This window comes from Leuciscus leuciscus (assembly GCF_965113295.1).
Source record: "Leuciscus leuciscus genome assembly, chromosome: 15".
NCBI classification, from domain to species: domain Eukaryota; kingdom Metazoa; phylum Chordata; class Actinopteri; order Cypriniformes; family Leuciscidae; genus Leuciscus; species Leuciscus leuciscus.
Window position 1 is genome coordinate 21998063 of NC_138739.1, and position 72089 is coordinate 22070151.

Sequence of the window (72089 nt, forward strand, 5' to 3'; positions counted from 1 at the left end):
GAAGGGGGTGGAGATAGAGAGAGAGAGAGAGAGAGAGAGAGAGAGAGAGAGAGAGAGAGAGAGAGAGAGAGAGAGAGAGAGAGAGAGAGAGAGAGAGCGTCTCGTTTTTACAATGTTGGATTATTTCTACTTGTAAACGGTTTTAATTTTTCTATGGTGACATTTTTTATTGTTAAAGAAATGGAGCATGTGAAGTACATCTGAGAATGAAAATGATTCTGTTGAAGTGGAGTAGATGATCATCGAAATGGGCCATGTGGACATTATATATCAAAGAGCATTTGGAAAATGATTCATAAAGCAACTTTTTTCTGTCTGGGTTTATTGATCCTGATTGGTATGTGTTAAATTTATTTTTATGAAATATGACTTTTCATATTGTAGGCTATTTTGTACCTTAAGTGCTGTGTTTGTTTGACTTGTTAATATGGTTTTAGATGATCATCCTTACTTACATCCTATTTGATCTGAAACAGGTTACTGCTTTACTAATATTTTCTGTTTGTGTTCCATTCTGATGAAGTGAAGTCAGTGTCAGTGATGGAGGGAGATTTTGTCACTCTAAACTCTGATGTTACTGAAATACAGAGAGATGATCTGATACTGTGGATGTTTGGACCTCAAGAGAATCGTATAGCTGAAATCCATAAGCAGATCATTGATATGTATGGCAGTAATGAGACATTTGGAGACAGACTCCAGATGGACAGTCAAACTGGATCTCTGACCATCAGAAACATCAGAACTGAACACACTGGACTTTATAAACTACAGATCATCAGCAGCAGAGGAACTTCATACAAGAGATTCAATATTACTGTCTATGGTGAGTAAATTGATTTTCATGATGATCCAGACTGTTTGTTATATTTGGGATATAAATGAGGGATTTCAAAACATTGACTGTGTTTAAAGGTGCAGCATTAAAGGGATACTCCACTTTAAAATGAAAATCCTGTCATCATAAAGTCACGCTCATGTTGTTTCAAACCTGTATGAATTTCTTTCTTCTGCTGAACAGAAAGGAAGATATGAAGAATGTCAGTAACCAGACAGTTTCTGGTACCATTGACTTCCATAGTATATATTTTTTTCCTACTATGGAAGTCAATGGTATCAGAAACTGTCTGGTTACTGACATTCTTCTAAATATCTTCCTTTCTGTTCAGCAGAAGAAATTAATTCATACAGGTTTGAAACAACATGAGGGTGAGTATATGATGACAGAATTTTCATTTTGAAGTGAAGTATCCCTTTAATGCGATTATTTCCAAAAAGCAGAGAAAGGACTAAGTGAAGATTTCGGGAGGAGTGAACCCATCTAATCTTTCAATTAACTGCAGAGCATAATTATTTTATCAAAATTTGATCGCCATTATTCGCATACAATAATGCACAGCATAAATGACAAACTCAGATACAGTCATGTGTTACTGCCCTTTTTTAATCTACTTAGGTCAAATGCAAAACACATTTCTTGTAGACATATTGGATATTTTTCAGTGAGGCGCCTAAATATCTTCATTTCAATGTTTTTGACCATCAGTGTACTGCATTATATTCATGTTGTGCAGTTTCTTCAGTACCCAAAAAAAAAAAACACCACCTGTGTATATCACAAGCACATGCACATTTGGGTCCAGATTTACTAACAGCTTGTGCCAGCACAAACCCTCTTTTGGCCTTAAAAACTACTGTCATGATTTACTAAAGACACACAGTGCAAAATTAGCGCTGAAAAGGCTTGGACAGAGTTATTTTTGTAGCTGGCAATCATCCAAGGTGATTTACTAAGGTTATAGCGCTAGTCAATTTACTGGTATTTGCGCCATTATTTACTGCCCCCAAAAAAGCATGTCTTAAATCAGACGCTACTTTGCGCTGCTCTTAATAGATTGTGTTGGCAATAATGGAAATGATCCGGCTGCGTCTCTGTTTTTTTTGGAAATGGGCTCTCACACTAATTTGTGTTGTTTAGTAAATCTGGCCCTTGAGTGGAATAGATGCTATTAAAGTGTTTACATGCCTGTTTATTGCTTTTAAAATCAGCACACACAAAAAAAATATATTGCCACGTTATGGTTACTACAATTATGAGCTTAATAGCATCACTTTGATCAAAGCATTGTGTTTGCATGAGGTAAAGTTTAATAACAGTATTGCTTTATATTCGCATTATGAAGGTGCATGTGAATGTAGTTATTGTTTCTTCGCAAAAAAAACTAACTTTACGTGAAAACCTGCTCCAATAAATAGTTTTTGAAAATATACTTATTGACATGTGATCTGCATGTTTAAGAATATTTAGGGATGCCTTAATTGTTAAGATGTCAATCATTAATCGTTCCTGAAATAATATTTTATATTTCCAGCTGACCTGCCCATTCCCGTCATCACCAGTAACTCTTCAATCTGTTTATCATCATCATCATCATCAGAGTCCAGATGTTCACTGGTGTGTTCAGTGTTGAATGTGAGAGATGTGACTCTCTCCTGGTACAGAGGAATCAGTGTATTGTCCAGCATCAGTGTGTCTGATCTCAGCATCAGTCTCTCTCTACCTCTGGAGGTGGAATATCAGGATAAAAACACATACAGCTGTGTGATCAACAATCCCATCAGCAACCAGACCAAACATCTGGACATCACGCAACTCTGTCACACATTTGAAGGTATGTAAACACAGCATGTTTTATCCTCGAAGGTTGGTTTTAGGGGTGCAACAGATGCGATCCGTGATCTGTATGGACCAGGCCCCACGGTTCGGCATGCATTTGATTCGCGGGTTAACTGCTGAATTTAACCATTTTACACATACACACAAAATTGTCAAAATACATGTCTCTGCAAGTATTCTCTCGGTTATGTCGTAAGTGAACAGTTGAAAAATAAACTCTAGTAATTTTCTGTTTTTTTTCGGTCCGTTCATTCGATCTTAAAGTGACAGCAGATACCTAATATTCCTACTGTTGTCTGTGTCATTAATGTTTATAAAAAATAAAACTAAATACAGCTTTAACAAAGATGAAACTATATTCAATTTCAACAGTGATCAAATAGTATTATTTTACATTAGGCTTAATTATTAATTTCTTAACCTGAATACTACTGTTAGACTTTGGAACTTTGTCATTTAGTATTCATCTCTGCTTATAATTTGTGTATTTGTTCTTTTTTTTAATTACTGACTGCTTACTTTTTTTTTAGCAGATAAATAATAATAAAAAAAAATGATGACTGCATATACAAATGTTTGTCTAATAAAATTCTCCCCAGAATTTGCTTCTGTCAAGAAGTGTGTGCGTTGTGTCTTGAACTGAAGACAAGCCTTTCATGTTTAATGACAATTTTTGTCATCATAATGATTTATTTAATGACTTGTTTGAAACTTTAAGCTGTTTAATTAAGATTACACTAATGACTGTATTCTGTGCATTACAGAACATGACCAGCGTTCACATCTTATTGCTGCTGTTGTAGTACTGATGCTGGTGACAGCTGTAGTTGCATTTGTAAGGCGCTACTGTTTCATGAGGTGTAAACAAGCAGGAAAAGAAGGCAAGTTTTTACATTTAAAAAGAAAACAATAATCTTTTTTTTTAATACTATTTTTAATCAGCATTTTTTATTTTTATTTTTTTATGATTATTTACAGTTAAGACTCAAGGAGAAGAGATGCATTATGCTGAACCCACATTCTGTGCACATCAGTTTCAGAGTACGGTAAGATATATTTTATTTTATTTTTACCGTGGAGCTGTCACGGTTGGTTTTGGGTTCCCTTTCAAGGGAACTCCCGTTGCGTCGAAAACTGACGCTATGGGAACGCTTTGCGTGATGACGTCTTGAAGCACATGTAAAATCAGTCCAATGGTGTGGCGGAACGTCAGAGGCGGGTGACGTCACGTACCAGGAAACTATAAAAGCCGGCCCAAAACAGAAAACGAAAGCTTTCTGAGTCTTCAGTTGCGCTCTGTGTGAAATCTGTCTGTATATTTGGTGTTGTCTGTCTATATCACATATATATATATTCAGTATGGCGAGCAAGCAGCAGTTTAGAGTGTGTGTCCATCCCTGCCCGCGTTATTTAACGGGAGGTGATACTCACACTCTTTGTGTTGTTTGTTTGGGTGAGGAGCATGCCCAGTCAGCACTCGAGGGTGGTGACTGTGTGCATTGCGACGCGCTTCCATTGCGTTCGCTCCGATCCCGCTTGGCTCGGTTCACGATCGCGATCCCGCGATCGTGATCCGATCCCGATCGCGTTCCCCAGGGCTCTGGTCCCGCCGCTGCCGAGGCACGGCGGCAATCACAGACCTGGGGTTCGCAAATGGATCTATCAGTGGATGTTGAGACGGGCTCTGCCTTATCTCAGCCTCCTTCTGATAGATCCAGTGCCTCTCATCAGGGTGTGGAAGCACGCGTTGCGGTTTCTTCCCCCCCGATGGAGGCACCAATACTGCAATTGTCCAGCTCTGAGGAGTTGGACGTTGTTAGTATTGACGCTGAGTCTGAGGATTCGCCACCTCAGTATCATGCGTTTGAAAAATTGCTTGATGTTATCACTAGAGCTGTCGAGCGATTATCTATTGAGTGGCCAGAAGATAGGCAGGGCGCTCGTTCGAAAAGCAAGCTCGACGAGCGTTTCCTGCCATCTCGTGCACAGCCTCAGTGCAGAAGCCTTCCGTTTTCCCCCGATCTCCACACTGAGGTGTCGAGATCGTGGGGGAAACCAGTGTCATATCGAGTGTATACTGCACAAACATCACACTATTCATCCATTCACAATTATAAAGAGCATGGTTATGGGGAGATGCCGAGGGTGGAAGAGCTATCTCGCGAGCTATCTCTCTCCAGCAACGGCATCTTCTCTGAAGGCTCCTGCACTTCCATCCAAGCCAGTAAAAGTTACATCTTCCCTGGTTCATAAAGCTTATGCCGCCGCCGGTCAAGCTGCAGCGTGTTTACATACAATGTCCATAGTGCAGGCTTACCAGGCTGAGTTATTGGGTGATTCTGAGGATGGCGGGGGTATTAGTGCTGATACGGTGTCTGAACTGCGTAGAGCCACAGATTTGTCTCTCAGGGCCACCAAGGAGACGGCTAAATCCATCGGCCGCTCTATGGCAGCCCTGGTGGCCACTGAGAGGCATCTGTGGCTCAACTTAAGTGACATAAAGGACAAAGAGAAACATGTTCTTTTAGATGCACCAGTATCCACGCAAGGGTTATTTGGAGACGCAGTTAATAGTGCTGTAGCGAAGTCACAAGAAGCTTCAAAACAGGCAGCTGCACTTCAGAATCTTCTCCCCCGCCGTTCTTTCTATGAGGCTGCTGAGCGGGAGCAGTCTAAAAAGAGCGCTGAGCACCGCGCCACTCAGAAACAGAGCGTTTCCTCCCTGCTCCCCCACAAAAATCTCGGGGACACGGAGGGCGCTCTCAAACCCAGCAGTCTTCGAGGGGTAAAACGGATCTGCGGACCGTTATTACCGCCAAGAAGGCTGCTGGGGAAAAGTCCTGATGTCTGAGGGCTCAGGACAAATGAGGGTAGTCCCCCCGAAGCAGAGCGGTTAACACCTCTTTTCACGGTGCCCGTCTCTCTTCGGTGCCCTCAGGGGACCGTTCTGCCAACCCTGCCACCTCTGGTGTTACAGGGCGCAGCGGTCTCCGGCGAGCACATATCTCAAGGTCCACCCGGAAACGTAGTGGCCTCGGGATGCCCGCCCCCTCTGAGGAGGGTGCTAGAGCAGTCTGTTTGGTCGTTCCCTGCCGGTGTGGCGTTACAGGGCGACGAACCGACTACTCAACAGCAGGAGAAAAATACGGTGCCGTCTCTCTTCGGTGCCCTCAGGGGACCGTTCTGCCAACCCTGCCGCCTCCGGTGTTACAGGGCGCAGCGGTCTCCGGCGAGCACATATCTCAAGGTCCACCCGGAAACGTAGTGGCCTCGGGATGCCCGCCCCCTCTGAGGAGGGTGCTGGAGCAGTCTGTTTGGTCGTTCCCTGCCGGTGCGCCGTTACAGGGCGACGAACCGACTACTCAACAGCAACAAAATCCAGAAACCAGTCTCGAGAGACTGGTACCTCTAGTAGAATATTTGACAGCGTGGAAGCTACTGTCAAATGTTTCTCGTTGGGTCCTGCAGACCGTGGAAAAAGGGTATTAGATACAATTCTATTAACGCCCACCGCGGTTTATGGGGGTCCTGCCCACAGTGGTGGGCCCCGAGCAGGTTCTGGTTGTGGAACATGAAGTAAAAACTCTGTTAGAGAAAGGGGCCATAGAATATGTACCCCCCTCCAACAGGGAAACCGGGTTTTACAGCCGGTACTTCATAGTTCCAAAAAAGGACGGGGGATTGCGTCCCATTTTAGATCTTCGAGTTCTGTACGAGTCAGCCATGCAGCTCAAGTTCAAAATGTTAACCTTGAGACAAATCGTGCCACAGATCAGGTCCGAGGACTGGTTTGTCACGATAGACCTCAAGGACGCATATTCCATCCGTCCGTGTCATTGGAAGTTCCTGAGGTTTGCTTTCGGGGGCAAAGCATACCAATATCGAGTTCTTCCATTCGGCCTGGCTTTATCACCCCGCACTTTCACCAAATGCGTGGATGCAGCTCTGGCGCCTCTGCGCCTCCGGGGTATTCGCATCACGAACTACATCGACGATTGGTTGATTTTAGCTCAGTCGCATTAGATGGCGGTTCAACATCGAGATGTTGTTCTCGCCCATATGAAAGAGTTGGGGTTACGGCTGAACGCCAAGAAGAGTGTGCTTTCTCCATTTTAGAGGACCACTTTTTTAGGCGTGGTTTGGGATTCAGTGTCGATGCAGGCGCGCCTGTCATCGCCACGCTTCGATTCCATCCTGGCAGCTGTGAGAAGTGTAAAGCTAGGCCAGCTACTCACTGTCAAACAGTTCCAGAGACTGTTGGGTTTCATGGCAGCAGCTTCCAACGGGATACCTTTTGGACTGCTGCACATGAGGCCCCTGCAGTGGTGGCTCAGGACCAGAGGGTTTTTCCCCGAGGGGCAACCCATTTCGCACAATCAAGGTCACGCGGTGATGCCTACGTGCCTTGGTTATGTGGAACAAACCTTGGTTCCTGTCCCAGGGCCCAGTGCTGGGAGCTCCTTGTCGTCGCAAACTGCTAACGACGGATGCTTCCCTCACGGGTTGGGGAGCGATCCTGTGGGTCGCTCATCTCAAGGTCTGTGGGAAGACCATCATCGTTCCTGGCATTCTATAGCCTAGAGATGTTAGCTGTCTTCCGGGCTCTGAGGAGCTTTATCACAGGTCTCAGGGGACACCATGTGTAGTACATACGGACAACACGTCGGTAGTCGCCTATATCAAGGGGGTTTGCGCTGGCATGCCATATCCTCTTGTGGTCCCAGGGGAAGTTGCTGTCACTCAAGGCAGCCTACATCCCCGGGGTCCAGAATATAGGAGCAGACACTCTGTCGAGACAGGGGCCGAGGCCCGGGGAATGGTGGCTCCACCCCCGAGGTGGTGGAGCTGATATGGAAATTATAAGTGGATCTGTTTGCGTCTCGAGAGACGTCTCACTGTCCACTTTGGTTCTCCTTCACGCATCCAGCTCCTCTGGGACTGGATGCTATGGTACAGACGTGGCCGAGGCTACGTCTGTACGCCTTTCCCCCAGTTGCTCTGCTCCCGGGAGTTCTGGAAAGAGTTCGCAGGGACCGGGTTTGCCTGCTTTTTATAGCCCCGCGCTGGCCGGGCAGAGTATGGTTTCCCGATCTTGTGTCCCTCCTCGACGGGCATCCTCTGGAGTTACCCGTCAGGAGGGACCTTCTGTCCCAGGCAGAGGGCTCGATATTTCACCCTCGGCCAGAACTGTGGAACCTGTGGGCTTGGCCTCTGAGGGGGCCCAGCTCATAGAGTCAGGTCTCTCAACCGAGGTTGTTGAGACCATTCTACAGTCCAGAGCTCCCTCCACGAGGAAACTTTATGCCCTGAAGTGGAGAGTATTCACTTCTTGGTGTAGTGACCGTCGGTTGGACCCAGTCCACTGCCAAATTGGTACAGTGCTGGAGTTCCTGCAGGAACGGTTCACTGCAGGTCTGACCCCGTCCACTTTAAAGGTCTATGTGGCGGCCATAGGTGCTTACCACAGTCCTTTGGGTGGAATGTCTGTGGGGAAAGACCCCTTGGTATCTCGTTTCCTTCGTGGCACTTGGAGGTCCTCCTCCCTTTCGAAATCGGACCAGGAGGCGAATAATTTGCTTTGCCCTGTTCGGGCGTTAGACGCGTATGTCCACAGAGCTGCCCTGTGGCGTAAAAGTGACTTTTGCTCCCCTAACAAGGGAGGTCCAGTGTCTAAGCAAAGGATGAGCAAGTGGGTGGTTGAGACTATCTCACTGGCTTATGAGGCGGCTGGACAGCCTTCTCCTTTGGCTGTCCGGTCGCTCTCTACTAGGAGTATGGCGGCCTCTAAGGCCCTTATATCAGGAGTATCGTTACAGGACGTCTGTGATGCGGCAGGCTGGTCCTCACCGCACACCTTCGTCAGGTTCTACTCTCTGGATTTAGACTCTACTCTAGGGTCTCATGTTTTGTCTTCTTAGTGCTGCTCACATGATTACACACAGGACAGACATTTGTAGCTATGGAGGCGTTGGTATAGACGTTCCCATAGCGTCAGTTTTCGACGCAACGGGAGTTCCCTTGAAAGGGAACGCCTCGGTTACGACTGTAACCTCGGTTCCCTGAAGAGGGAACGAGCGTTGCGTCGCCCTGCCATATCTCCTTCATGCCTGTCAGCTCGACTTCAGACTTTTACGAAGCTTTCGTTTTCTGTTTTGGGCCGGCTTTTATAGTTTCCTGGTACGTGACGTCACCCGCCTCTGACGTTCCGCCACACCATTGGACTGATTTTACATGTGCTTCAAGACGTCATCACGCAAAGCGTTCCCATAGCGTCAGTTTTCGACGCAACGCTCGTTCCCTCTTCAGGGAACCAAGGTTACAGTCGTAACCGAGGCGTTTTGTTTCATGTCTTTTATTTTGTAGTTTTGTTCCTGTTTCCAAGTCATGTGCTTCCCTTGGTTAATGTGTTATGTTCTCATTGATTTGTCTTGTCATGTGAAACTCTGCTCTGTTTTTCATTGGTTCATTGTTTTATTGTTCACAGATGTTCCTTGTTTAGTCATAAGTCTCTGTTTATAAATAGCTCTCATCTTTCCATTGCCTATTGTCTAGCTTTGATGTTGTTACCTACTATTGGTGAGTGTATTTATGTTTGTGCCAAGTCTTTTTGTGGCACTTTACTATCAATTCAAGCCTGTTTTGGCCTGTGTTTTCGTTATTTTGTTGATCTTTAAATAAACTGCACATGGTTTCTTCAAACTTGCCTTCAGTGGACTAAGTTACAGCAGTTTTTCTACATGTATTACTCCCTCAGCTTCTTATTCCTTCTGAAGTTGCATGCAACTGTTTTTTCCAGTCAGTATTACTATATAGCTTTTATTTTATATGAACTTGTGTTGAAATTTACATTGCGTTTATTAGTGTAGCTGGCTTTATGTAGCTACACTACGTTTTTACATTGCTTTAACTCAAAATAAGTTAAGCTTTTTTTTAATGTAAGTTTATTGTAATTTAAGATGCCTTAAATTCAAGCTGATTGTACTAAAAAAAGGCAGCAACTTATTTTTAATTGATTGTGATTCTTTTATTGCAGGACGATGTTGCAGAAGATCACACGGTGTACTCCAGTGTTAAGACATGAATTTAGCCTGTAAAAGTTTAATCTGTTGGTTTGTGGCTCGATGCATGAGTTCTGGCAATTCCCCAGAAAACCAGGGTTGCCATGTATGCCATAGTTTTCTCTTGTTTTTTAGGAGTCATTGAGTTTGAGTAGTTAGTTTTGTAAAATAAAAACATACTCGGTTACATAATGTAACCTCGGTTCTCTCTAGAAGAGGGAACGAGTATTGCGTAAGTTGCTTACGCTACGGGTAAAGTCATCTTTTCTCGAGATATGAAGCCAAAAAATTATCCTTTATTGTCATTTATCCTTTACATCTTACTGACTTGCCTTGGAAAAGGAAGCGACGGAGGAAACGCGGAAAGCGAGGTGGAGTTGCAGTGCGGCTGAGATCTTCCGTCTGCCGGGACAGGATTTTAATACTGGGAGATTTTAACATCCATGTGTGTTGTGGCTCTAAACCACTTTCAAAAGATTTTCTTAGTTTACTTGATTCTTTCGATTTTGTGCAATTGGTGTCTGGACCTACTCATGTTAAGGGACATACTTTGGACTTGATCTTATCTCGTGGTCTATCACTGCTGGATATAAAGATCACGGACGCTGGTATATCTGACCATTTGCCTATACGGTTTTCTATGATGTTCGATGGAAATAACCTAAATCAATCATCAAAGCTACGCTGGACTCGTATTTTTACGGATCGCTCAAGTGAAGAATTCTCTTTGAAGTATGAACTATTAACTGCTACTCAGGTTATGAACTCTTTCACCTGTTGCTTGGATGCCAATGAACATCTTAGTATTTTTAATAATAACTGTTTAAATATCTTAAATTCTATTGCACCACTAAAGGTGGAAAAACGTAAGCATAACTCAGTATTTTGGCATAATGATACTACTCGTTCCCTTAGACAGACTTGCAGAAAGGCAGAACGAAAGTGGAAAAAAGACAAATTACAAGTTTCGTATGAAATCCTACTGGACTCTCTTTCTGCCTTTCAGCGAGCCGCTAAGACAGCAAAGTGCAAATATTTCTTATAGTTAATAACACAAAACAGCTATAAGCCAAACATCTTATTTTCTGCCATTGAGACTGCACTTCATCCAAATGTTAATCTTTTTCCTGAGGTATCTGTCACTCTATGCGATAATTTTGCTTTTTATTTTACTGATAAGATTTCTGAAATATCAGCTGCTTTGTCATTGTCATCATACAAATTGGTTGATGTTCCATACTCTGATTCTATTTGGTCTGAATTTGAGTCTGTGAACCTGAACACCTTGATCAGAATTATGTCCAGCCTGAAATCCACAATGTGTCCCCAGGATGTTATTCCATCACGCTTTCTCAGGCAGATTATTGACACTGTTGGCTCTGATCTGCTGTCTGTCATTAATAAGTGTCTCCAAACTGGGACTGTTCCCCATGATTTCAAACTAGCTACAGTGAGACCTCATCTTAAAAAAACAAATCTTGACTCCACACTGTTGTCTAACTTCAGTCCCATTTCAAATTTGCCTTTTTTATCTAAAATCCTTGAGAAAGCTGTTTTAAACCAACTTCAGTCATATTTGTCTTATAATTCTATCTACGAAAAGTTTCAGTCTGGTTTTAAATCTCGCCATAGCAAGGAGTCAGCCCTATTACGAGTTTTAAATGATGTCATGTTGACTACGGATTCTGGCCAGTTTATGGCTTTGGTTTTGTTAGACCTCAGCTCTGCCTTTGATCTGGTCAACCATAACGTTCTAATTTCTCGTCTTGAAACTTGCGTCAGTTTACGGGGCACAGTATTAGATTGGTTTAGGTCGTATCTTATTGATAGGAGGTTTGTGGTCAATATTGGGCACCATTTCTCTTCTGAGATACAGTTAAGATCTGGTGTACCTCAGGGATCGATTCTTGGTCCAGCGTTGTTTTCTCTTTATCTGCTTCCATTGGGGTCTATCTTCAGTAAATATGGGGTCTCTTTCCATCTGTACGCAGATGATACTCAGATTTATATTCCTTTAAAGCGTGGTAATAAGAATGCCTTTAAGCCTATTCTGGATTGTCTGGAGGAGCTAAAACTTTGGCTGGCAACAAACTTCTTGAGCCTCAATGAGAGTAAAACTGAATTCATTGTGTTTGGTCCGACTGAACAATGTGTATACGATTTCGATAGTACATCTCTGTCACCGTACAGTACCTCATGTGTCAGAAATTTGGGTGTTCTGTTTGACAATAACCTCAAATTTGATAAGCAGATAAGCACAGTGGTTAAGTCTTGTTTCTACCATATTCGTCTTCTTTCAAAAGTAAAGCCATTTCTATCTCTAAAGAGCGGCAACTGCAGCAGCCAACCACTGAGCCCCGCGTGACGTCGCGCCCTCACGCGTCAGAGCCCGCCAGAATGGGCATGGCTTAGCGTATATAAGGAAGGGCTCGGGGGCTGCTACCCTGGTTTTCATCGACTGAAGCGAAATCAGCTCGAGGCGCGAGCACGGCAGGTTACGCAATACTCGTTCCTTCTTCTAGAGAGAACCGAGTACGTTCTCTTACGAGAGGTTCTCTCGTATTGTGTAAGTTGCTTACGCTACAGGAACCCCCTTGTCAATGCCGTGCGCGCCGAGCATCCACTACATGAGTCCCAGGGGAAACCCGGGGAACATAAACATTGCAGGTGTTTAGACGCATAAGCTGCTGCGATATCCACTATCCATCTGGACAGGCTATGTTTCGAAGCGGCGAGACCCTTGGTGCGCCCACCAAACGAAACAAAAAGCTGCCACCGAGCGCCTGAAGGCGGCGGAGCACGTAATGTAAACTCTCAGCGCCCTGACAGGGCATATGAGGTTAACATCGCCCTCGCTACCGGATGCTGGCAGAGCCGATAGAGAGATGAACAGCGCTCTGAAGGGAGTGCCAATCACCTTGGGGATATAACCATGTCTTGGTTTGAGGATGACTTTAGAGTCATTTGGTCCAAACTCGAGACACGCAGCGCTAACAGACAGCGCGTGTAAATCCCCCACACGTTTGACTGATGACAGGGCTATCAAAAAAACGTTTTTAAGCGACAGGTATTTTAGATCCACGGAGTCTAATGGTTCAAAGGGATGCGTTTTCAGGGCCTCTAGGACCAAAGAAAGATCCCAAATAGAAACCGATGGGGGCCGCGGGAGATTCATCCTCCTGGCTCCTCTGAGGAAGCGGATGATGAACTCGTTCCTTCCTATTGACTGGCCGCGCGTTGGCACTGCGAATGCTGCAATAACCGCCACATACACTTTGAGCGTGGAGGGGGACCTGCCCTCGTCCCACAGCTCCTGAAGGAAGCAAAGCACCCACAAAACCCCACAAGTACATGGGTCTAGATTTTTGTCGGCGCAGCATGAGGAGAACACAGACCATTTAGATGCGTATAGCCTTCTCGTAGAAGGAGCTCTAGACTGCGTGATCGTGTTCACGACCCCTTCTGGCAAAGCAACGGGTATCCGTTGATTATCCATGCATGCAGAGACCAGCGCTCTGAATGGGGATGCCAAATTGAGCCGCCGGCCTGAGAGAGCAGATCTCTCCTCGCCGGGATTGGCCATGGGGCTACATGTGACAGCCGTATCAGCTCTGGGAACCAGGTCTGGTTTTCCCATCGCGGGGCTATGAGGAGCACCGAGTGGCGCGCTTCCCTGATTCTCTTGATTACCTGTGGTAACAGCGAGATCGGAGGGAAAGCATACAGTGGGAGGCTGGGCCAGGTTTGGGCCAGTGCGTCCTCGTTCTTTGAAAAGAACTTTGGGCAGTGAGCGTTGTCTTTTGACGCGAAAAGGTCGACTTCCGCTTTGCCGAAGAGGCGCCACAGTAGCTGGACTGTCTGAGGACGCAGGGACAATTCTCCTGGGGGAATGTTGTCCCTGGACAGTCTGTCTGGGCCGTCGTTCAGGTGGCCCGGCACATGCACGGCTCTCAGGGAGCGTAGCGAGTGCTGAGCCCACACGAGGAGGCGTTCCGTTAGATCATAGAGATTCCTGGATCTGACACCACCCTGGCGGTTCACGTAGGACACCACAGACATGTCCGAACGGACTAGAACGTGGTGGCCCCGTATGTATGGGAGAAAGCGCTTCAGCGCGTTCTGGACCGCTATCATCTCCAGACAGTTTATATGAAGGCATTTCTCTCGGTCTGACCACAGGCCAAAGACCAGTCTGCCCTCGAAGAGAGCGCCCCAACCTAAGTTGGAGGCGTCTGTCGAGAAGACCTTTCGGTACGAGACAGCTCCCATCGTCACTCCTCGCTGGTACCAGTCGGCTCTCATGAGAACGGTCTTCTCATGAGAGCTTTGTTCAGATATCTCAGGTCTAAGATAGGTCTTAGGGCTCCGTCCTTCTTGGATAAGAGGAAGTAACGGCTGTAAAAGCCTGACTCGCTCAGAGAAGGAGGTACCGGTTCTATGGCCCCTTTGCACAGTAGTTTCGTTATTTCTGTACGAAGTAGGTGTGCTACTTCCGTATTCACTGTCGTGAGCGAACTGCAGCGAATAGCCCTGTTTTACTGTGCTCAGCACCCATTCTGACACACCTGGAATAGCTTCCCATGCTTCTGCATGTACAGCTAAGGGCAGAATGGCCTCCGGGTTTCGATTGCCACACATCGTGGGCTCGATAACCTGACTCAGAGGTATGAGCGCGGAGCGCGCGCTCTCGGTGCTTGGATACGGCGGCTCGCTGACAGCGATGGCTGGTCTTTTACACACGATGTCCCGGTTGCTTTGGACGGGGAACATTTTGTGGGAAAACCGGGATGCACAAGCAGCGCCGGGGGTAAAGTGTTTGTCAGTAAGTGTGAATGCTCGTGAGCGGAGACAGGACTTACATTTATAACATGACCGGTGAGAGGTAACTTTGGCCGTTTGACAGAGCGGGCAGTTAGTAGGTGTGGGCACGGGTTCGTGGGCACCTTTCCTACTTTTAATACTCGAGCGGCATTTGCCAGCTTTATGAGAGTGGGCTCTGTGAGAGACACGGGGGTTATCGTGCTTGTGTGTAGGGGTGAACACTGAGACATGGGCACATTTTCTACACTTAAAATGCCAGCGGCTTGAGCCGGATAACCAGACATTACACTCTTTTTGAGATTTCTCTGGGTCGTCGTAAAAACGGCGGTTGTGTGCAGGCGAACGGGTCTGGTGCGTTCCACGATTTAGAAAGCTCCGCGTGGAGCTCCGGCAGGAAGGGTGCAGATCTGGATGCGGGCGCTTGGTGGCGGCGATGAAGAAAACAGCCGTCAAGTCTGTTAGGCGCGGGCTCCTTAGGTGGCGACCAGTCAAGGCCAAGCTGGTCAACGGCCTTAGAAAGGAGGCGCATTAGTTCCGCATCCACGCCGGAGCGCATCCGGACGGATTCCTGGACAGAAGAGGAGGCAGAATGGTGCGAACCGGACCATTCCTCGCTGTCTGAGGCCAGGATAGAGCAGCTGTCTTCTTCAGGCGCTTTCCTCTGCTTGCTAGTCGCTTGTTTCCACGGTGGCGGCTTCTCTCAGGATTCAGGATGCATAGAGCTTCGCTGAAGAGATGAAAAATCAGGGTAGCAACCCCCGAGCCCTTCCTTATATACGCTAAGCCACGCCCATTGGGTGTGACGTCATGCGGGGCTCAGTGGTTGGCTGCTGCAGTTGCCACACGGCAGCCAATGAGCGCGCTAGACAGCCGCTCTAGGTCTGCTTGCTGCTGCACTGCATTGACAATAAATACAAAAATTAAGGATAATTTTTTTGGCTTCGTATCTCGAGAAAAGATGACTTAAAGTTTACTCGTAGCGTAAGCAACTTGCGCAATACGAGAGAACCTCTCGTAAGAGAACTTAAAATTACCATATATATTCTACAGGTCTGTATGTTCTGTACAGTTTTTTTTTATCAAAATTTGGGATATTGCATAAAAACTAATAAAAAAAAAAAATAGGCATTTTCATGTTTTAATGTTATTTAATAATAGTATTGTACATATATCTGCGTCTTAAGGCGGGCATACACTGTGAGATGTCTGTGCGATTTCAGCAAGGAACCTACTCACACTGAACGAGTAGATCGCATGCGATGTAAAGCCAAAGCTCAGGATTTATGTGCTCACACTGTACGGTCCGAACGTCGAGCTGCGACTTGACCGCTCATACTATACGTGTGAAATATGCGCGAATCAGCGCGATAAATCCTCGTGCCGGGTTGCGCCTATGGACGATATCATGTATCCTATCCAGAGATATTGTTAAAACAAGCATCAGCTATCAATATCAAGATGATTTAGCATTTCCAATTTATATATTAAATTATAGTATTATTATTATTATTATTATTATTAGGGAAGGCCTAGGCTACTTTTATTATTAAAGTGATAGGCTATTATAATTAAATTGCCACGCAACAATTTCATAGCGCATCACCGCATAACCAACACGCTGTGAGGATAATAAAATATTACATAGAAGCTTACTTCTCCTCATTAAAAATTGTCTAAAACATTTAGGTCGATGACAATGAATTATATACATATAATTAATTATTAACGGTCTATAATATGTCCGAACACTGCAATAATTCATCAATGAAAATTAAAAACAGCTTTATTTCAAAAACATTTTTTTAACAATAAAAGAGGCAAAGTGCTACATCGCAGGTGGCTTGGAAGAAGTGGGTAATGGTTAATCCATTTTGCAACACGAACTGGAGGTAAGCAACAGTAATTTGTAGCTTTGAACTACAGAACTTAAAGATCTCCCTTTTTTCTTTTTTTTCTTTTTTCTTTTTGCTGCAGATGAAACTGTGTTTTCGCGCAGGCGCAGTGAGGGAAAAAAAACACTGAGTTTAGGGCAATCGGTTCGTAGCTCTGCTTCAACTGTGCGATATAGTCACGAGGAGCGACCAGAAGTTCTAATTAGAACGTCTATCTATTATGTTAACATGCCAGAAATTCATCCGACCATCCGATTGCCGCTCGTGAGAGGTTAATCGCCTCTCGTTTCCCCCTGTACACTGCACGAACACTGCACGACAAACGACGCACGACAAAGCTGAAAATAGGCCCGACCCGAAAAAGATTCGCACGACTCAGAATTCGTCTCAAAATCGAACGAAAATCGCACAGTGTAGGCCTATGCCCGCCTTTACTCATCAGATGACTGGGATCTTTACAGTTTGCTCATTCAGGACTTTTTCATTCAGACTTTACTGAAAAGCTGACTTTTGACTATCTGTAAGGTTAATTTTATTACCTGAAATACCTAGGCTCATCGTTGCATTAATGAAAATGTATTCAATGTCAATCAAAAAATGTGAATCACTAAATCAATTAAGCCAAAAAAATTAATAAAAATTAATCACAACTGGAAAACGTACTCGGTTACTAACGTAACCTCGGTTCTCTCTAGAAGAGGGAACGAGTACTGCGTAAGATATCTTACGCTAGGGGAAAATCCTTTTCCGCGAGATATTGAAGCCAAAAATTATCCTTAATTTTGTAATAATGCAAAACGCGTTGCAGCAGCAATGCAGACATAGGCGAGACAGCTCGCGCGCCTATTGGCTGCTCTGCGGCAACTGCAGCAGCCTATCGAGCGAGGCCTGGCGTGACGCCAGACCCAATCAGGGCATTTCGCGCCCGCTGCGTCACGTCCCGCCGAAATGGGCGTGGTCTAGGCCTATAAATATCGCTCGCAGGCAGCTATTATCTGGTTTTTCATCATCGAAGCAACCAGAGCGTGTGCATGCACGGCAAGATACGCAGTACTCGTTCCCTCTTCTAGAGAGAACCGAGGTTACGTTAGTAACCGAGTACGTTCTCTTACGAGAGGTCTCTCGTACTGCGTAAGATATCTTACGCTAGGGGACCCAATGTAAAACGCCGTGCATGCTGAGATCTGACACCAAAGACCCAAGGGCGAAAGCCCGGGGCACATATAGTGCACAATCACTCAGTGAACTCACAGAGAGTCCGGGAAGAAGGAGGGGTGCAGCCTCACTTTTCCACATAAAGTAGCGTCGAAGGGACGCGAATTTCATCATACAGACAGGGCGGGGTACGGCCTGAACTGATGGGAAAAAATGTGGGTCTTACACAGTTTGCCCAGCTTTAAACTGTCGAACATCGAGCTGTGCTCAGCAAATGCAGCATTCTGAGCTGAACGCATCAGGTCAGATAATACTGGTAGTTTAGACCGACAGCAGCCTGGCCTGCAGGGCGGGAACCTCTAGGTTATAAAACCTTATAAATGTAGACGGGGAGGCCCAGCCTGCCGCCATACAAATATCTTGCAAGGCAATCCCACTTGACCAGGCCCACGAAGAGGCCATGCCTCTCGTGGAATGCGCTCTGACACCCAAAGGGCACTGCATGCCCTTGGAGGCGTATGCCAGCGCTATAGCATCAACTATCCATCTGGATAGGCTCTGTTTCGACGCGGCTAGTCCCTTAGAACGTCCGCTAAACGAAACAAAGAGCTGTTCCGTCTGTCTGAAAACAGACGAGCGAGACACATAAGCTCGTAATGCCCTGACTGGGCAAAGGAGGCTCGCGTCTCTTTCCTCATCAGGGACCGGTAGGGCTGACAGAGAGATAATCTGCGCCCTAAACGGTGTGTTGAGGGATTTTGGAACATAACCGTGCTTAGGTTTGAGTATAACTTTTGAGTCATTGGGCCCAAACTCCATGCACGCCGCGCTCACAGAGAGCGCGTGCAGATCCCCTATGCGCTTCACTGAAGCGAGAGCCAGCAAAAACACTGTTTTGAAAGACAGGTGTTTTAAATCGATTGACTGCAAAGGCTCAAATGGCGCACCCTTCATGGCTTCCAGAACCGTAGAAAGGTCCCATACGGGGACTGAGGGAGGTCTGGGAGGATTCAGTCTCTTAGCTCCTCTAAGGAAGCGGATGACTAAATCGTTCCTTCCTATTGACTGACCAAGCGTTGTTTCTGAGAACGCTGCTATAGCCGCCACATAAACTTTGAGCGTGGAGGGGGCCCTGCCCCCATCCAACAGCTCTTGTAGGAAGGAAAGCACCTCCGTCACATCACAGTTTGTGGGTGACACACCACGGGCTGTGCACCAGCCCGAAAACACTGACCATTTCGAAGAATAGAGTCGTCTTGTAGACGGAGCTCTAGCCTGCGTGATCGTGTTTAATACTCCTTTAGGGAGTCCAACATGTACCCGTTGATGGCCCAGACATGAAGGGACCATAGTTCCGGGTGAGGATGCCAGATCGAGCCGCGGGCCTGTGAGAGGAGATCTCTCCTCACTGGTACTGGCCACGGGGCAGTACTTACTAACTGCATCACGGCTGGGAACCAAGGTTGGTTTTTCCAGAACGGTGCTACCAGCAGTACTGAGCATCCTTCTTCCCTGATCCGTTCTATCACCTGAGGCAGGAGAGAGACGGGGGGAAAAGCATAGAGCGGGCGGCGGGGCCACACATGGGACAGCGCGCTCCTGCTCTTGGAGAAAAATTCTTGACAGTGAGCGTTTTCTTGAGACGCAAACAGGTCCACTTTCGCTCTGCCGAATTTCTTCCACAGCAGTTGGACTGTCTGTGGGTGTAGAGACCATTCGCCTGCCGGAACATTGTTCCTGGACAGTCTGTCTGGTCCTATATTCATGATCCCTGGCACGTGCGCTGCTCTGAGCGAGCGCAGGTTGCACTGAGCCCATACTAGGAGGCGTTCTGCCAGCCTGTACAGTTTCTCGGATCTGATGCCGCCCTGGCGATTTATGTAGGACACCACAGACATGTTGTCCGAACGGACCAAGACGTGGTGACCTTTTATTTGGGGACAAAAACGCGTCAGCGCGTTGTCTACTGCCAGCATTTCGAGGCAGTTTATGTGCAGGAGCTTCTCCCGTTCTGACCACTGGCCGAAGAACGGTCTGCCCTCGAGCAGCGCTCCCCATCCCGAGGTGGACGCGTCCGTGGACACCACTTTCACCCTCGAGGAAGTCCCCAGGCTTACACCTGATTGGTACCAGTCGTTCGCTTTCCAGGGTTTCAGAGCTGTAACGCATTTCTGATTGACCCTGAGGCGAAGCAAACCGGGTGCCCACGCTTCGCGTGGGACTCGCGCTTTCAGCCAAAACTGCAGCGGGCGCATGCGTAGCAGACCCAGCTGGAGCACTGACGATGCTGAGGCCATGAGACCTAGCATCTTCTGAAATCTTTTGAGCGGGACAGACGCGCCGCAGCGAAAAGAGTTCGCTGTGCGTCGAATGTCTACCGCGCGCTGTTGTGATAGTCGCGCTATCATGGATAGTGAGTCCAGTTCTGTGCCCAGGAAAGATATTTTCTGACTGGGTGACAGGGAGCTCTTCGCCCAATTGACACTCAGACCCAAATCCTCGAGGTGATCGAGTAAAATGGTCGTGTGTTCTATGAGCACTGCGCGAGATTGCGCTAGAATCAGCCAATCGTCCAAATAGTTCAGCACTCGCATGCCTCTCATTCTGAGGGGTGCGAGCGCCGCGTCCATGCACTTCGTAAATGTACGGGGTGCTAGGGACAAACCGAACGGCAGGACTGTGTACTGATATGCCTGGCCCTCGAAGGCGAATCTCAAATATCGCCTGTGACGTGACGCTATCTGTATTTGAAAATACGCGTCTTTCAGATCTATTGACACAAACCAATCTCCTTGGCGAATCTGCACAAGGATTTGCCTGGTCGTGAGCATCTTGAACTGTCGCTTCACAAGCACTTTGTTCAGCTGCCTTAGATCTAGTATGGGTCTGAGACCCCCGTCTTTTTTCGGTACCAGGAAGTATCTGCTGTATAGCCCTCCCTCGCTCTGATCTTGAGAGAGAGGTTCTATGGCCCCTTTGCTCAATAGTTTCGTCACTTCGGCTCGAAGTAGATGTGCTACTTCTGTTTTTACCGTGGTCTCGACGCGCGCCACATAGCGGCGAGGGCGTCGGCGAAACTGCAGCGAATAGCCTCTTTCTATAATGTTCAGCACCCACTTCGAAACCCCGGGTAGCTTTGCCCATGCGTCTGCATGGATAGCTAGGGGTCGAATACGAAGCGCGCTCCGCTCGCTCAGCGATGGAGAAGCTTCGGTGTGCTGTAACACAAGCGTGTCGCTCGTGACATTTGAGGCATGGGGCGCGCTGATGACAGCGGGCAGATTGCCCGCGCTCGACTCCTCTACGGTGGTTAACCGCGAGGGGGAGGGCTGGGCGGTTCCCGTGGGAACTGTCATGTCTATGTGTGGATGTGGGCGCGGGACAGCGGGCACATTTATCACACTGAAAGCATCGTTCGCTTGCGTGAAGCGAGTGCACGTTGGTTTCGTTTTTACAGAAACCGTGAGACATGCATAACGTGGTGTTAGTGGGCACTGGGTAGTGGGCACGTTCACCATGTTTGAAGCGCAACCGATCTGAGTCGGTTTTATGTGCGCGAGCCCTGTGTGACAGGCTGTGCTTATGTGTAGGGATGGGCACTGGGCAGTGGGCATTCTTACTACACACGAAACACCATCGGCCGTGGCCGGGACACCAGAAAATACACTCTTTTGGGGATTTATCTGGGTAGCCGTGAAAACGGCATTTGTATGCAGGCAAGCGGGTGACAGAACCGACTTGTTGGCTGCAGAAAACACTGGAACAGTCACATTTTCTGGAACTGGACGAGCGAATAGCTTTGGTGTGAGTCCGGCCGCAGCGGGACTGGAACACCGTCGTTTTCCTAGCTGTGCTAGGACGACTTGGGGGCCTCGGGCTTCACCGTGATCCTAGGTCGCGAGCCGCGTCCTGCGGGGCGGCGACCGGATGAGCGGGAGCGCGGTCTCGCGCTTCTGGCCTGGCGGCGCTGTGAAGTGGAGGCAGTGGACGGTGGCTGTGGCTGTGAGCTCTGAGCAGACGGTTTCGCACGGCCTGCTGCAGAGCTGGAGCGCTTCGGGAGGAAGTGCTTCATGGCCTGAGACGCTTTCTGTACCTCTGCGAATCTCTCCGCGAAATCTTTGACGGAGGATCCAAAGAGGCCTGTGGCGGAAAGCGGGGCGTCGAGGAACGCGGTGCGTTCAGACTCGGCCATTTCCGAGAGCGTCAGCCAGAGATGTCTCTCAGACACGGTGAGAGAAGCCATAGTCCGTCCAATGGCTTGCGCTGCGGACTTAGTAGCACGAAGAGCGAGGTCCGTGGCACTCCTTAAGTCCGGCACACAGATCGCGTCAGGTCCTTCCTCATCCAGCTTACGGAGGAGATCGGCCTGGAAGATCTGGAGCGTTGCCATGGTGTGCAACGCTGACGCAGCTTGCCCGGCGGCGGAGAAAGCGCGGTGGAGCAAGCTCGACGTCGTGCGGCAAGCTTTAGAGGGTAGGGCCGGCTTAGCGCGCCGTCCAGCGGAGGGCGGGCATAAGTGGGCCGCTATCGCCTCTTCAACCGGCGGCAGCGAGAGGTATCCTCTGTTCTTGGCATCGTCAACGGCGGAGAATGCCAAAGAAACAGCAGGACGCACTCTAGCAGAATAGGGGGCGCTCCAGGACTTGGCGACTTCTTCGTGTAACTCAGGAAGAAAAGGCGCCGGTCTGGACACAGGCGAAGCGCGCTCCCCAGGCAGGAAAAATCCATCCAGCCGGTTGTGAGCGGGCTGCTCAGGCGAAGACCACTCGAGGCCGAGGCTCGCCGCGGCCTGTGCGAGTACTCGCATGAGTTCCGTCTCAATAGAAGCTCTCTTGCCTGACGAAGTGCGGGCAGGGGGTGCGGGGTCCTCAGAGCCCGCCCAATCCTCACTGCCTGACGCCAGGATAGAGCAGGAATCATCCTCTCCCAGCAGGGCTTCCTCATCCGCGATATCAACGGAAGCGGCGGCAGACGGCGGCCGCTGTCCGTCAGGAAGCGAAACAGAAGAAGCCGGGGAAGCAAGCGGGCGAACCGGCGAGCTTTGGCGGCTGAGGGAGGGTTCCGGGGCCCGCTGGGCACGGCGCTTTTTACGGCGCGACGCCGCGGCGGGCGGGGGAGCAGTCTCGGTGAAGACGGCTAGGCGAGTCCTCAGAGTCGCCATTGCCATCAGCTCGCAGTGAGGGCATCCGCCGTCAGCGAGCGCGAGAGCTGCATGTTCCTCACCCAGGCAGGAAACGCAGATCACGTGGCGGTCCCCGTCGCTGAGTGTGGCTCTGCACGAGCCGCAGGAAGGCATCTTTAAAAAGACGCTAGCTCTTTTAGAAATGTGTGTCGCGGCGGCGACACACACACACAGAAATACAGTGCAAATAAAAGAGAAGGATATAAGCGCCGGAAAGCGCAGCAGGAAGGCAGGAAGGCGGCGCGGCCAGCGACTTCAGTGACTCGTCCCGCTGAAGGTGCTCTCTCTCGACGGCGCGGCTTCTAATCCAGCTCCAGCGATGCGTGTGCTTCGCTTGAAGGATGAAAAATCAGATAATAGCTGCCTGCGAGCGATATTTATAGGCCTAGACCACGCCCATTTCGGCGGGACGTGACGCAGCGGGCGCGAAATGCCCTGATTGGGTCTGGCGTCACGCCAGGCCTCGCTCGATAGGCTGCTGCAGTTGCCGCAGAGCAGCCAATAGGCGCGCGAGCTGTCTCGCCTATGTCTGCATTGCTGCTGCAACGCGTTTTGCATTATTACAAAATTAAGGATAATTTTTGGCTTCAATATCTCGCGGAAAAGGATTTTCCCCTAGCGTAAGATATCTTACGCAGTACGAGAGACCTCTCGTAAGAGAACAAATGTTACTAATACGTTGACAATGATATTGTGTAAAATGCTATTTCTGCACATCTCAAGACCTTTGTTAACAGTTTCATTCATGAATAACAGAAACAAAGATCTGTTGGTTTATAAATGTTTTATTCATTTACTGCCATTTAATGTCACAACACATAGCAAGTTTTCAGAAAGCTTTGACTGCAGTTGAACCGGCTCGTTGGTTCTTTCTGAGTGAGACGTGAGCAGTGTTGCTATATCAACACTATATAGAGAAAAAAAAGCGCCAAAATTAAGAAATATTTGGGAGATTTTTTTATCTTTTTTTTTTTGTGTGTGTTTATTTAAAATGAGACAAATCTGATATTATTTTAGTCTTATCTTTTATTAAACAGTTGTTAAATAAGTATTTAACTAGTTGCTAACCAGCAGAAGACACTAGCCTGGTTTAAATCCCAGTTGACATATCGGCAACTCGAGCACCAGAATCTACCACCAAAGACACACTAAATATAATGCCCTGAATTAGCATTAAACCAGAAGACGACCTCATTTAAACATGAACCACTATCAAACGCAACTTTCCGATGCTCTATGAAATTCAATGAGAAAACATAATCCTCAAATATGAAGTTAGCATTAAAGGTACAAAAAGGAAAGGTTGAAAAGCAGAGTTTGGCGAGTCGTGCTTCTTGTAAAGATCGGGGACCGGCTCGTCGCTCTTAGCAGCCTCACAATAGACCTAAAGAAAAAGTCTTGAGGGTTTTCTGTAATTTGTTCTGATTCTTTTTGAGCTCTCAAAAGTATAATATCTGCATTATTTTATAGATTGAAAACAGAGAGTATAACTGTACTTTTGTTGGATATCGACACATGTTGGGATAACGGAATGAAGCTGGTTATGAGTTAGCAACAAAAAAGCATTAAGAAAAGTTTGGTGGATATTAAAGTAGTCTGATCCTCTGGGGTGGATGAGGTACTACATTCTCATAAAAGAATACAATGCAGACACATCACCCATGCAAGAGAAAGATGTGCAGTAGGTGGCGGTAAAACGAATAGAAGACGTGAATGTTTTTAGCTTTTTAACACAGTTTTAGCATAAAAAACAACATTTATTGGACAGTTCATGTCTGATTTGGTCCTGATTTATATGTAATGTTATTGCTCAACATGTTATTGAGTCACGTTTGATGAGGACGCAGCATTGCATTTGAAAGAGCTGGATCTGAAGATGAATTCAAACATATCATGATTTCAGACATTTGTTTTTTGTATGATAGAGTAGAGAAGCTGAATTAGTGAAACTCTTCCCACATGGAGGGCAGTGATACAGTTTCTCTCCAGTGTGGATCCGCTCATGTGTTTTTATAGATGATGACGTACTGAATCTCTTGTCACAGTGTGAACACTTATAAGGTTTTTCTCCAGTGTGAATTCTCTGGTGCAGTTTCAGTTCAGCGTTTGTAATAAAGGTCTTTCCACAATCAATGCACATATAATTCTTCACACCACTGTGTATTTTCTGGTGTACATTTAAATGACCCAGCTGACTAAAACTCTTTCCACACAAAGAACACATGTAAGGCTTCTCCTTTGTATGAACTCTCAGGTGGCACTTCAGGCCATCTGTCCTAACAAAGTTTTTACCACACTGATCACAGTTATATGGTCTTTCTCCTGAATGAGAACGCAGATGTGATATAAAAGCACTTGCATGTGTGTAACTCTTCCCACACTGATCACATGTGTGTGGCTTCTCTCCAGTGTGGATATTCATGTGTTCCTTAAGGGTTTTCTTTTGTGTGAAACTCTTCCCACACTGATCACATGTGCACGGCTTCTCTCTGGTGTGAATTCTCATGTGAAGTTTAAAACTATGTTTGTTTGAGAAACTATTTCCACACTGAGAGCAGGTGAAAGATTTGTTTGATCTTCTTTTCTGTGAGTGACTCAAAGATTTATTTCCTTTTTTGACATCATGTTGTTTCTCCTCCGCTTCACTCAGTTCTTCGCTCTCCTCATTCTCCTCCTGCAAGTCTAAAATGAAAGAAAAAGGTTTTCTGTAAATCATTAAAAAAAAATAAAGAGAAAAATGTGAAGGGGGAAAGTGAACACTGATGTAACAGCAGAAAGTAGACAGACACTATACGAAAGTTATAACAGTGTGAGTCCTGATTTTCACCTCTTCTTCCGCGATTAAAACGTGCAAATTGGTGAGACAAAACACGTCCAAATGATACTTTCGGCAACGGTAACTTTCACTCTAAAATGGTAAATCTTTGCAGTTAATCCACGAATCACATGCGTGCCGAACCGTGGGGCCTGTCCCGTATGGATCACAGATCAACTATACGATCCGTTAATAATTAATGAACACACTTATCATCATGATTGCTTACATAATCTTACCAAAGATGGAGAAAAACTTACTCCAGTAAGTAAACGTGTCCCTGTCCCCAAACATGTTGGTACTCAAAAGCGCTTCCCTCCACGTTTTCTGGTGCGCATCGTTCATTTTTACCACATGTACACCAGTTATGTATGTGCACCCCTCACTATAAATATTTCGTTAATTTACGCTAAATTTGCATTCCTGTTACCTATTCAGGAAAAAATGTATTTAGTTAAAACAAATTGTTTAATTTTTATATTTTATGTTTATTTCTAGAAATGAATATGTGAAGTAAAATTTTTTTCAATATTTACAACAAAAGTTCAGTAACATGGTTGCAAAAATTGTGAACCAGATGTAAAATGTAAAATAAAACCACTTGAATAGTATTTAGTTCGAGTTCCTGATGTTGACAACTAGCGATGCACCGATACCATATTTTCATAAACCATCCGATATTCCAAATTCTTAATATCAGCTGATACCGATCCGAAAACATTGCTGTTTTTTTCTTGATCACTGTAGAATATCTATATGACCATAAGTGTAGCGGAAATCTGGTTAAATGTTAAAACATAAGTTAAAAATAGCTTTTTGTATTCTAAGAAAATACATTCATGAAAAATAAACATTATATTGAGATTTATATACATCTAAGCTATTTATAACATTTATATATAACTCTGGCTAGAGTGAGTTTTACCGCGCTGACTGTCGTAACAGAACGTGACATGCTGTTTAAATGCTGAATAGAGGATGGCTGAGAAAGAGTTTCTGAAGAGTAAATATTAATCTGTCCAACACAACATACTGCACACAAACGTTTCAGGAGCTTTACTATGCTTTTTTTACCTGGAGCTTAACAGTAACAGCCATGAGTACGCAAAGTATTGGATTTGTATCAGTCCTGTCCAAAAATTGCAGTATCGGAGCTGATAGATACAGAATATTGGATCAGTGCATCCCTATTGACAACCAATATAAATGTTTCATTTGAGTTTCAGGATATTTTCTACCCAGTTCATGGAAAGTGCCCTGTATGTTATGTTTTACTTTAACTGTTATTTCACAGCTCCTATAGCTTTTCTTTTCTTTTCTTTTTTACTACAACCACAAAATCTGTTGAACTGCTTGAAGTTTTATAACCTTAATGATCTTCAGCATCATTAATAAAGAATCAAAAATAAACACCAACCTCTTTGTTCTTCAGTTTCTTCATCTTTTATCCTGCAAAGTTCTGGATCACTCATGTTCTCACTGTCCTCAATCTTCTTCACTTGTAGACTGATGGGAATAATCCAGCATTTATTGGTGAACTGCAGTGGGAGGAGCTTCACTGAAGGGGAATCAGTGTGTGGTAGGAGGAGCAGATCTGCCCAAATCAAAAATAAATCATCAAATTTGTTTTCACATTTTTACACATTGTATGCATTTATGTTCATCTATCAAAATGTACATTTGTACAAAACATGTAGAAAAACATGAATAAATACCAGAATTAAAATAATCAAAATATAAAGAAAATGTAAGAATATAAATAAAGCAGGATAAACTAAACTAAAACTAACAGATTAATAAGCAACAAATAACATATTTAGATCATTTTTTATTAATTGTTTTTTTAGTTTGTAGTCGTTTTTACATAAAACATGTTTTTTTACAGACTATAACAAAATAAATTGTAGATTTTCAAATTATGCAGTTTGTCTCAGTCTGTTGACACCAGTGAAATGAGCTTTAAGTGTCAGTTTACAGGTGATTGAAGACATCAGCATAATGAATGAGCTGAAAACTATTAAACTATCGACATTCAAAATAGAGGCTTTTTAGCAGCTGTTAATAGTGACACTCCTGAAACAAGCTTTACAGATCAACAGCAGAGACCTGACTTTATTTGAGTCAGGATATGCTGAACTACTAAAAAACTGATCAAATCAAATAAAACATCAGTAATAAAAAAAATTAAAATATAAATGACACCCATCTTTGCAGTAGTTTTTTTCTTTTCTTTTTTCTGCTTTTATAAATAACTAGCCTACCCTAACAGTGGGATAAGATATTCATTTGAACATAAATTTAGATTGATCTTCCAATAACTACATTATCAATAAAGAAATTAGATCATTCATTTCTCACAGCCTCTGTATAAAATATTTAGAAGTAACATAAAATGTGAAATGGGTATTCAATTTCATTTTAACGATGTAAAGTAGGGTAACTAAAGCATATTTTATGATTATTTAAATATAGAATTTCAGAAGAGAGAGTCAACACGCATGCAAATTCATGCATGCTCTACACGCACTACAGTGTTGTTTGCTAGTTTCAGCCCGACTAGCCTACGCTTAGATTGTTAAATCTGGATCTCAAAGTGCTGTGATTAACAGTGTCAAGACACAAACAAACACTATATGCATGTTATAATGCAGAGCAAGAATCAAGGCTTCATCGGGACAGCTTTAATTACGATATCATTTGGTTTGTTGGTCTGTTCGGTCGGATTGCTTTCACACCCCAAGCAAACCGTCCCAGAGTTTGTTTGCAATCGGTCCGAGGCCACCTAGTTCAGGAGGTTTTGGAGCGATTGTTCTGGCGTGGCAGCTTGGAAAAAATTGTATAAGGAGTCTTTTCATTCCTCTTCTAATAAATCACCAATGTCTCTTATCATCTGCAATTTTCTGAGCCTTTTTAGTTTTTATACACAGCTATGAAGGAAAGTATAACAAATAAAACAGTGTTACGGTTTTTCTTTAGTGTGGATCTTTCATGTTTCCTAACTGACTGAAACTCTTGTCACAGTGTGAACACTTGTAAGGTTTTTCTCCAGTGTGGATGTAACCCATTAGTAGGATTTAACACCAAAAAAAAACAAAAAAAAAACAAAGGAGGAAAAATATCTACTGGGTCTGAGCTCACCGAACACAGATAAATCACAACCTATATTAATATCTGGAGTCCCGGGTTCGGGGTCTCACACCTTGCATATCTTTAGTAATCTTAAATGTGTGTCTGCACTTGTTTAAATGGTTGTCTACAGTACTAACTGGACAAATAAAAAAAAAAATTATATATATATAATAAACCAGTGAATAAAATAAAATACGAAATAGAATTAATCATTGAATAATAATAAAATTAATTAATTAATGAAACAATCAGTTCACTGAACAGTAACTGTATTCACTGAAATCTTTTCTTTAACCTCAGTTCAATGTGCACGCATCACTTTGCACACATCACATGAGAATACTTTTGCATCTTTACAAATCACCATTTGAAAACAAGATATATCATTCACCAATGAGTTCTCACTAGGTCAAGAAAATATGATCATATAACACCAATTCTATCATCTCTACACTGGTTACCTATTAAGTTCCGTATCAATTACAAAGTATTACTAATGACCTATAAAGCCCTAAATGGTTTAGCTCCAGGGTATTTAACGGAACTTCTATCGCCCTACAATCCATTGTGCTCTTTAAGATCACTAAATTCGAGGCTTCTGGTCATTCCTAGGATATCTAAGACCACTAAAGGAGGGATGGCATTTTCACATTTAGCTCCTAAACTCTGGAATGGCCTTCCTGATATTGTTCGAGGCTCAGACTCGCTGTCCCAGTTTAAATCTAGATTAAAGACGCATCTTTTTAGCCAAGCATTCACATAATACTTACCTTTTATACTACAGTTGAATCAGATTGAATGCATTAATATTAGGAACAGCAGCTACGCTAATTATTTCCCATCTGCTTTTCTGTTGTTATCTCGGGACGCTAGTTCATTTTGATAATGAACTACTAAAAAAGTTACACACTGGACCTTTAATGATAGCCACACATGTGGCTCACATCTCTCTCTTCAATGAGCTGGCGCGCATGTGACGTCAGCACCCATCACAAAATGCATTTAACAGTCATACCTTTTCAACTTAAAACATTATTCCCATTACATAAATGTGCAAACAGGTTTTAACAAGCATAAACGTTTTACATGTGTTCTAGGGCACACTTTATACTCGATTACTAGCATTAACCATCCACATTTTCTTATATGAACAAACACCAACTTAAACATTATTTATGAAAATATGAAACAATTGTGACTTACCTAATGCAATAAAACAGTTCAGACATCCATTTAGGAAAATATTGACAACAATGGTTTAGATTAAGGATAGCCACATGTGGCTCACAGCAGAACCGATCACCGGTGCATGCCGGTTAGAAATTATGGAAGGCCAAAAGGGCCAAAACGTGTGAAACTGTCGCGTTAACGCGTATTTACGTGTTAACACGCAATTTACGCGTTAACACGTCATTACGCGTTAACGCGTATTTACGTGTTAACGCGTAAATTGCGTGTTAACGCGTAAATGACGTGTTAACGCGTACCTAAATTTGGGACATTAGCACCACCTACTGGTTTGGTGCTGCTCTTGCTCAAACACAGAGAACCTAAATAAAGCTTGTAAATAGCAGTTTTTAAGGTGAAAATACATGTTCAACAATGACTTTTCAGAATAATTACAGCATATTTTAAATGGGCATATTTAGACAGTTAACTATAACTGTTCAAGCCCTAAAAGTCATGACCATTTTCACAATCACAATAGAAATTGTGTAATATATTTACACATTTCTCCAAACAGTATTTACATGTACACTTATACTGTAGCATATTTCTAAAGTATCTTTTTATAATTGAACCACTATGCATTATTTGTTAGAGAACCCCTTCTGTTAACACCATTAAGCCTTGAATCTGAGAATTTAGAAGAATCTGAGATTTGAGATGCATTGTTTTGCAGTATTTTTCGAAGATAACAAGCTCAATAAAATATAACAAATAATATATATATATATATATATATATATATATATATATATATATATATATATATATATATATATATATAGGCTATAAAGGTGGTTATAAATTAGAATGTCTTGGAAAAGTTAATTTTTTCAGGAATTCAACTTAACAGGTGAAACTGTCCATAAGCAAAAGTGGCCCAAACCAAGTATTAAGTACATATGCATTATACTTTTCAGAGAACCAACATTTCTGTATTTAAAATCCTTTTTTTGTTGATTTCATGTAATATTAAAATTTTCTGAGATTTTGAATTTGGGGGTTTCAAAAGCTGTAAGCCATAATCATCAAAATTATAACAAATAAAGGCTTGAAATATCTCACTTTGCATGTAAAAAGTGTATATTAGTTTCACCTGTAAAGTTGAATTCCTGAAATAAATGAACTTTTCCACGACATTCTAATTTATTGAGAAGCACCTGTATGTATATGTGTATATATATATATATATATATATATATATATATATATATATATATATATATATATATATATGCTATATTACAAAGTTATATTACAACACACACTACACACAAACACAAACACACACATACATGCGTAATAATAATAATCTAAAGTGATTGGCTTGAATTTTTAATAAATGAAATGAAACAGAACTTCTGCTTTTCTTTTTTTACAATGGATATTACATTGTGAAATCATGAATATAGGACCAAAAGTAATAATATATATTTTATTAATACTACACAGAACAAGAGATTAATCTATATTCTCGCCAAAATGTTGGATAGATTTGGAGTGCTAATACACTCGTGATCTATCTATTCAGTTTCCTGGAAGTTACCCTTCCATCAGTGTCGTTGCTCATGATGGCTCATGAGGTATGTTCAGCGTAGTGCTTGAGTCACTCTATCATGAATAATTCAAATAAAATAAAGGTGTTGTGTCACGGTGACACCGCCTGTCGTTACTGTTTGTAATCATTCTCATGACTATTAATTTGGTGACGCACACCTTCGTTTTATTGTATTTATTCATGAGATTGCGAAAAAGCGCTTACCTCATGGATACGATGAGCCTACGTCACCTGGCATCTTCCGTTCGGTGCGCGCCCGTGATGAGAATCGTATAGAGAGTTTTTCCAAATTATATTACACTTCTTTACAGGTAACTGTGAACAAACTAGCTTTCGGTTATAATAAACACTGTTAAACATATTACGGTGGGTTGAAAATAGTTTTTTTTTTTAAACTTTATTTAAGTTTGTCATGAGATTGTTGCTTCGCAATTAGCGCGACAGCCTGCCATTATATGCAATACATCAAAAATACCGTTGCATGGAATCCATAAGAGTTAATGTTTCAGAGTTATGCATTTTCTTCGACTCACATATTTGGTCATTTAACCCCCTGTGATATGTCTATTAACAGCGAGTTATAGTACTAGAATAGGCTAGCCTATGTCTTAACACATTTAATCATTTTTTCCCCCAGAGTTTCCCCACATTTGTATGGTATTTACAAGATAATTAAATAATCGATATCAATTATATATAAAAAAATAAATACTTTAAGGCTTTTACTTTTATGGCACAACTAATCAAATAAAATGATGACACAATTACAAAAAATCTAGAAATTGGATGCAGTTATTATAAACTTTATTATAAACTGAATAACACAACAAATAAGTAAAGATAGATAGATAGATAGATAGATAGATAGATAGATAGATAGATAGATAGATAGATAGATAGATACATGGTTTTACTACAGTTCTATTGTATCAATACAGTAAAACCATAGTAACCATCACTGTAGTAACCATGGTTTTACTAAATTATCTAGAATTACATTCAAGCCATTTTGTTACAACAAACATCTACAAAATAACAACAGAAAGAAAAGTTACCATTCTATGATACAGAGTTGATGACAGACAGACATAACTAGGCTACATAGATATCTATCATAGATAGATGAAACCATCACATCAGCATTATTTCCTAAATATATTCCTAACTATATTACACTTATTTTATTCCTAAGTAACTATATTACACTATAATACACTTCTTTTCAGGAGGATTTACGATATATATCAGTCAGATTCACAAGGCTTAATGTGTTATCAGAAGGGGCTCTCTAACAAATAATGCATAGTAGTTAAATTATAAAAAGATGCTTTAGAAATATGCTACAGTAGGAGTGTAGGCTACATGAAAATACTATTTGAAGGAAATGTGTAATATTATCCTAACACAACTTCTATTGTGATTGTGAAAATGGTCATGACTTTCAGAGGCCAATTTAAAATATGCTGTAATTATATGTAGGCCTAGTTGTAACCTATATTCTGAAAAGTCATTGTTGAACATGTATTTTCACCTTAAAAACTGCTATTTACAAGCTTAATTTAGGTTCTCTGTGTTTGAGCAAGAGCAGCACCAAACCAGTAGGTGGTGCTAATGTCCCAAATTTAGGTACGCGTTAACACGTCATTTACGCGTTAACACGCAATTTACGCGTTAACACGTAAATACGCGTTAACGCGTAATGACGTGTTAACGCGTAAATTGCGTGTTAACACGTAAATACGCGTTAACGCGACAGTTTCACACGTTTTGGCCCTTTTGGCCTTCCATAAGAAATGTGTCCGAGTGTGGTCCGCCTTGCTCTGATGTCATGCTGACGTATGTCAAAAAACTCTCGCGAGCGCAAGGCAGACGTATCAGATTAGCGCAGTTGCTCTCAGGGGGGCAGGGTTTCATATTATTTTGAAGTTTCCCCGGGTGCCGCCATTGGCTAGCGGACCATCACCTGCTGTTAGCATCCCATTGACTCCCATTCATTTTGGCGTCACTTTGACAGCGAATAACTTTACATCTGAGGTGTTTAAAGACTCCATTTGTCCATTATTTATTTCTAAAGAAACACGAAAATGTATAAAAGGCTCCATTACCTTGTATCTTACGTTATGGCCCCGTAGAAGCAGTTTTTGTAAAAATAGGCTAACGATTGCGTCATAACACGCGACTCTCTGTCGCACAGTAGAGAGATTACCGTATGGACAGGAGGAGAAGCTCGTGCCCAATCGGGGGGACATGGAGGCAAAATGACAAAGTAATTAATCAGAATACCTATAAGTTTCTCCTGCTCCTAGCTCATGGACACCTCCAACTCACGCTCTCCGTCTCTGCAAGTTTCGGAAGGGAATGATTCAGATTTCTCTTGGCACAACTACTAGTAGATAGACGGGTTGCTCACGTCACATCTACGTCGTCAGGCTCAGTTTGAGTCTGCGCAGTATGCTCGACCATCAGGAAGTTAGTGCTTCTAATTGACTTCACTTGTCTCCGTTGAATCCAATGGGGTCGCTGTGTCCAGTTTATATACTGTCTATGGTTGCTCTCCACCGACAGCGCTGATCAAAAGCACGATGGGAAATGACCACAGTCTATGGAAATGACTTGCTGACGACACTTCTTCTTCTTCTTCTTCTTGTTGAGTTTTTTGGCGGTTGGCACACAACGTAACGGTGCATTACTATTAATGGTGTGGACCTGAATGTCTATTATTTACTTTATTCTAAACAAAAATAAATAAATAAATAAATAAATGATAATAATAATAAATAAAATAAAATAAAATCAACAAAATAAAATTAAATCTCAAATCCTCTCAATCATATATATTATTCTAAGATAATGAAAAACAATTCCATAGCATTTCTGACGACACTTCTTCTTCTTCAGTGAATTTTATTGGCAGCTTGTAATCTTTGTGCATTACCGCCATCTTCTGGATTGAGGTGTGATAACATTGGGAAGTCATAAATAAATGTATAAAAATATATATATATAAAGGAGATCAGAGCCCAAGCTTTGCGTGTTCAGCTCCTCCAGCTTCAACCTCAGCTCAAACCTCAAAAAAAAAAAAAAAAAAAAAGAATAATTAAATTGGGCTAAAGTCTTCTTGCTAGCTGTGTTTCTTTTAGAAACTCTATCACTGCTTTGGTTGTAGACATGTGTTCCAGGTAGACTCAACAGGTTGCTCAAAGTAACAGAGTTCTTTGTTACCCTCTTAAATCTCTCTCTCTCTTCAGAGTACTGCCTACATGTCAGAAGTACATGCTTCACGGTTTCTGTTTCCGTACAATATAGGCACATTCCTGTCTCATGTTTCCCTATTGTGTGTAAGCCGCTGTTCAATCCTGTATGTCCTAACCAAGCGGCAACCTCCCCGTCTCTCTCTTGAAACCAACACGGAAGTGAGTTAAACTGCAATTCATTGACTGGCCGCTTGAGGCTGGCTCCAGAAGTGAGTCAAATCTGTATCTCCCCCATGTTAAAATTACCAACTTTACAGCAGAAAAAAAACATGTTTACAGCCTGGATCTCTATGTGGCTTTGGTCTATACAGCTAATTTTGCCCTTCATAACAACTGTGAGGGGGGTGATTTTTTTTATAACTCATCCGTTTAGTTGATTAATATTTAAAGTTCTGCATAATTAAGGGTGTGGCCACTTGAGTGACAGATGGATTCCCGCTGTTGTTGTTACTAGCCGTCACTTCACCTCAGCAAATTTTAGCTGCTGAACTTGCCATCTCTGCAGTGTTTTGTGCTTTTTTCCGGGATTATTTCATACAATTTAATATACCCATTACTTCGCCCACGTCTTAGGATTCCGTCGTTGTCGTCGAGTATCGTTCGAGAGAACAACCAGCGCTGTATTTCAGTTGTTTTCCTCTGTGAACATGCACTAATGGATGTCTGACAATTTCGTTGCTTTTTGGAGTTTTCAGATTTAAAAACGTCAATAAAGGCTCGTTCGTTCTGCTCTCACGGTCACTGAACAGATAGATTATAATATGCTTAAAGCCCATGTTGCAGGTTTTTTTTATAATTTTTTTAATTAATATAACCTTGTATGAAAATACCATATGAAAAGTAAATGCAGGATTAAAAATTGTTTTGCAAGACATAAGGGTACAAATTTAATCGAAAACGTGACAGTTTCCTTGACCGTGTTGAAAAAAACGCTTTTTTTTTCACCATCGCGTCATATGACGCCACATGAGGGAGTCGTTCGCCGGCTTTGCGTTCGCTCAGTGCGGAGTAGGTTGGTATTCAGTTGGAGCGGTCATGATTCAGTGTGTTTTCGGTGCTTATTGTATTTCAATTAATCATCGTCGTGGTAAATGATTGTGAATTATGGCCTGTCAGGGCATCGAGTCCACAGGTTTCCGAATAAGAGAAAGAACGGTGCGATCTTCCGTGCGTTTTGTGCAGGGTAAGAGACGGGACTTCACTTCTGCTTCTGCTTTTGCTTTGAATAACGCGGTAGCGTGTAGCGTTCACTATAGACTGGATGATTATAATCCCGGCGATATGTGGACACTGTCCCGGTGACGGTCCGCCGTCAGCATGTGGTTCGGCCGCCGGCGGGAAACATGACGCTCACGGATCCGTCAGACATCACTTGTTGTACATCTGTTTTACAAAATGTGCCTGTCTTAATTTAATTCATTAACATATCCTACATAAACTTGTAATGCATTTATGTGTTTGTTATTAGTCTGCAGCCAACACTTATTATTATTATTATTATTATTATAAATATAATATATTATGTTCTATAATTCATTTTCAATCTGTACAAACCGACTTTAATGTTTGTGTTGGCTGTTTCTACATATAAAGTTTTTATACAGTAAGACAGTTGTGATTGTGATCATTTTTTGTATTCATCGTCACCAAATGGGTCAATTCAAAGCCTTTATAAAGTCCCTCTTCCTCTGGAAACTGTCTCCTAATGGCTGACACACACAACACATGCAGGTAAGGGTCTAAATACTAGCTTTGCTATTGCCTGATACATGATGATAATAATCTGTACAGTATTGTGATCTGAGCATAGTGTTGTACATATCGTCGGCTAACGTGAATACATCTATAAGCTAACACTGTTCTCTTGCCCTGTTCTCCTCACACCACAACTCACCGTTGTTCTGTCTAACCCTGGCCTGTCCTGCTCACTTGGCTTCATATCAGGCTCATAATTATATGATATCATCATATATATCAATTATATGAATTATATATATCATACGAGTAAACATTTAGGCTACAATTCCCCCAGCTTTCCGAGCTGTCATTGCGATCCATTGCTTTCCTATTGTTTACTTTGACCGCTCTCCCTCATGTTGCGTCACTTCCGGTTCGGCGGTTTTCAAATGCGGAAGTACAATTTTCTCACAAAACGGACTCCAGAAGCCTAAATAGCGTTTTATAAGTATATGTTTATATTTAAATCTAGTTCCTACATTATTTTTCTATACATTGGCTTACTGGGTACTCTAACCTGCAACATGGGCTTTAAGTACCGTCAGATGAAATCCTGCAGGTGTCGGCGCTTTCTCCGTCCATGCAATAAATGCACATCCATGAATGAGCGTGGATTTTCTAGCGCATTTACTTGAACTTCATAGGCAATATATCTATGGTTTAACCCATTTGAGAGGCGGCCAAAATCAGAATTTAAAATGGACTGAATAAGCTCTCTACGAACTTGAGCGATGCCGCGCTGACGGACCTATAGACTATAAAAAGAGAGTGACTGACATGTAACGTTAAGCACATAAATCACTGTCACACACACACTCTCAGAGTAATATTAAGTTACTGCATAATACATTTTCATCTAGCAGAATAGTACAGAATCATAGCAAGGCTCCTCAGCTCCACTCACTCCACTCAGCCTCTTTGCCTATTTTCTGTTATCCGGGAGTGACGCAAGGCCAAGATGGCGACGGCCGGCTCCGCCTAGATTAGGCTTCAAAAATGCTCTTCAGAAACCTACGGGTGACGTCACGGACACTACGTCCATATTTTTTTACAGTCTATGGTCCTAACCATAGCCTGGTGAACCAGGTTTCCTCCTGTCGTGAAAGTGAGCTGATCATTTTAACTGTTACATTCTGTTGAATACTATATAAATGCCTACCTTTTTCCCCCTTATCCCATTTATCTTGCCAGAGTTTATGAATACCATCTTTAATTATTGTTTTCAATTCTGATTTGCTGAGTGGAACCTGTACTTCTACTTGTTCTGCTTTAAGTGCTTCTTTTGCCAACTCGTCTGCCCTCTCATTGCCCTCAATACCTGTGTGCGCTGGAACCCAAATGAACTGTAATATTAGCTTCTGTTGAGTTATCCTGAAAATCATCTGATGAACTTCATCTAAAATATCCTGTCTGCATGCAGATTTCCCAGTCTGGATGCTAGTAAGGGAAGACATAGAGTCCGAACAAATAACAGATTTATATGGCTTCACTTCTTCTACCCACTGTAGTGCCATTATGATGGCCATCATCTCTGCAGAGAAGATTGATAGGTGGTTTGAGGTTCTTTTTTGTATTATAACTTTATATTTAGGAATGTATACAACCATCCCGTTTTACCTGCTTGTTCTTTGATGCATCTGTAAATATTTGTACTGTGTCATTATGCATTACTTCTAGATACTGCTGTACACTTTGATACAATCCTGTCTTGATTATATTTTTAGCTTCTAGATTAACTACAGGATAGCAGAAAAACCAAGGTGGAATTGTGCTCAAGTTAACATTTTTGCTGCAAGGTATAGTACTGATTCCTATGTCATCTGCCTCTTTATTGCTGTTCCATCCAAAACTACTGTTCACAATGCGACCATATTCCCAGCATTCTTCTAACACTAGTTTTTGCTGCTGTTTTGTATACTGTACATCCATAGTCAAACACTGATCGGATTATTGCAATATAAATTATTTTCAAAGAAGAGCCTGACACCCCCCAGTTATACCCTGAAAGACACTTCAAAATATTGATTGCTTTTTTACATTTGTCTACCATTTTCTGAACATGATTTTTAAAAGTAAGTTTACTATCAAACCACACACCAAGATATCTTAAGTCATTAACCTGTTTGAGAGATTGTCCATATATCGTAAGATCTATTGTGGGTTTTACCCTTTACTTAGAAAAACAGATGAATTGCGTTTTTTCCACTGAAAGGTGGAACCTGCTGACGACACAGCTTAATGCTCATTGGTTTAAACAACCGCATTGTATTGTTTTTTGTTGTTGTTGTTGTTGTTTTTTTGTGTTTTTTTACCATAATGTATTGTTCTCTTTAAAAAATTTTGATTTTAAAACTCTAATATCATGTTTTATGTGTATATGTTATGTGTGAATATTCCCAAACTGACAGTGCGATCTCTATGGGTTATGCAATTACATTTTTATAAAAAAATTAAATAAATAAAAACACATATGTTTGTATTAAAGAAAAAAATATTGATAAACATGTATTTGGAATGGAATTAAATAACAAGTAGGCTACTTTGGGTGTCTTGTTCATTATATTGATTTTCATATAAAAGCAACAGAACTTGAATTACATCCAGTTTATTTGCAACAATGTGCACGAGCGTGAATCCCGCGATATCCATATTTGATCTCACAGGTGTCAGATCCACTGCGAGAAGAGAGAACTGTCTGCCTTGCCTGCGCTTTTTTCACTCCTCGCCTCACTGCAGCCGCCTACTCTCACATACATTTCAGGCGAGGCAAGGCCAGGGGGGCAGGGTTTTATATTATTTTGAAGTTTCCCCGGGCGCCGCCATTGGCTAGCGGACCATCACCTGCTGTTAGCATCCCATTGACTCCCATTCATTTTGGCGTCACTTTGACAGCGAATAACGTTTCATTCTAAGGCGTTTAAAGACTCCATTTGTCCATTATTTATTTCTAAAGAAACACGACAATGTATAAAAGGCTCCATTACCTTGTATCTTACGTTATGGCCCCGTAGAAGCAGTTTTTGTAAAAATAGGCTAACGATTGCGTCATAACCACGCGACTCTCTGTCGCACAGTAGAGAGATTACCGTATGGACAGGAGGAGAAGCTTGCGGGCAATCGGGGGGACGTGGAGGCAAAATGATAAAGTAATTAATCAGAATACTTAGCAAAAGTTACTCCTGCTCCTAGCTCATGGACACCTCCTACTCACACTCTCCGCTTCTGCAAGTTTCGGAAGGGAATGATTCAGATTTCTCTCGGCACAGCTACTAGAAGACAGACGGGTTACTCACGTCACATCTACGTCGTCAAGCTCAGTTTGAGTCTGCGCAGTACGCTCAGCCATCAGGAAGTTAGTTGTTCTAATTGACTTCATTTTTTTCCGTTGAATCCAATGGGGTCGCTGTGTCCAGTTTATATACTGTCTATGGGCAAGGCGCATCTCAAACAAGCCTTCTCTCTTCAATGAGCTGGCCCGCATGTGACGTCAGCACCCATCGACGCAATTCTTTATTATTTTCGTCCATCAGCGTAAACTAAATAATAAATAAATAAAATAATAATAAAACATATGTCTGAACATTTCATGCATTAGGCAAGGAAAAATCTAAAAAAAAAAAAAAAAAAAAAAAAAAACATAGGCTACATGAAAAATACATCGGAACACAGCCTCAATTAATTGGGTGGGTTACATCAGTTTTCATGTGATCCTTCAGGACTCCTGTTCGCGCAAAACTCTTCCCACACTGATCACATGTGTGCGGCTTCTCTCCAGTGTGGACCCTCTCATGTCTTTTCAGAGAAGATGAAATACTGAATCTCTTTATTAGCCTAATAATAGGCCTCAAGAGTAGTACAATTCTGGATTCAGCCAGCCATGCATGGCAGTATATGTTTTAAGTGTAATCTTACTGTAAATAATGAATCCACATGCTGGTTTATCATAAGTCTTTGTTCATCAGATTATTTTGTTCATAACAGGCACGTGCAGAGGGGGGGGCGTTGGGTGCTCGAGCACCTGCCCTTTTGCCCCTTGGTGCCCAAAGTGCCCTTTTGTCAAGGCAAAATTTCCTCTCCTTTTTTTGTAATTAAAGGCCCTTTTGTGGATGCCTGCCCAATCTAACTATTAGTAAAATTAATGAATAATAATTTAGCCGTAAATAAAATGACCCACATGATGACCTTTCACCTGACGAACTCAACCGGGACGATTCCTCACGCTGCACGCGCATTTTTAAAATTCGCGCGGCTACGCGCACTACCACAGGATATCTTCAACTCTGCGGCTGCTGGTAAGTGGTGTTTCATTTTTAGCGAAGTGCTTATGATGTTTGTTTACTTATTATTGTTATTTTACAAGAACGACGTGAAGAGAGTATGCAGAAATGTTGTTTACATTGCTGTCTGTGTGTAGGCTGTAGAAGTTACGTTAGCTTGCTGTTTAGGGAGAAAAGTTTCACGGGTGTCGAGGGGTCTGGTCTTTTTATGTTATTTGTACTTTAAACTATTATTATTATTACAATATTTATTTAAAAAACGTAGAGTGCCTTAAAAATGATCACAACACTGGTAAGGCTTACCAGTATCTTATGTTTTGTGTGCAGCAGCCTCTGTGAACATCTCCCCTAGCAGCCTGGGCAGAATCAGCTTTACAGCAGGTCAGTGAGCTAGTGAGCCAGTGAGCCAGTTCCAAACACTGTCAGCTATCTTTACATCTTGTCATGGTCACATAAAAATTGTTTAATCAGCTAATATATCTCCTATATGTTTGTTTTAATGTCTACAGTCTCAGATCAACTCCAGCAGTATCATCATTATCATCATCATCATCATCATCAGCAGCAGCAGTAACAACAGCAAAGGCAGCAAACTCACTTAAGGACTTTAGTAAGAATTTACCAGAACAGGTATCACATTAATGTTAAAAATATTGTAAAGTATTAATTGCTGTATTTTTTTCTGTTTGCTTTGTTTTTATTTTCATTGTATAAATGTAACTCTTGTATTTTTTGTAAATCAGTTTATGCCATGAAAATAGCCACAGATGCTGACACGGCATTAAATAAAACTATACTGTACTGTACGAAACGTGGGCCACGTTGATTTTGTCCTACACAGTTTACTATAACAGCTGTTCTTTATTATTCTGTAGGCTATAAAGGAGAAGGAAAAGCCATCAGGTTGGGACAACTTAAGATACTTCAGTTTCTAATCCCAGAGTTATTAATATGTACACATAATTATTTAATTTTTTTAAATTTTAAACTTAAAATTTGTCTTTTCTGTTCTGTTTCTTTTTCAAAACTGCATCAATGCATTTGCTGCCGTATCGATACAGAATCATCCATATTGATATATTGCTGTATTGATATTTTGAGCACAGCCCTATTTAAAGCCTTGTTCCATGTGCCCCCTTTTATACTTTGAGCACCTGCCCCTCCAGAGGTCTCTGCACGGCCCTGGTTCATAATATTATATTATAATAAAAGTCACTCTAAAATGTGTCAGAGCTTGTGCATGCCAAAAGCTGAAAATGAAATCTGTTGTTTTATTAATTTCCAAGAAGCATCAGTTTATTGAAATGACGTCAGGTACAATGTTCACTGGACAGCTGTACAAAGAGAAGTTGTAATAGTGAGGGTTTTATTCCCCACAACGTGCACAAAAGCATCTGCGTGAAACCACAGCGCAAACATTACATATACAACAACTAAACTCAGTTTCTTTTATATATATATATATATATATATATATATATATATATATATATATATATATATATATATATATATATAATAGTTGTCACATACACAACACAGATGACCCATAGCAGCTGTTTACACAGGACTTGACATGGTCAAGTTACACCCATTTTGCTCTGCAATGAGCACCACTTGAATTTTTTTGCAAACATGCACTAGATTTTACATTTTGTGTATATATCTCCCTCTGGTGGTGTCTGTCTTACATGAACTTAATAGTATAGTACAGTAAGCCTATTAAATGTCTTAGATTCTTAAATAGCGCTTTTTTCTTTTTCTTTTTTTTTTACAATTTCAATTACATCTGAATGGCGAGATAATTGTAGGGGTGAGCGGAGCACAAACTAACGCGGGGCTAGATGTAACACTTGTTTTAAATACCTCCACACATGCCAGCATGATGACACGTGCATTTACTAGTTGCCATACCAACTCTATATAGAGAAAAATTGCGCCAAAATTAAGAAATCTTTGGGAGACATCACTGAAAATGTATTTAACCATTGCAAAAATAAATTTCTTATGTTTATTTTTAATCTGCTTTTTTGTGTGTTTTATTTTTTAAATGAGACAAATTGGATATTATTTTAATCTTATATCTGTTATGTAACAGTTAAGAAAGTTCTTTAATGCTGATCTAACCAGCAGAAGACACTAGCCGGGTTTAAATCCCAGTTGCGCAAGAATTTACAAAACAAATCTGCAACCCAAGAACCAAAATAAAAAAACTCCCCACACCAAAATCTATCACCAAAGACACACTACATATAATGCCCTGAATAGCATTAAACCAGAAGATGACCTCATCATCGAATTGGAAATAGTTCCCTCACAAAACACTTCATTTAAACATGAACCGCTATCAAACACAACTTTCCGATGCTCTTTGAAATTCAATGAGAAAACATAATCCTCAAAATACGATTCGTTAGCATTAAAGGTACAAAAAAGAAAAAGCAGAGTTTGGCGAGTCGTGCTTCCCCTCTTAAAGATCGGGGACCGGCTCGTCGCTCTTAGCAGCCTCACAATAGACCTAAAGAAAAAATCTTCAGGGTTTTCTGTAATTTGTTCTGATTCTTCATCAGCTCTCAAAAGTATAATATCTGCATTATTTTATAGATTGAAAACAGAGAATATAATTGTACTTTTGTTGAATACCGACACATGTTGGGATAACGGAATGAAGCTGGTTATGAGTTAGCAACAAAAAAGCATTAAGAAAAGTTTGGTGGATATTAAAGTAGTCTGATCCTCTTGGGTGGATGAGGCACTACATTCTCATGAAAGAATACAGTGCAGACACATCACCCATGCAAGAGAAAGATGTGCAGTAGGTGGCGGTTTTTAGCTTTTTTAACACTGTTTTAGCATAAGAAACATTTATTGGACAGTTCATGTCTGATTTGGTCCTGATTTACATGTAATGTTATTGCTCAACATGTTATTAAGTCACGTTTGATGAGGACGCAGCATTGCATTTGAAAGAGCTGGATCTGAAGATAAATTCAAACATTACATCATGATTTCAGACATTTGTTTTTTGTATGATTGAGTAGAGAAGCTGAATGATTGAAACTCATGCCACACGGAGGGCAGTGATACGGTTTCTCTCCAGTGTGAATCCGCTCATGTGATTTCATGTTTCCTAACTGAATGAATCTCTTCTCACAGTGTGAACACTTGTAAGGTTTTTCTCCGGTGTGGATCCTCTCATGTGATTTCAGGATGCTTGACTGAATGAATCTCTTGTCACAGTGTGAACACTTGTAAGGTTTTTCTCCAGTGTGACTTCTCTGGTGCAGTTTCAGTTCAACATTTGTAATAAAAGTCTTTCCACAATCAAAGCACAAATAATTCTTCACACCAATGTGTCTTTTCTGGTGTGATTTTAAATTACTCAGCTGACTAAAACTCTTTCCACACAAAGAACACACGTGAGGCTTCTCCTTTGTATGAACTTTCAGGTGGTTCTTCAGGGATAATTCCCAAATAAAGTTTTTACCACACTGATCACAGTTAAATGGTCTTTCTCCTGAATGATAACGTAAATGTAATTTAAAAGCGCTTACATGTGAGAAACTCTTCCCACACTGATCACATGTGTGCAGCCTCTCTCTAGTGTGGGTTTTCATGTGTTCCTTAATGTGTCCTTTTTGTGTGAAACTCTTCCCACACTGATCACATGTGTACGGCTTCTCTCCAGTGTGGATCCTCATGTGATTATTAAGGCTTCCTTTTTGTGTGAAACTCTTCCCACACTGATCACATGTGTACGGCTTCTCTCCACTATGAAATCTCACGTGAAGAGTTAAACTCTGTTTGTATGGGAAACTCTTCCCACACTTATCACATTTATGCAGATTCTTTCCAGTGTGGATATTCATGTGTTTATTAAGGGTTGCTTTTTTTTTGTAACTCTTCCCACACTGATCACATGTGTGTGGCGTTTTTCCATTGTGGATCTTCATGTGTTTCCTAAGGGTTGCTTTTTGCACAAAACTCTTCCCACACTGATCACATTTGTGCTGAATCTCTCCAGTGTGGATTCTCATGTGTTGCTTAAAGTGTCCTTTTTGTGCGAAACTTTTCCCGCACTGATCACAAGTGTGTGGCTTCTCTCCAGTGTGGATCCTCATGTGACCCTTAAGGTGTTCTTTTCGAGTGAAACTCTTCCCGCACTGATCACATGTGTGCAGCTTTTCTCCAGTGTGTATTTTCATATGTTTCTTCACATATTGCTTTAGTGTGAAACTCTTCCCACACTGATTACATGTGAAAGGTTTCTTTGTAGTGTGAATTCTCATGTGAAGTTTAAGACTTTGTTTGTTTGAAAAACTCTTTCCACACTGAGAGCAGGTGAAAGATTTGTTTGATCTTCTTTTCTGTGAGTGACTCAAAGATTTATTTCCTTTTTTGACATCATGTTGTTTCTCCTCCGCTTCACTCAGTTCTTCGCTCTCCTCATTCTCCTCCTGCAAGTCTAAAATGAAAGTAAAAAAGTTGTCTGTAAATCATAAAAACATCAAAGAGAGAAATGTGAAGGGGGGAAAGTGAACACTGATGTAACAGCGGAAAGTAGACAGACGCTATATGAAAGTTACAGTATAACTGCGCACAGATAACAGCGTGAGTCCTGATTTTCACCTCTTCTTCTGCGTTTAAAATGTGCAAATTGGTGAGACAAAACACATCCAAATGATAAACTTTCACAGTTGGTAAAACTTAGCAGTTAATCCACGAATCACATGCGTGCCGAACCGTGGGGCCTGTCCCGTATGGATCACAGATCAACTATACGATCCGTTAATAATTAATGAACACACTTATCATCATGATTGCTTACCAAATTTTACCAAAGATGGAGAAAAATCCTACTCCAGTAAGTAAACGTGTCCCTGTCCCCAAACATGTTGGTACTCAAAAGCGCTTCCCTCCACGTTTTCTGGTGCGCATCGTTCATTTTTAGCACATGTGCACCAGTTATGTATGTGCACCCCTCGCTATAAATAAGTATTTGGTTCATTTACGCAAAAGTTGGATTTCTGTTTCCTATTAAAAAAAATAAAATAAATAATAATAATAATCATTTTGAAATTTTATGTTTATTTCTAGAAATTAATAAAATCATGTGAATGTCAAATCTTTTCAATATTTACAACAAAAGTTCAGTAACATAGTTGCAAAAATTGTGAACCAGATGTAAAATGTAAAATAAAACCACTTGGATAGTATTTAGTTCGAGTTCCTGATGTTGACAACTAGGGATGCACCGATACCATATTTTCATAAACCATCCAATATTCCAAATTCTTAGTATCGGCTGATACCGATCCGAAAACATTGCTGTTTTTTTTTTTTTCTTGATAATTGTAGTATATCTATAACTCTATGTGTGTGGAACTGGTTACTAAACACATTGCACTAAATACACACATTACTTATTATAGAGAATTATAGAGAAAAACAACAAATGAAAAAAAAAAATTATCAATCTACAACAACATTAAATATATTGTTAAAAAACAAAACAAAAACAAAACAAAAAAAATTGGTGCACAGTAATTTTATTAAATCGAAACATTTAGTGAAATGATAAGTTTAGTGGGGAACATTCTTATAATATTTATTTATGAAAAATTTATATTACATTAAGATATATATATATTTCTAAGATTATAAGATTTATATATAGATAGAGAGTTATAATATATAAATATCGTCAGCAGCGTCTTACGTCAGCAGCGTCACTGCGGAGTCGTGAACGCGGATTGACAACAGACCCGGAAGAGAATACAATGCTGTATAAAGTCGTAGTTTTTGTTATTTTTGGACCAAAATGTATTTTTGATGCTTCAAAAACTTCTAACTAACCCACTGATGTCACATGGGCTACTTTGATGATGTCTTCATTACCTTTCTGGACATGGACAGTATACCGTACATACATTTTCAATGGAGGGACAGAAAGCTCTCGGACTAAATCTAAATTATCTTAAACTGTGTTCCGAAGATGAACAGTATGGAAGCTTATGGGTAGCAATATTCAATTTGAAATGTAATATGCAAAATGACAATGCAATATGTAAAATGGCAATGCATTTCTGTATTTAAATTTACATTTTCCCATCATTTGTGCAACGTTTGGTGCTAAATTAAAATTAAAATTCAATTAGGCCTATATAATTTACATTTGCCATTTCATACACTAGTTTTAATATGTAAATTGAATACATATTTTAACGTGTACATCACAAAATGCATTAGTTTCTTTCGAGACCTACAACAGTGAGTTTTTTAATATTGTTTTTAATTTTAATATTGTTATTAACATATCACTGAGCACATAAACACAAGACACTTTATTTAACAACCACACACAGCAACTAAATTTCAACTTTATGCAAATGAAAAGCGATTTTCGCGAACGACAACCAATAGGAAAGAAGCCTTTCAGTGGAGCTCAGCTCCCGTCACCGTCTCGAGTGCAGTGCAGGCAAGACAGAAGAGTTCAAGGGCGATTTCACTGTTTTATATGATTTGACTGTAACTAACCACAAACATGGATATAATAAAATAATGCATGGAAAAGAAACTGTCGACAGTCTCAGTGAGTTTAATTCATACATTTATAGTTCGAGTGTTGTAGTTTTATGATGCAAGACAATTTATTAATTTGTCAAATTCGGATGACGTTTTAGTAATTTATGACAGTATGAGTGAGTTTAATTTGTAGATTGATCGATCGTTAATCTAGTAAATGATTTAATCCCTGAACACTGATGTGTGGTAATATAAAAACACTCTCCCAACAGCATACTGTTTCTTTTGAGCCTAATTCCTAGTCAAATTAAAATTATAGTTGCATAATATCACTTGTGATGGTGTTTGTATAGATGTGGCCAGACGAGCAGTCTAAAACGCCCCATTCGCGCCGCGGGACCTCTAGACGCGCGCAAACGCGTTTGCATTGACATTGAAATCACTCGCGCCAGACGCTCTATTCGCGTTTTGTGTGAACGCACCATAACAATAACATAAGAGCGACAGCACTACCAACGCCCACAAGCGACTAGCGACATACAGTGACAAAATCTGTCAAGTTTTGGGAGTTCAGGGGCTTCAGCCCAGGTAAGCCCGTGCATTAATGCGGCCTTGATTGCATTTACACTCTCAGTCAAGACACTTGCGATTGCATTTCCATTAAGTGTCCCGCAATGAATGTAGCAAAATTCAATGTGCAATTTGAAAATGCATTCTGAGCCGATCACGTGCCCGCCCCGCCCTGTCAATCACTGCGTGAAGGCGGGGCTCGGCAACAGGTAAACATAGGCTATGGTGCGTATTTTGAGGTGTTGGAAGGAAACACGGCGGCGGCAGTGATACGAGCGTTAAATTCACTAGCAGATGAAGTGGAGCGTGGATAGAGAAATGTATTCCCGAAGATTATTACGTGCCTGCAGGTGATAGAACCAGTACGAGGTTGGACCGTCTGGGTCTGGGAGAATATTCTGCCTTATCAAGCGTCGACACCCATGTCAACATTATGCTGCACTGCTGTTGTCTGATGCTGGAGTGGACTGTGTTGAGGTTTTCGTTTTGTATAAAATATTATCATTGTCTGATACATGCTTATCTTTATTCTTATTAGCCTACTATTAACTGTAATACCCAATAATGTTGGAGATCCTAGTTTTTCCTTACAAATGCATAGGCCTATTACTCTGAGATCACAAAGCTCCGTTGGTATTCGGTATTAGCTACCGAAAAATGTGACCGCTATGGCAAGCCGTTTTAGCTTAAATTGTACCCAGCGTTACTCGTCATAAATGCATTTTTACTAGTAAGAATTCAATTAGAGAGCTCTACAATTCAATTCTTACTAGTAGCAATTACAATTAGAGAGCTCTCTAAATCAATTATTACTAGTAAGAATTACAATTACAGAGCTCTCTAATTCAATTCTTACTAGTAAGAATTACAATTACAGAGCTCTCTAATTCAATTCTTACTAGTAACAATTCCAATTAGAGAGCTCTACAAATGAATTTTTACTAGTCATATGTATGGCAAGCTGTTTTAGCTTAAATTGTACCCAGCGTTACTCGTCGTAATTGCATTTTTACTAGTAAGAATTCAATTAGAGAGCTCTACAATTCAATTCTTACTAGTAGCAATTACAATTAGAGAGCTCTCTAATTCAATTATTACTAGTAAGAATTACAATTACAGAGCTCTCTAATTCAATTCTTACTAGTAACAATTACAATTAGAGAGCTCTACAAATGAATTTTTACTAGTCGTATGTCTCCATTGACTTCCATTCATTTTTAATTACGGAGCTCTACAATTGAATTGTTACTAGTAAAAATATGAATTAAAGATATGTATAATTGCAGAGTTCTGTAATTGAATTAAAGAGCTCTGCAATTACATTCTTACTAGTAACAACTGAATTAGAGAGCTCTCTAATTGGAATTGTTACTAGTAATAATTGGATTAGAGAGCTCTCTATTTAAATTGTTACTAGTAAGAATTGAATTGTAGAGCTCTCTAATTGTAATTCTTACTAGTAACAATTCCATTGTACAGCTCCGTAATTAAAAATGAATGGAAGTCAATGGAGACATATGACTAGTAAAAATTCATTTGTAGAGCTCTCTAATTGGAATTGTTACTAGTAAGAATTGAATTAGAGAGCTCTTTAATTGTAATTCTTACTAGTAAGAATTGAATTAGAGAGCTCTGTAATTGTAATTCTTACTAGTAATAATTGAATTAGGGAGCTCTCTAATTGTAATTGCTACTAGTAAGAATTGAATTGTAGAGCTCTCTAATTGAATTCTTACTAGTAAAAATGCATTTACGACGAGTAACGCTGGTACAATTTAAGCTAAAACGGCTTGCCATAGACCGCTCTTTATTTATTTATTACTGACTGTAATGTTCAATAAAGTGACAAATGTGATGTGTGACCATCTCTGTTTATTCAGCTGTATACTCATAAAATATGAGGCATACATGCGAGTCCCTTTCCATTTTATAAAGCATATTGATAAGGTATTAATACATATGTACATGGTCACGGAATCTGACAGGTCAAATTCATCGACCTAGCCTTTTTTGGGTGAATATGGAGCATGTCGAGGGCTGGTGACGTCATCCTCTATAATTCAGTGTGTAATATTTTAAACAACGAAGCAGCAAACGAAACTTTAACCAGCACAAACTATCGCACAAACAAATGAGACTATTTTGGGTGAATGTGGAGCAGGTAGGGGGGCTGAGTGACCTCAGAATGATATAAATAAATATTATTTTAATATTTAAGAAACCGAAGCAGCACAAAATAAACGTTTCTCGGCGCAAATTAGAACAAACATATGAGTCTATTTTGGGTGAATGTGGACTAGTTTGCCGACATTTTGCATTGGATTGGGGGCGGGGCCAACTTCACGCAGTGATTGACAGGGCGGGGCGGGCACGTGATCGGCTCAGAATGCATTTTCAAATTGCACATTGAATTTTGCTACATTTATTGCGGGACACTTAATGGAAATGCAATCGCAACTGTCTTGACTGAGAGTGTAAATGCAATTGAGAAAAAATAACATTTAAATTTTGCCACAGTTTTTGCTTGAACATGTTAAACATATCTAATCATTTCTGTAATACATTTTAATTTTAATTTTGCAACTTATAAAGCATTAAATTATGTATTCAATTTACATATTAAAACTAGTGTATGAAATGGCAAATGTAAATTTTATAATTGAATTTTCATTTTCATTTTGCACCAAACGTTGCACAAATGTATGGGAAAATTTAAATTTAAATACAGAAATGCATTGCCATTTTACATATTGCATTGTCATTTTGCATATTACATTTCAAATTGAAATTTGTTACCCATATGCTTCCATAGTATGGAGGTCTTACGGGCTTGGAATGACATGAGGGTGAGTCATTAATGACATAATTTTCATTTTTGGGTGAACTAACCCTTTAACAGTAACAACCACGAATACGCAAAGTATTGGATTTGTATCAGTCCTGTCCAAAAATTGCAGTATCGGAGCTGATAGATACTGAATATTGGATCAGTGCATCCCTATTGACAACCAATATAAATGTTTCATTTGAGTTTCCGGATATTTTCTACCCAGTTCATAGAAAGTGCACTGTATTTTTTTACGTTAACTAAGTTATTTCACAGCTCCTAGCTTTTCTTTTCACTACAACCACAAAATCTGTCGAACTGCTTGAAGTTGTATAACCTTAATGATCTTCAGCATCATTAATAAAGAATCAAAAATAAACACCAACCTCTTTGTTCTTCAGTTTCTTCATGTTCCATCCTGCAGGACTCTGGATCACTCATGTTCTCACTGTCCTCAAGCTTCTTCACTTGTAGACTGATGGGAATAATCCAGCATTTATTGGTGAACTGCAGTGGGAGGAGCTTCACTGAAGGGGAATCAGTGTGTGGTAGGAGGAGCAGATCTGCCCACATCAAAAATAAATCATCAAATTTGTTTTCACAATTTTACACATTGTATCCATTTGTGTTTAACTATCAAAATATACATTTGTACAAAACATGTAGAAAAACATGAATAAATACCAGAATTAAAATAATCCAAATATAAAGAAAATGTAAGAATATAAATACAGTAGGATAAACTAAACTAAAACTAACAGATTAATAAGCAACAAATAACACATTTAGATTAATTTTTATTTACTGTTTTTTTAGTTTGTAGTCGTTTTTACATAAAACATGTTTTTTTACAGACTATAACAAATAAATTGTAGATTTTCAAATTATGCAGTTTGTCTCAGTCTGTTGACACCAGTGAAATGAGCTTTAAGTGTCAGTTTACAGATGATTGAAGACATCAGCATAATGAATGAGCTGAAAACTATTAAACTATAGACATTCAAAATAGAGGCTTTTTTAGCAGCTGTTAATAGTGACACTCCTGAAACAAGCTATACAGATCAACAGCAGAGATCTGACTTTATTTGAGTCAGGATATGCTGAACTAAAAAAAACCTGCTTTGTCAGTATTGATTCTCACAATCTGAGACAAATAAAACATCAGTAATAAAACAAATGACACCCATCTTTGCAGTAGTTTTATTTTTTATTTTTATTTTTTTATCTTTTCTGCTTCTTTTATTTAGGAGACGTTTCATTCCCCACAGATACATAACTAGCCTACCCTAACAGTGGGATAAGATATTCATTTGAACTTAAATTTAGTTTGATTTTCCAATAACTACATTAGCAATAAAGAAATTAGATCATTCATTTCTCACAGCCTCAGTATAAAATATTTAGAAGTAACATGAAATGTGGAATGGGTATTCAGTTTCATTTTAACAATGTAAAGTAGGGTAACTAAAGCAATTTTTATGATTGTGTAAATATAAAAAGCACTGTAAACTTCCAATCTTATTTCAGAAGAGTGAGTCAACGCGGTGCACATTATAGATATCTCCCCAGTAAACAAAACACTTACAACTTTTCACAAAACAAATTCGTACGCTCTCTCTGGGCACTACCCGGAGCGATACAGTGTTGTTTGCTAGTTTCAGCCCGACTAGCCTACGCTTAGATTGTTAAATCTGGATCTCAAAGTGCTGTGATTAACAGTGTCAAGACACAAACAAACACTATATGAATGTTATAATGCAGAGCAAGAATCAAGGCTTCATCGGGACAGCAAGAATTATGATATCATTTGGTTTGTTGGTCCGTTGCGTTGGATTTCTTTCACACCTCAAGCGAACCGTCCCAGAGTTTTCAATCGGTCTGAGACCACCTAGTTCAGGAGGTTTTGGAGCGATTGTTCTGGCGTGGCAGCTTGGAAAAAATTGTATAAGGAGGCTTTGTCACGATCCACACACGGGAAACAGGGAGATCCAATTGCAGTAGGTTTTATTAAAGGGTAATCCAAATCGTAACCAGTCCAGGCAGGGGTCAAAACCAAAGAAGCAATCCAAAACATAAAACAATACAAAACAGACAACAAAGCAGAACTCGGAAGTGGTGTGATAATAGACAAGGACTCCGTGACAAACACTGAAACAACCAGGGTATATATACACACAGAACTAACAATGAACCAGGGAACAGCTGAGTGCAATGAACAGTGATTGGTACAGACAAGGATTGTGGGGAATGCAGTTCATAATGTGGATGACACCGTGGGGAAGAGGACCTCTAGTGGACACCAGGAATAACAAACCAGACACTGTGACAGGCTTTTCATTCCTCTTCTAATAAATAACCAATGTCTCTTATCATCTGCAATTTTCTGAGCCTTTTTAGTTTTTATACACAGCTATGAAGGAAAGTATCACAAATAAAATAGTGTTACGGTTTTTCTTTAGTGTGGATCTTTCATGTTTCCTAACTGACTGAAACTCTTGTCACAGTGTGAACACTTGTAAGGTTTTTCTCCTGTGGGAGTTTTCATGTGATCCTTCAGAACTTCTGTTCACGCAAAACTCTTCCCACACTGATTACATGTGTAATAATATGCCTCAAGTGTAGTATACAATTCAGAATTCAGCCAGCCATGCATTGTTTTATGAGTAATCACTGTAAATAATGAATCCACATGCTGGTTTATCTTCTTGAGTCTTTGTTCATCAGATTATATTGTGTTTATAATATTTTAAATCAAGTCACTCTGAGGTGTCAGAGCTCACACCAAGAGCTGAAAATGAAATCTGTTGTTTTATTCAGCTCCAAAAAGCAGAAGTTTATTGAAATGACGTCAGGTACAATGTTCACTGGATGACATCTGCAGTACACTAGTGTTATTTAAAAAGTCAATGATCTTTAGTTAGGCTGTACAAAGAGAAGTTGTAATAGTGAGGGTTTTATTCCCCACAACGTGCACAAAAGCATCTGCTTGAAACCACAGCACAAACATCATATACGGTACAACACAACAAAACTCAGTTACTTTTTTTTCCAATTTTTTTAATTTTATTTTATAAATAGCTGTCACATACAGAGATAACCCATATCGGCTGTTCACACAGGACTTGTGTGAAGCTGGACATGGTCAAGTTACACCCATTTTGCTTTGCATTTTGCAAACATGCACTAGATTTGACATTTTGTGTATATATCTCCCTCTGGTGGTGTCTGTCTCACAAGAACGTGTACTAAATGTCTGAGCTGCTTTAATAGTGCTGGCAAAAATTATAATAAAATAAAAAATGTAACCTGTCGTATGAATTAGGTTTAATTGCAGTTTTAAAGTTTTAAATACCTCCACACATGCCAGCATGTCGAAACGTGCATTTACTAGTTGCTATATCAACAGTATATAGAGAATAAATTGCGCTAAAATTAAGAAATCTTTGGGAGATAGTCTATTACTGAACATTTATTTAACCATTGCAAAAATGTATTATGTAAATTTTTCATCTGTTGTTTGGGGGGTTTATTTAAAATAACAAATCGGATATTATTTGAATCTTTTATGTGTAAGTTAAGAAAGTTATTTAATGCTGATCTAACCAGCAGAAGAAACTGGTTTATCCCAGTTTTGCAAGAATTTACAAAACAAATTGGCAACTCGAGCACCAGAATAAAAAAAACTCCCCACACCAAAATCTAACACCAAAGACACACTATATAATACCCTGAATAGCATTAAACCAGAAGATGACCTCATTATTGAATTGGAAATAGTTCCCTCACAAAACACTTCATTTAAACATGAACCACTATCAAACACAACTTTCCGATGCTCTTTGAAATTCAATGAGAAAACATAATCATCTAAATGCGATTCGTTAGCATTAACAAAAAAGAAAGTGTCGTGCTTCCCCTCTTAAAGATCGGGGACCGGCTCGTCGCTCTTTGCAGCCTCACAATAGACCTAAAGAAAAAGTCTTGAGGGTTTTCTGTAATTTGTTCTGATTCTTCATCAGCTCTCAAAAGTATAATATCTGCATTATTTTATAGATTGAAAACAGAGGGTATAATTGTATTTGTTGGATACCGACACATGTTGGGATAACGGAATGAAGCTGGTTATGAGTTAGCAACAAAAACAAAAAGCATTAAGAAAAGTTTGGTGGATATTAAAGTAGTCTGATCCTCTTGGGTGGATGAGGCACTACATTCTCATGAAAGAATACAATGCAGAAACATCACCCATGCAAGAGAAAGATGTACAGTAGGTGGCGGTTTTTTAGCTTTTTTAACACTGTTTTAGCATAAGAAACATTTATTGGACAGTTCATGTCTGATTTGGTCCTGATTTACATGTAATGTTATTGCTCAACATGTTATTAAGTCACGTTTGATGAGGACGCAGCATTGCATTTGAAAGAGCTGGATCTGAAGATTAATTCAAACATTACATCATGATTTCAGACATTTGTTTTTTGTATGATAGAGTAGAGAAGATGAATGATTGAAACTCATGCCACACGGAGGGCAGTGATACGGTTTCTCTCCAGTGTGGATCCGCTCATGTGTTTTCATGTTTCCTAACTGACTGAATCTCTTGTCACAGTGTGAACACTTGTAAGGTTTTTCTCCAGTGTGAATTCTCTGGTGCTGTCTCAGTTCAGCATTTGTAATAAAAGTCTTTCCACAATCAAAGCACAAATAATTCTTCACACCACTGTGTATTTTCTGGTGTACTTTTAGATGACCCAGATGACTAAAACTCTTTCCACACAAAGAACACATGTGAGGCTTCTCCTTTGTATGAACTTTCATGTGGACCTTCAGGGTATCTGCCCTAACAAAGTTTTTACCACACTGATCACAGTTATATGGTCTTTCTCCTGAATGATAATGTTGATGTGATTTAAAAGTGCTTAAATGTGTGAAACTCTTCCCACACTGATCACATGTGTACGGCTTCTCTCCAGTGTGGATTGTCATGTGATGCTTAAGGTGTCCTTTGTGTGTGAAACTTTTCCCACACTGATCACATGTGTACGGCTTCTCTCCAGTGTGGATTCTCATGTGATCCTTAAGATTTCCTTTTAGTGTGAAACTCTTCCCACACTGATCACATGTGAAAGGTTTCTCTGCAGTGTGGATTCTCATGTGAAGTTTAAGACTTTGTTTGTATGAGAAACTCTTTCCATGTTTCTCCTCCGCTTCACTCAGTTCTTCGCTCTCCTCATTCTCCTCCTGCAAGTCTAAAATGAAAGTAAAAAAGTTGTCTGTAAATCATAAAACCATCAAAGAGAGAAATGTGAAGGGGGGAAAGTGAACACTGATGTAACAGCGGAAAGTAGACAGACGCTATATGAAAGTTACAGTATAACTGCGCACAGATAACAGCGTGAGTCCTGATTTTCACCTCTTCTTCCGTGTTTAAAATGTGCAAATTGGCAAGACAAAACACGTCCAAATTATGGTGTTGGTAAAACTTAGCAGTTAATTCACGAATCGCATGCATTTTCTGGTGCACATCATTTATTTTTTACCACATACCAGTTATGTATGTGCACCCCTCACTATAAATAAGTATTTGGTTCATTTACGCAAAAGTTGCATTCCTGTTACCTTGAATTTTTTTTTTTTTTTTTTACAAATTGTTTAATTTTAATATTTTGTGTTTATTTCTAGAAATTAATAAAATCATGTGAATGTCACATTTTTTCAATATTTACAACAAAAGTTCAGTAACATGGTTGCAAAAATTGTGAACCAGATGTAAAATGTAAAATAAAACCACTTGGATAGTATTTAGTTCGAGTTCCTGATGTTGACAACTAGGGATGCACCGATACCATATTTTCATAAACCATCCGATATTCCAAATTCTTAGTATCGGCTGATACCAATCCGAAAACATTACTGTTTTTTTCTTGATCACTGTAGTATATCTATCTATAACTCTATGTGTGTGGAACTGGTTACTAAACACATTGCACTAAATACACACATTACTTATTATAGAGAATTATAGAGAAAAACAACAAATGAAAAAAAAAAAGTATCAATCTACAACAACACAAAATATATTATAAAGGAGAGTCGATAATTCAGCAGCAAAAAAAAATTGGTGCACAGTAATTTTATAAAATCTAATGAAATGCAAAATTTTGTGGGGAAAAATGAACATAAGTGTAGTGGAAATCTGATTAAATGTCAAAACATAAATTAAAAATGGCCCTGTACGTTTTTTTTTTTTTTTACTTTATCTGTTATTTCACAGCTCCTATAGCTTTTCTTTTTTTTTACTACAACCATAAAATCTTTTCAACTGCATGAAGTTTTATAACCTTAATGATCTTCAGCATCATTAATAAAGAATAAAAAATAAACACCAACCTCTTTGTTCTTCGATTTCTTCATCTTTTATCCTGCAAAGTTCTGGATCACTCATGTTCTCACTGTCCTCAAGCTTCTTCACTTGTAGACTGATGGGAATAATCCAGCATTTATTGGTGAACTGCAGTGGGAGGAGCTTCACTGAAGGGGAATCAGTGTGTGGTAGGAGGAGCAGATCTGCCCAAATAAAAAATAAATCATCAAATTTGTTTTCACAATTTTACACATTGTATGCATTTATGTTCATCTATCAAAATGTACATTTGTACAAAACATGTAGAAAAACATGAATAAATACCAGAATTAAAATAATCCAAATATAAAGAAAATGTAAGAATACAAATACAGTAGGATAAACTAAACTAAAACTAACAGATTAATAAGCAACAAATAACACATTTAGATGAATTTTTATTAATTGTTTTTTAGTTTGTAGTCGTTTTTACATAAAATATGGTTTATCACAGACTATAACAAAATAAATTGTAGATTTTCAAATGATGCAGTTTGTCTCAGTCTGTTGACACCAGTGAAATGAGCTTTAAGTGTCAGTTTACAGGTGATTGAAGACATCAGCATAATGAATGAGCTGAAAACTATTAAACTATATACATTCAAAATAGAGGCTTTTTAGCAGCTGTTAATAGTGACACTCCTGAAACAAGCTTTACAGATCAACAGCAGAGATCTGACTTTATTTGAGTCAGGATATGCTGAACTAAAAAAAACTGCTTTGTCAGTATATTGATTCTCACAATCTGAGACAAATAAAACATCAGTAATAAAAATAAAAATACAAAAGTAGTTTTTTTCTTTTCTGCTTCTTTTATTTAGGAGACGTTTCATTCCCCACTATAACTAGCCTACCCTAACAGTGGGATAAGATAAATTTTGTTTGATTTTCCAATAAATACATTATCAATAAAGAAATTAGATCATTCATTTCTCACAGACTTAGTAAAAAATACCTTGTTACTAGCCGGGTTTAAATCCCAGTTGCGCAAGAATTTACAAAACAAATCGGCAACTCGAGCACCAAAAAAAAAAAAAAAACTCCCCACACTAAAATCTACAACCAAAGACACACTACATATAATGCCCTGAATTAGCATTAAACCAGAAGATGACCTCATTATCGAATAAAAAATAGTTCCCTCACAAAACGCTTCTATTAAACATGAACCGCTATAAACCACAACTTTCTGATGCTCTTTGAAATTCAATGAGAAAACATAATCCTCAAAATATGATTTGTTTGCATTAAAGGTACAACAAAGAAAGGGTCGTACTTCCCCTCGTAAAGATCGGGGACCGGCTCGTCGCTCTTAGCAGCCTCACACTAGACCAGGGATGGGCAACTTCGGTCCTGGAGGGCCACTGTCCTACAGAGTTTAGCTCCAACCCTGAAAAAAATCACCTGCCTGTAATTTTCTAGTAATCCTGAGGACCTTGATTAGCTTGTTCAGGTGTGTTTGATTAGGGTTGAAGCTAAACTCTGTAGGACAGTGGCCCTCCAGGACCGAAGTTGCCCATCCCTGCACTAGACCTAAAGAAAAAGTCTTGAGGGTTTTCTGTAGAGAAGATGACAGGACTTGTGTGAAGCTCTCCAGACTCACATTGGACTCATACATTTGCATATAAGGAAATAATGGGAAAGATGGCACCTGTGAGTAGTTTGGCATGCCGTCGGTCGCTGTTTGTGTTTTACGCTTTAATTGTCTCGTTTTTATCTTTGTTTGTGCAGCCAGTTAGTTCTCTTCGCGTTTATGAGCGCGATTTTCTTTTAAGTCTCAAAGAGTCAGCGGTGGTGGCTTCCAGCTGTTACTCGGGTGGAAATAAGTTTTGTGATTCCCCGTTTATCGCACACGCAGCTGTGAATCTGTGTGGCCTCTCGGAAACGCAATAGGAGATGAAGCGTTGAGGAGTGTGGAGGCAGTGACAAGCCCGTACCTTTGCGGCTGGTCCGGCCGTGCATGTGGGCTCATCGGTGGATGTCATCGACTCATCTCGTACCTCTTCGTGTCAACAGGATGCAAGGTACTCTTATCTGGTTTCGGATGTTCCTCAGAACCGAGAGTTGTCAAGGTTGATTAAAGTTTCGCGACGTCGTGTTAAGAAGAGGGGGGTTGCGTCAATTTTTAAGAATTGTTTTAAATGCAGGCTGTTGACAGTGGACAAGTTTTCTAGTTTTGAGGTGCAAGTTTTTAAAGTGGTCTTGATTAGGCCAGTTATTTGTGCACTAATATACAGACCTCCTAATTATAACAAGGACTTTATTGGGGAGTTTTTATCTTCTGATCACTCGTTGTGATAGCCTTGTTAAATTAGGTGATTTTAATATTCATATTTGCTGCCCTGAGAAGCCCTTGGTACAAGATTTTTTGTTGCTGTTGACTCTTTCAACCTCACACAGTCTGTCGATGGTGCTACACATAAGCTGGGGCATACTCTTGATTTGGTTCTGTCCTGGGATGTACCAGTGGGTGAGCTGACTATTGAGAACATGGGGCTCTCAGATCATTTTGTTATTATGTTTAACGTCACATTTGATGGGCTCCCTTCGGGGTCCGTGCCAGTTAGCCGTCGAGCTCAGGCTATCAATGCTGGTTCTGCCTCTAACTTTTCTGACCAGTACAATGCCGTTATGTCAGTTATTGAGTACAATCCATCTATTTGGGGTTTAGAGGAGCTGGTATCTGACTTCAGTATGGGCTGTAATCATATTTTGGATTGTATTGCCCCCTGAAAACAGGTAAAATCAAAAACTGTAACTCAGCCTTGGCTCAATGAAGAGAGTCGGCTGCTTAGAAAAAAATGGAGGCAGGCAGAGAGGAAATGGAAGACAGATAAACTACAGGTCTCATATGAGATACTTAGAGAGTGTATGGTATCTTATCAACATTTTGTCAAAGCGGGTAAGGCCATGTCCCCACTAATACGTTTTCGTTTGAAAACGTATATTTTTCTCTCCGTTTTGGCCTTCCGTCTACACTGAGACAGCGTTTTAAGTCAACGAAATGGTAGCTTTTGGAAAATGCTCTCCAAAGCGTGTAACACTCTCAATATTAGCGATGTCACATCAATAAAATACAAACAGTTCAGTCATCTCACGTTGCAAAGGTGATGTGTATTATATAAACACCCAGAAAGAACATATCATTAATCCAACACATGAACAAAGTCCAACTGGTCAATACTCATCATAGTTCCCATTGTCTTTGCAATGACAAATGAGTCGCATAACTCTTACCACAACCTTCATTAGTCCCAGACAAATGTACCCCAGTCTTTGGTGCTGCATTGCATCAAAAAGTCCAATGTCACGAAACACTCCAAAACAACACAAGTAAATCCTGCCAGTGAGGCATGCTGCAAACAAGGATATCCACCTGGTAAGTTTGAGGTCCGTCAATTGGAAGAGTTCCCGGGAAAACAACACACCACACATTGGTTCCTACCCCCTTATATACATATGCAATCGTCATTCATGAAGAAAACACCAAACAGGAAGAAACAAAAACAGGAAATAATACAAGAGTCCAGCACAGCATTATAGGAAATGGAGTCAAGAACTTCACCGTACTAGAAATCAAGATACATCTTGATAACCTTAATCCCATTTCCATTCTTGCATCACACACTGACATAAATTAAATATAAATATGTAGAGGTGCTACATAGTTCCCTCCCCCAATCTATGACATAGTAGGAATAGGACCATAGTACCTTTTCAAATTAACAACATTAATACTGCCCTACAATGGCAAAACGCCGTAACATCATGTTTGGTCAAAAATGAGTTAGTGTCATTTTTGTGGTATTTGAGACCTCCTTTATCATGTGAATAAATATCGTGAGTCAATTTGATTGTTTTAACGAGAAAATAAAGGGCCATGACAACCGTAACTTCCAAAACCGTACGAGAAACCACAGCAGAACGCCGTAACAGTTGTTACGGCTCTTTGCCTTTGTTCCAGCACGCTGAAGTTGAGTTACGGTGTTCTGACTTTGTTTAGCCTGGCATCAAGACAGATGTTACGGTGCCGCTGTGATGTTACTGTACTCTGGCTTTGTCATACTGTCAAAGTTCGCCGCTCTTTAATTGTCAGCAAACCACGTAACATACACACAATACATCTTTGGCCAGAAAAACTGCTCCAAGTATGCAATCAGAAACAAAGCAAGGTGAACAAGCCATACTTAGATGGTATGCAAGCTAATAGGTTGTCATAAATGTTGTTATTTTTGTTCAGGGCGATGGTTCAGATCTATCAATGTCAGTGACAGCCCGGAGCTAGCTAAATTTAATCTGTGTCACGTAAATTAGCGCTAACGTTGACACTCGCCTCACATCAGACGCCGAAAACCAATTATTAAATACACAGGCATCCTACCTTTCCATGCAATCCGATATAATCCACGGAAGATGCATAATCCACAATCCATAGCAATGCACGTCATCTGCTGTATCCACAACAATCCATACGTGTTTGAGCCATATTTCCTTCTTGCAGGTGTTCATGTCAGATCTTACACAAATCCATATAGCACTAAGCTAGTTATCGCTAACGTCCGTACAAAGTAGGCTAACCTAAATGGTAAAAGTAATTCCAACTTTTTTTCGGTTGACTCTGTCTATATTATCTCAGAATTAAAAAGCAGTAATCCAAGTCGAGTTCGTTGACTGTGCATCTTGAGCAGTTTGGTGGCCCTTAACCCTTTAACTGTCACCGTCATTTTAATTCAACCTCTAATAAACGCATAAAAAGAGCGCATATGTGCGTTATAGCTGGCAGCCGCATCACAAATCGAGAATCCATAATATTTTTGTTTACATATTTTTTTTTAAATCTGACTTTTTTTTTTTTTAAATAAAATTTAATTGGTGTTATTTTTTGAACTCTTGGTTCAAAAACCAAGAAACAAACTGAGCTTTCTACCAATCTTTCATGATTTTTCATGTTTATTGCTATTTCAAAATAAAGGCCTAAACACGCCTAATGAATATAAAATATTCTTGTTGCAAATTGATAAATTACTGCTCCTCTGTAATTTATTTAAAAAAACATTTGTATTCAATTATAATTAAATTATCTTTATTGTGAAAATATTTCTTGCATTTATTCATACTGTACTGCAAAGTAACTTATCTGTTTACATTTTACTTATCTGTTTATCTGTAACTGTCATACTGTTTAACTTTGTTAGTGTTGCATGCCACACTATCCTGATCATTATAGCACTAAATAGGAACAACCAAAGGTCTTCTATATAATTTAAAACACATACCATGATGACTAGACCTTGGTTAGGTGTTCTTATAATGGATGTAAGTATGGGGGACAGCAAGCAAATATTGATTATATGTCAGTTACTGCCTTTTGCCTTTGCACGACTCCTTATTTTTGGCATATGATACAAAGGCAGAGTACAGTAACAGCCAAACAAGGGTCAAAGGTCAAGTTTGAGCTCAAGATTTTTGGCATACAAACATTTATTCATTATAGCAACTAGTTGTCAAATTTTGGGAGTCCTACCTATAATACTTTTGTCTGGACAAAACAGAAACTTTAAAGTCATTTTTCTCAGTTTCACACTCTAGCGAGTTAAGGTCTTTTGCCTTTGCAGGGCAGAATACTGTCAGCTTTTTCAGGAGAACCCCATCTTATACTGTAGTTTACTGGCCTCAATTTATTTTCCACCCTAGCAGGCCCCTCCCATTTAGGCGCAAGCTTGGCTGAAAACCTGTTAGGAGCACTAGAGATAGGATGAGAACGGAACCAGACCAGATCACCTGGTTTAAACTGCGCATCTTTATACCGGGCATTGTAATATCTGGCTTGTCTGGCACGTTGCAATCCCACTCTACGTGCCACCTCATCTGACAATCTTCTTTGTCTGTCTAGCAATGTATAGGCAGCTTGATTCGGAGATGGTGATTTTATATAAAGTCTTTCAAGCGGACCTTTCAAAGATCTTCCAAGCATCAGTTGTGCCGGAGTTACACCAGTCGACTCATGATGTGCTGAATTGATAGCGAATCTTAGCTCTGGAAGCCACTGATCCCAATTCGAGTGCTTATCTCCAACAAATGATGCAATGATAGTTTTCAAGGTTTTATTTACTCTTTCGGTTAAATTTGTTTGGGGATGATAACTGGTTGTTAATTTCTGTCCCACTCCCCAATCTTTACATAGTTCAACCAAAAGATTTGAAGTGAATTGAGGCCCCCTATCAGATACAAGATATCGAGGTACCCCCCACCTGGTAAATATCTCTTCCTTTAGTATTTTCACTATCTTCGGTGTTGTACTATCTTTTAATGGAAAGAGTTCGACCCATTTTGTATAGTAGTCAACAATCACCAGCAGGATCGTGTTTCTTTTCTTACTTAAAGGAAGAGGACCCATTAGATCAATTCCCAGCGTATGGCTGGGTTCCGTAACTTCTGTTGACTGCATAAGCCCAGACGGTTTGGAACATTCCCCCTTGTATCTCTGGCAAACGTTACATGTCTTGACATGTTCACAAACGTCTTTGCGAACAGTAGGCCACCAGGCCACCTCTAGGACCCTCATGAGTGTCTTTAATCTGCCTAGATGTCCTCCCAAGGGGTTGTCATGGAAGTACTCCAAGAACGACTTCACCAAGACTTGTGGGACCACCACTTGGAATTTATGCCCATCCTGTTTTAGAGGTACTCGTCGATACAGAATGCCTTGATGTTCCTCCATTTGTATCCTCCCTGGTTTCTGAGGCAGATCTTGATTAAATTTCTTCAATGATGGAATGTCAGGGTCACTAGCCTGGACTTTAGCTACCTCAGACAGATTGTGTGGCAAGTCAGTAGCTAGTTTGGATCTTGTTATAACCATGCAGGGTAACACACCTTCAGAGCGGGCCGGATATATTCTTGAAAGAGCATCTGGTACCTGGTTGAGGCAACCCCGTCGATAGAAAACCTTAAAGCTAAAAGCTTGCAGCCGAAGAATCCACCTTGTCAACCTTGAAGACGTCTTCGGGCAATTAAAGGCCCAAGTCAAGGCTGCATGGTCTGTATAAACTTCAAACTCCACTCCTTCCAAGTAATGCCTCCACTTATCCACAGCCCAGACTACTGCCAAGCACTCTTTCTCGGAAGTTGAATAATTCGTTTCAGTCCCCTTTAGCATTCTTGAAGCATAGGCAATCACCTTCTCGCCTTCTTCAGTACATTGAGTAAGGACAGCACCTAGCCCCACGTCGCTTGCATCGGTATGTACCTGGAAGGGGAGTGACAAATTAGGCTGAGATAGCACAGGAGGATTTGTGACTGCACGTTTCAATTGCTCAAAACTGTCCTGACATTCCTGCGTCCAATTCCATCTCACTCCCTTCCGCTTCATATGATTTAAAGGCGCAGCAACATCCGCAAAATGAGGTATAAACGTGTGATACCATCCTACAAGTCCTAGAAACCTCTGTAGCGACAAGAGATCACCGGGCACTGGAAATTCACTTATGGCTTGGGTTTTGTCAGGATCCACCTCCACACCATTGTCTGACACTATGTGTCCCAAGAACTTCAGCTGACGTTGAAAGAAGTGACACTTCTTCATGTTCAGACTTAATCCTGCTTTACACAATTTCTCCATTACAGCCCTCAAATCGACTAGATGTTGCTCTTTTGTCTTGGAATATATGATGATATCATCAATATACACGAAGCAGATCTTTCCAACGATCTCACTCAATACTGTCTGCATCAACCGTTGGAAAGTGGCTGATGAGTTCCGTGCTCCAAACGGCATGGTCTTAAATTGAAATAGACCTGCTGTAGTAACAAAGGCTGTTTTCTGCTTAGAGTCCTCTGCCATCTCCACCTGCCAATAACCTGACTTCAGGTCTAAGGCAGAAAACCACGTTGCCCCGTCCAAGGACTCCAAAATTTTGTGGATCATGGGCATAGGATAGGCATCTGAAATGGTCTTGCTATTTACCTTCCGATAGTCAACACAGAATCGGAATGTTCCATCAGTTTTCTCTACCAGGACAACGGGTGACGACCAAGGAGAGAGAGAGGGTTCAATGATGTTTTCTTTCAACATCTTCTTTTTAAATGGTGAAACCCTATAAGCACGGGATTTTACTGGAACTTCGTCTGAGGTCTGAATTTGATGTTTTACCACTGAAGTTTTTCCCAACTTTCCTGATGTTACATCCGGCCATTCCTGCATCAGCTGCTGTACCTCAGGAGGGAACAGATCTCCGTCAACCATTCCCGGCACATCCTTTCTGGTTCTCGAAAAGGAATGATTGTTCCTCAGTTATAGGATAATACAAGCTGAGGTTGCTCCGTGGATGAGAGCCAATCATTTGATTTCCAGATCCTTGGATAAAAGATGGTTGTTGACTACAGATAAAAGGATAACCAGAGTCACCTCTTTTAGAGGGTAGTTTGTAGCAGAGTTGTGAGAAGTCAAAGGTGGCACCAACATGAGTCAAAAAGTCCAATCCCAGAACAACGGGAAAAACCAGGTGGGAGTCTTCCATTATATACACCTCCACCTTCCCTCTTTCTTGGTGCCATTCATACTTCAGCTCAACTTGTCCCTTCGATTGATGCATCTTTCCATCAGCCATCACAAAGTTCTGCTTAACATTCTGAATTTCATCATGCATACCTGCAATCTCCTTCCATCGGCTCTCTTGCATTAGGGTAAAGGCACTTCCCGTATCCACCACAGCCTCAACCTGCCATCCACTCAGCATGATAGGGACCACCAGAAGTGATGCTGGATTAATTTGATTCCGATGGTGATGGCGCTGTATCACTGATAGACCTGCTGACATACTGGGAGCAACGGGTTTGTTAGAGCCTCTTTTATTTATCTTGTCTTTTCCAGCTTGGTCATTGACTTTTTGCCAGTAATCTTTTATACTCATACAATCTTTTTCCACCAGGGATCCAATCTTCACTAACTGCTCAACCGAATGTACAGTGCCCCTCAAGGAACCTGCTATTTTGGGGTTGACATTATTGAGGATCTTGTTAACCAACTCTTCCTCACTCAACTCAGGTTTCCATTTTATACACAAAGCTCTGTAATCATATGCAAAGTCTCTGAGCTTTTGTCCAGGTTGCTGCACCATCACTCTCAGCTTCTCCTCCACTTCACTCATATAGTCTGCAGGGAGAAAGGCTGCCATGAAAGCTTCTTTAAATGATTTCCAATCATGGATTGTACACTTTACCGCCCTCCACCAACTCGAGGCTGAACTTTTTAAAACTGTACTCAATGTCCCAAGCAACTCAGGCCATGAAAGAGGTCTTATCTCCATGTAGCTTTCACATCGTTCTATGAAATGCAATACATCCGCAATTTCCATGGATAGTCCAAATTCCGGAAACTCTAGTCTAATCGGAGGATTTGCACAGAAGGAGGATGCACCGGCCAGACCAGACAAGCTATGTGTATTAATCTGAGACACATTACTCACAGACTCAACATGGACTTGGGGAGTCGTGGTTCTACTAGTAAGTAACCGTGGAGAAGTAGGGGTACTACAGAACTTAACTTTCAACAGTTTCCTCTCCCATTTCTCATCTCGACGAAGCAAACAATTCACCACTTCCCTTTCCAACCTCTCCAAACCCGGATTATATCTTTCTTCTAATTTGGAGAGACTGATATCGATAATTTCCCTCAAACTGGTCTCTATATTTAGAGAGCTATTAATGGCATCAGTTAATTTAGTTTCTAAAACTTGTATCTGTTCTTTCACATTCCCAACTTCAGTTTTCATTTGCGCCATTTCAGTTTGTGACAAAACATTTACAACACTTCTCGTCTCATCATCATCAGACTCATCTCCATCAGATGTAACATATAATGAACTTAACATAGAAGATATTTCATTGGTGGAGTTCCTTCTTAATACAAAAGATTCAGCAGAAAAATCTGTCTCATTACCCTTTTGTTCTTTGTCTTGTCCCTCTACATTCTCCTCATTACCACTCTCCATTATCCCCAATAATATACACACCACTTGCACATAAACAACTTCCCCGTACGGGCCACCAATCTGTAACACTCTCAATATTAGCGATGTCACATCAATAAAATACAAACAGTTCAGTCATCTCACGTTGCAAAGGTTATGTGTATTATATAAACACCCAGAAAGTACATATCATTAATCCAACACATGAACAAAGCCCAACTGGTCAATACTCATCATAGTTCCCATTGTCTTTGCACTGACAAATGAGTCGCATAACTCTTACCACAACCTTCATTAGTCCCAGACAAATGTACCCCAGTCTTTGGTGCTGCATTGCATCAAAAAGTCCAATATCACGAAACACTCCAAAACAACACAAGTAAATCCTGCCAGTGAGGCATGCTGCAAACAAGGATATCCACCTGGTAAGTTTGAGGTCCGTCAATTGGAAGAGTTCCCGGGAAAACAACACACCACACATTGGTTCCTACCCCCTTATATACATATGCAATCGTCATTCATGAAGAAAACACCAAACAGGAAGAAACAAAAACAGGAAATAATACAAGAGTCCAGCACAGCATTATAGGAAATGGATTCAAGAACTTCATCGTACTAGAAATCAAGATACAACTTGATAACCTTAATCCCATTTCCATTCTTGCATCACACACTGACATAAATTAAATATAAATATGTAGAGGTGCTACAAGCGGATACATTTGAAAATGCCGTCTTCGCGTTGTAGTGTGGCCTGTGAAAATGGAGGCTTTTGAATACGATGACTCATTTTTAGTCATGTGATGCAGTCATATGACCAATTCAGCCAAGATGGTGAATGACATTGTACAGCAGTTGTTTTGGATGCTCTGTTTGACAGCCTTGTTAAAAATTAATGTTAGTTTGTACATACTGCAGATTGCGTTTCTTCAAAGGAGCCAGAATGTTTACTCGCAGTTGCTTTTTAGCGGCAAACTCGAGGACAGTTGCGTTTCAGACCGTACATGGAGCGGAGATTTTGGGTGAGACCTGGATGCTGCCTTGTGTGGTGGGATAACTTTGTGCATGGAATTATCGTGCCTGAGGAGTGGCGTGAAAACTTTAAGATGTCTAGGTATTCTCTGTATCATCTGAGTGAACTGTTACGACCTCACATTCAAGGCCAGACAACACGACTGAGATCACCGGTGGACTTTGTTACAAAAGTTGCATGTACTATTTAAGTGACGAAGGTAGACTGCAGAAAACAGTGAAAATAATCAGAGAAGTGTGCAAAGCAATCACATTTCACCTGGGTCCCAAGTATGTTTCACTTCCATTCACAGGACCAGAGATACAGACACTTGTCACAAACTTTTATGCAACACATGGAGGGGCTGAAACATGCCACAGTGTCTAGGGGCTATTGACGGCACACATATCGAAATTAAGCAGCCTTCATCAAACTCCACTGATTACATCAATAGGAAAGGCAAATTCTCCGTGTACAGGCTACCTGTGATTACAAGTACACATTCATGGACGTTGTTATTAAATGGCCTGACAGCGTTCACGATGCTCGAATATCTGCAAATTCAAAAATCAATGCTTGCTTGAAAGATGGAAAGATTCCTTCTTGTCCAAAAGTAATCGTGGAGGGAGAAGATCCTGTTCCTGTATTTCTTCTCGGAGACCCAGCATACCCCCTGCTGCCCTATGTTATGAAAGAGTATGCGAGTGAAGGTTCTACTCCTCAGGAACAGTACTTTGGGTTTTCACTGTGCAAGTGCAGAACGGTGATTGAATGCTCATTTGGACGTTTAAAAGCACGATTTGGAGCATTACGGAGGGCAATGGACATAAATCTGGATTATCTTCCATTCATCATCAATGCCTTTTTTGTTTTGCATAACTTTTGTGAAGCTAACAGAGAAATCAATCCAGACCAAAATGTTGCTGCAGCTGTCCAATATGACAGAAACTTCCAGCCACCAACACAGCACATAATATCAGAACAGAATGCAATGAAACTGAGGGAAGGCGAGTAAGAAATGTGCTCACAAAGTTTCTTGACCCTTGAATGATGCTCATTTCAGATTATTGCATATAAATTTTGCCACTTACTGTTATTTCTCTGAATGAAAAAGTTAAGCAAAATTCAGTTTGGTAGACATTAAGCTTGTCTGATTAAATTATACATTCAGATTGTGAACGTGATTTAATGTCCAAAGTGCTTAGGCTCCTGTAAAGTGTTAATGCAAACAGCATTGAAACGGTCATTATATTCACCATATCTGTATGAAGCAAGACACTGAGTCATGTTTGGATGACATTGAGCTTGTGTGATTAAACTATACATTCAGTTTGTTTTATATACAGTTTTCTGTTAACATGATATAAAATCGAACGTGCTTATGCTCCTGGAAAGTGTTAACTCAACATTGTAACACATTATATTCATCAGATCTGTAAAAAGCGATACACTGATTCAACAAATGAATACAATTTATTTTGTTTACGAGCAATCATGTATTGTGTAATTGCTTCAAGATATGCAGCAGTGGAAAAAAGTTAGGCTACTTGTTGTTGTTACTGCAGAAAAAGAAAAAAAACTCCACTCTGTCAAACAGTACAGTGAAAATTAACTCATGCCTTTGTAGGCATTGTAAACATGAATTGCTTAAACTGAAAATGTCCACAAAAACAAATTTCACTTTAATGTAAACTTTACATGTCTGTCATCAGAGAGGAGTCAGAGAAAAACAGCATTACCAAAAAAGTCCATTAAACAACTTAAAAAAAGGACCAACATTGTAACCATGGCTACAGGAAACTTGAACAAGGCATCAGAATTAAACCAACAATAACAAAAAGTGTTTCTTTTTTAACAAGCACTTATATCATGTGTATTATTGACATGACTACTCTGTGTCATTCGAGTAAAGATATTCAGTGTACGAAAATGGAGCAGAATCTTCATGGTGGTGTGGTGGTGTTTGTCTGGTTGGTGCTGAAGAGGGAGCAGAGGCAACAGCTGAACCATAAAGGTAACCATTGCCGATGGTGTGAGCTGTAACGTCGTGGCTGCGGCGGTGGTGCAACAAATGGAGTCTAGCCCATTGATTATCTCATAAGTAAAAATACGTCTGTAACTGAATTTGTTACAGGGAATTTAACCCTTTAAGCATGTGCGATGTTTCAGATAGTATGGCAAGTGTAAACACATGAATCGGATATGGGTCACAGTTGAAAGAACGTGTAAACGGACGATCAAAAAAATCAGATAAAGGTAACAAATTAGAATTGGGCATCAAGACCTGCGGTGTAAACGAGGCCTTAGATTCTTTAATAGCGCTGGCAAAAAAGACAAATATTTTTTTTTAACAATTTATAGGTTTAATTGCATCTGAATGGTGAGATAATTGTAGGGGTATAAGCGGGGCACAAGCTAACACAGGTCTAGATGTAACACACTTGTTTTATATACCTCCACACATACCAACATGACGTGCATTTACTAGTTGCCATGTCAACACTATATAGAGAAAAAAATTGCACCAAAATTAAGAAATCTTTGGGAGACATCACTGAACATTTATTTAACCATTGCAAAAATAAATTTCTGAAGTTCATTTTTCATCTCTGTTTTTTTGTTTATTTAATACGAGACAAATCCGAAATTATTTTGATCTTATCTGTTATTTAACAGTTGTTAAATAACTATTTAACTAGTTGCTAACCAGCAGAAGACACTAGCCTGGTTTAAATCCCAGTTGACATATCGGCAACTCGAGCACCAGAAACTACTACCAAAGACACACTAAATATAATGCCCTGAATTAGCATTAAACCAGAAGATGACCTCATTTAAACATGAACCGCTAACCAACACAATTTTCCGATGCTCAATGAAATTCAATGAGAAAACATAATCCTCAAAATATGATTCGTTAGCATCAAAGGTACAAAAAAGAAAGGCTCAAAAGCAGAGTTTAGCGAGTCGTGCTTCTCCTCGAAAAGATCGGGGACCGGCTCGTCGCTCTTAGCAGCCTCACAATAGACCTAAAGAAAAAGTCTTGAGGGTTTTCTGTAATTTTCAGCTCTCAAAAGTATAATATCTGCATTATTTTATAGATTAAAAACAGAGGGTATAATTGTATTTGTTGGATACCGACACATGTTGGGATAATGGAATAAAGCTGAGCAACAACAACAAAAAAATCACTAAGAAAAGTTTGTTGGATATTAAAGTAGTCTGATCCTCTTGGGTGGATGAGGCACTACATTCTCATGAAAGAATACAGTGCAGACACATCACCCATGCAAGAGAAAGATGTGCAGTAGGTGGCGGTTTTTAGCTTTTTTAACACTGTTTTAGCATAAGAAACATCATTTATTGGACAGTTCATGTCTGATATGGTCCTGATTTATGTTATTGAGTCACGTTTGATGAGGACGCAGCATTGCATTTGAAAGAGCTGGATCTGAAGATGAATTCAAACATTATATCATGATTTCAGACATTTGTTTTTTGTATGATAGAGTAGAGAAGCTGAATGAGGGAAACTCTTCCCACACAGAGGTCAGTGATACGCTTTCACTCCGGTGTGAATCCGCTCGTGTCTTTTCATTTGTCCTAACTGAATGAATCTCTTGTCACAGTGTGAACACTTAAAAGGTTTTTCTCCAGTGTGGATCCGCTCATGTGTTTTTAGAGATGATGACGTACTGAATCTCTTGTCACAGTGTGAACACTTGTAAGGTTTTTCTCCAGTGTGAATTCTCTGGTGCAGTTTCAGTTCAGCATTTCTAATAAAAGTCTTTCCACAATCAAAGCACATGTAATTCTTCACACCACTGTGTATTTTCTGGTGTAATTTTAAAGCACTCAGGTGATTAAAACTCTTTCCACAAAAAGAACACACGTGAAGCTTCTCCTTTGTATGAACTTTCAGATGGTCCTTCAGTGTACCTGCCCTAACAAAGTTTTTACCACACTGATCACAATTAAATGGTCTTTCTCCTGAATGAT

At 40.6% G+C, this 72089-nt stretch overlaps 2 protein-coding genes across 7 annotated transcripts in view; one reads left to right on the forward strand and one right to left on the reverse strand.

Annotated features, from left to right (window-relative positions):
• Nucleotides 1–480: 480 nt before the first annotated feature.
• Nucleotides 481–51385, forward strand: LOC309475628 (natural killer cell receptor 2B4-like). 6 transcript variants are annotated; one of them, XR_014197740.1, is made up of 6 exons: nt 482–826; nt 2373–2672; nt 3442–3558; nt 3656–3723; nt 9711–9841; nt 51129–51263. XR_014197740.1 is itself a non-coding variant. In XM_082138494.1 (5 exons), the coding sequence occupies exons 1-5, from the start codon at nt 541–543 to the stop codon at nt 51378–51380; spliced, it is 1023 nt and encodes a 340-aa protein (XP_081994620.1). In that variant the 5' UTR covers nt 481–540; the 3' UTR covers nt 51381–51385. The 6 variants fall into 6 exon arrangements, 5 of the variants coding, with proteins under 5 accessions (XP_081994620.1, XP_081994622.1, XP_081994624.1 ...); XM_082138494.1 differs by lacking the exon at nt 9711–9841 and having other exon boundaries at nt 481–826; nt 51129–51385; XM_082138496.1 differs by lacking the exons at nt 9711–9841; nt 51129–51263 and adding an exon at nt 27106–28091.
• Nucleotides 51386–69127: 17742 nt separating this feature from the next.
• Nucleotides 69128–72089, reverse strand: part of LOC309475623 (uncharacterized protein) — a 43690-nt gene continuing 40728 nt past the window's right edge. The window contains exon 3 of the mRNA XM_082138479.1: nt 69128–72089. This exon is cut by the window's right edge and continues 603 nt beyond it. Within this exon, the coding sequence (XP_081994605.1) occupies nt 71641–72089 (449 nt within the window). The 3' untranslated portion in view covers nt 69128–71640.

Excerpts from the sequence above, each read along its gene's own strand:
- LOC309475628 (XM_082138494.1), top strand. The coding sequence starts at position 541 with ATGGAGGGAGATTTTGTCACTCTAAACTCTGATGTTACTGAAATACAG. Across the intron at positions 827-2,372 it reads ATTCAATATTACTGTCTATG|CTGACCTGCCCATTCCCGTC; the intron begins GTGAGTAAATTG and ends TTATATTTCCAG. Across the intron at positions 2,673-3,441 it reads ACTCTGTCACACATTTGAAG|AACATGACCAGCGTTCACAT; the intron begins GTATGTAAACAC and ends TGTGCATTACAG.